Here is a 51,341-nt window from a genome sequence, read left to right as displayed (position 1 = left end):
GTCGAAGGCACCAATGCCGACCCATAGTTTATTATGATTAGGATGCTAGTTATATGCATGACTCTTGCATGTATGATATATGATATGTATACCGGGTGGGGCCCGATGTCGGGCGGGGGCCTGATGATTATATTGTATGCTATTTATCTCTGTGATTCTTGCATATTTTTATGTGTTTGTATGTATACTAACCGGGGTATGATTGTAACGCCCGTGTTTCGAGGCTAAGCATTAATATGATGATGTAATAGTTAGGGTCAACAAATGTAACTTATTTTGAAGTAATAGAGAGGAATTACTTGAATATTATATGGATTATGTGATTTTATGTGCATTATACTTATTTATAATATATAATAAATTAACAATGAAAATAAGCGTCAAAAATAAAAATATAGATAAACCCGATATCTATGAATAAAGTTGTAGTGGTCGTGACAAGGATTCTGGAGATATAAATAACGCCGAAATCCAAGTTATAACGAAGAAGTTATGACCTGTCGAAGTTTCGCGACAAAATCGGCACAACATTGTGTAACGTAAAAGTGAGTTTACAATAAGTGCTTTTTAGCCTTAACAATCTAAATGAATGTCATATTATACATTAAATCGAGAGCGAGCATAAAAATAGCGTCCAAATCAGACTTTGTATGAGGAAGTTATGAATTTTCTAAGATTTGGCATAAGGGTGTGTAGCCCGAAGTTTGAATTCTAGATCGAGCAATTTTTAGCCAACACAACCAAAACGAGAATCGAAGATCTTGTCAATAGGAGCTCAACGATAAAAATACAGACGAAAACGGACGTTTGATGAATAATATCGTGTTGGGTTAGTTTCAAACCCAATGGGTTGGGTCAGTTTGAGGTACTAAAACCGAACCCAAAACCCATTTTTTGAGTTTTAAAAATTTAAACCCAAACCCGATAGTTTGGGTTCGGTTTCGATTTTGTTGGTTTTTGTCAGTTTTTGGTTTTTTGGGTTAGGTTTTGCTTACCCCTAGCTGGTGTCACCACGACTATTTTGTCGTGAAGCTGCCACAGCGTGGCTTATGGGTGGCTACGACGTGGAGGTTAACTGGGCTGACTTTAACCGTTGACTTTTTGGCCAAGTTGAATTGTTGTCAACTTGAAGGTTTTAGGGTGTAGACTGAGAGGGTACTTCTATATTTATGATTAGGTGACTTATAGTACTAGTCTTCCCCGTCGAAGTGTCGTTGTGTTGTGTGCTATTTGCGAGGTGAGTCTTCTCACTATATTACCAATGTCGTAGTGGTGTGCATGCTAGACTAGCCGAGTCTTATTTGTTGATTACTGTTATGTATGTTATTGAGTTTCTAATAACTCCATGACTACTGATATTCCGCAGGGTTGCTAATAGGCCATAGGGCTGTTGTAAGCCTATAGGACTGCTGATCGTCCCAGGGTTGCTGATAACCCATAACTATTTATTATATTGTGTTGTATGTGATATTTTAGGGAACTCACTAAGATTTGTGCTTACAGTTATGGATTTAAATGTGTTTTAGGTACTTCAAATGATCGCAGGAAGGTGAAGACTTGACTGTACACACCCATCGGCAACTTTGTGATTTTTCATTATTATGATACTTGGATGATTGTACTTGACATTATCAGTTTTCTAGGTTTTATTAAAAAGGGTGTTTTACTTAAATTAAAAATGAAAAGTTTAATAGTAAAGATGGGATGTTACATTCATGGTTTCTCTTACAATCTTCCACCCTATGCCAACATCTGAATGGGAAGGAAGCTATGGGTCGTCTTGTTGTTCAAGTTTTCTCTCAACAAATGGGCTTGGACTTCGATGACACGTTTAGCCCACTTGTCAAACCCGACAATGCTTACACCTTTCTAAGAATTTCCTTTTCTCGTTAATGGCTTATTCATCAATTTTATGTTAAAAAATGCATTTCTACATGATGACTAACTGAGGAGGTGTATATAAAACCACCTCCTGGGTATGTTCATATGTAATTACCTTAGCATGCATGTAGGCTTTGTAAATATTTGTATGGTTGCAATAAGGCTCATTGAGCATGGTATAAATTGTTTGCAATTTACATCACCTTGCTCAGATTCAGAAGCAATTGTTCTGATAGCTCCCTCTTCACGTATCATCAAGGATATGAGACAATTTATTTACTACTCTATGCAAAAGATATAATTCTCAAAACTTCCTTCCCCTCTTTGATCACCAAAATCACCTCCCATCTGTCAAATGAGTTTTTTATGATCAACTTAGGTTATCTTTGTTCCCCTTAGCATTGATACTTCACCTACCGAGTAAGGTCTCTCTTTGTCTCAGATAGCCTTTTCTAAAGAAATCATTTCTCATGTTGAAATGTCCATGTATAATCCATTCACCTTACTGATGGACACTTAGTCTAAACACACATCTTGTAGAAAGCCTAAGCTGACATTATATCATAGCCTAGTTGTGGGCCTTGCAATATCTGACATTCATTCGTCTTAATATCTCATACGTGGTTCAGAAAATTTATCTTTATATTCATGATCCTTGTGAGCCTCATTTTTGTTGTCCTAAAGAGTATCATTAGATACCTATAGGGTACTCTTACACATGAACTTCATCCCAGTCCATATTTTTTTATGTTGATGTTGATTATGCTGGTTTTCCTTATACTCGACGCTCTACCTTTGGGTTTTGTATATTGATTGGCAACAATCACATGTCTTGGTGCTCTATGATACAATAGGTTGTCCCTTGTCCAATGCCAAAGTTGAGTACATGGGTAGCCAATGTCGTTATCGAAGTCAGAATTAATGTCATTGCTGAAGCTTCCTGACTTCATAATCTTCTTCTCGAGTTGTCGTGTCCTCTATGTCGTACTACAATTATTTTTTGTGACAAGGCCAATGCAATGTATTTAGCTTTTAACCCAGTTCTACCCTAAAGAAACAACCATATAGATATATACTTGAATTTTGTTAGGGAACATGTTCCTATTGGACATGTTGGTTCTACATGTTCCTTCGGCTCACAATTTTACAAATATCTTTACAAAGGGACTACCTTCATAACCATTTTTTTTGACTTTAGAGACAATTTTAGTATATGAGAACTTCCCACTCAAACCGAGGGGGTTGTTAAAGTATATTTTATTTGTTGTTAGTTTGTATTAGTGTATATCATAAACAATGCAATAAAAACCCTACGGAGATTGTCATATTCCAATAGATTATGTTTAGAAAAAATGTGGAAATTCCTTTATAAAATATTAGCCATTTATTTTTTTCATTTTGTGAACCGAAACCTGCATGGAATCCATTGAATCTATAACATTACGCCTTCATGTGTGAATCTTTTTACATCATTTACAAATTAAGCATTTTCGTATAATAGTTTTGCTTACTTTGATTTGTAACATTTATTGCGACAACCACATTTAGTAAACATAGCTTGTAATAATTTAGCTTTGCCATTTTTCATAAATTATCGAAAAAAAACTATTGCAATGCTTGGCAACAGTTCCATCATCAATATTTGACCTCTCATTGCTTATAAGATTAGTCATTCAATCCTTCAAGAAGTTGAATCAAACGTTGATCTTCCATTTATTTCGCTCCGCATAAAAAATGCGGAATTTCTTGAGCGAGTCTTAATTCATCCCAAACCCCTTTTCGTTTGGACGAGTCAATATCATCCGTCGCTAATATTCCTAAAATCGGTCAACTTTTAGTCATTTGAAACAAATAAATAACATGATATCACGTTGCTAAAAAAACTTCCTTGCTAGTCTTCAACTTTTTATTAGCAAGGAGGTTTTTACAGACGGAATATTGATGTCGCTGATATAAGGATGGAGCTGTTAGGTTTAGAAGAAAATGAAAATGGAAACATATATGAGAAATATGAAAGATCATAATTGAAATCAAAGCACACCGAACACATGGATTTGAGTGGTTCACACTATCTTGCGATAAGCTATGTCCACTATCAAACCATAGAGAGATTTTATTCCACACACAGTTTTCTGCTATGATGTTACAGATACGGTCGTTCATAAGTATATAAATGAGAAAATCTGAGCTAAACCTAAAAGGCTAATCTCAACTGAAAAAAACACAAAAAGAAAGAGCAAAAACATTTCAGTCTTTTCAAATTCCAGATCTGATGATAAGTCTCCAGATCTAACAATCTGCCACTTGGAGGATTGATCACCATTCAACTACCAACTAAGTTTGTATCCTCTATAATACTTCTCTCTCTCTCTCTCTCTCTAGTCTCTGCCTCATCTTCAAATTCTTGGAAGCCCAGTTGAATCCATGAACATCTTTAACTTATAAGTTGGCACCACCTTAGTAAACATATCAATTGGATTCTGCGTACCAAGAATTTTCTTAAGATTTAGTGTACCATCAATTATCAGTTCTCGTATGAAATAATATCATATCTTTATGTGTTTCATTCGACTGTGAAACACCGGATTTTTTGTGAGATGCACTGCACTTTGATTGTCACGGTGGAGAACACAATCTCTTGTTTTATTCCCAATTCTGATAGAAAATTCTTCAACCATATCAACTCTTTTCTTGCTTCTGTAATAGCCATATATTCTGCCTCTGTAGTTAAAAGGGCAACAATTTTTTGAAGTTTGGATATCCAACTCACTGTTGTGCCTCCGATAGTGAAAACATACCTAATAGTGCTTTTTCCCGAATTTGCACATCCCCCAAAATTAGCATCAACGAATCCTTCCAAAACCACTTTATTTCTGCTGAAACGTAGAGCAAATTCAGAAGTACCTTTCAAGTAATGTAGCAGCCACTTGACCCCTTGCTAATTCTCTTTACCTGGATTTGACATAAATCTACTCACAACTCCTAGTGCATGTGTAATGTCCGGTCTGGTGCACACCATAACATACATCAAGCTGCCAACTGCTGATACATATAGGATTTTGGCCATTTCTTCTCTGTCTTCATCCATCTTTGGGGACTATTTGTTGGAAAGTTTTATCTGACTTCCCAAATGTGTACTTCTTGGTTTTGCATTAGTTATGTTGAACTTCTCTAGAATCTTTCTGATATACTTTTGCTGTTAAAGCTTCACAGTTCCAACAACTGTATCTCTGACTATGCTTATCCCAAGAATTTGTTTGGCAGCTCCCAATTCCTTCATCTCGAACTCTCTGGAGAGCTGCTGCTTCAATCTATTGATTTCCTATATGTATGATCCAACAACTAACATATCATCAACATATAATAAACGAATAATGTAAGAGGACATGAAATTCTTTAGTTAACAACAATGGTCCATCTCACATCTCTTGTACCCATTTTTCTGCATGAAGCTATCAAATTTTAAATAATACCGACTTGGGGCTTGTTTCAGTCCATATAAAGTCTTTTTCAGTTACACAACAGATTCTCCTTACCATTTACCAGGAAACCTTCTGGTTGGGACATGCAAATATATCTCTCAAGGTCACCATTTAAGAATGCAGTCTTAACATCCAGTTGTTCCATATGTAAATTTTTAGTAGCCACAATACTCAAGACCAACCGAATAGTAGTCATCTTCACAACTGGCGAGAAGATTTCCTTGTAGTAAACCCCTCTTTCTGTTGGAAACCCTTTATAACTAGTTTGGCTTTATACCTCTTGCTACCATTAGCTTCATCCTTGATTATGAACACCCATTTGTTTTACAAAGATCTCTTTCCTGCTGGTAATTTGACCAAGGACCAGGTATGGTTCTTGTCAAGTGAATCTAACTCCTCCTTCATGGTTTTCTTTCATTTTATGGAGACTTTCAATTTCAGCACCTCTAGATAAGACTTCGGCTCTCCATTCTCCGTCAGTAATAAGTAATTAACTGATGTACGTAGGAGATGTGTTAGTAGGTCTCTGATCTTTGGTCGATCTTCTGAGATTAGGAGTTTCAACACCTGTCTGATTTTGGGCTTCATTTTATGACTGTTCTAGGATTTCGGTTTCCTAGTCTTTATTTTCAAAACTCCCACTGACTTCAATATTTACTATCTCTTCAACGCACCCACTATTCTTTAGGCCTTCACCTGTTTCAGGTTGAAAAAAATCAGCATCTGTCAATTCTTTGAACATCGCCTTCTAACTTTGTTTGCTTTTGCTCAGAGCTGTAGTTAGATTATCTTTATAGAGGGCATCTTCACTAAAAGTGACATCTCTACTCCTGATGACTTTCTTGGTTTGGTTATCCCACCATCTATAACCCATATCATCCAGCCCATACCCGATAAAGATACAATTCTTAGCTTTGGCTTCAAGTTTGTCTTTTTCTACATCTTTAACCTTGACATACGCATTATACCCCAAAATGTTCTACACAGCAAAATAGAGCATCATCGTAGTCTTTAGCAACATTCATCTCCTTCTTGCCATTATCTATAGGAGGTTTAGGACATTTATTTCCTAATTATCCTATTTCATTACAGTTCCAACAGACGATTTCTTTTCTGCTTCTTGAATGCCCTATCTTCCTTGACTTTGGTCTTTTTCTTCCGTATCAACCTCTGTTTTGTTTCCTGCCCCTCTCTTCCATATTGAGTAAACCGGTGGAACCTTCCACTGCATTCCTTTTCCGAATATCATCGCCAAGAATCAAATCTCTGATGCTTTCAAATGTAAGTTTTGTAGTTCCTGAAGAACTACTGACTGTAGTGACTGTTCCAGCCCAACTTTCAGGCAACGAAGATAATAACATAAAGCATGGACTTTGTCTTCAAATTTAATTTCAACGAATCCTAACTTGGATATTATCGGGTTGAACTCGTTGACGTGGTCAAACGCTCCTTCCTTCGTCTTTATGTTTACCAATTCTTTGATCAAGAAAACCTTGTTTGTTGCGGATGACTTTTCATACATGTTGGACAATGCCTTTATCAATCCAAACGTGGTCTTCTCATTAACGATGTTGTACGCGACATTCTTCTCAGTGATAATCTGACAATGCCAAGGGCTGTCGGTCCAACAAGTTCCATTTTGCCAGATCCATCTTCTCATGTTTCTGTTCAGATAACGATAAGTGTAGTTTCTTCTGATATATGTAATCCTCAATCTGCATCTTTCAGAATCCCAAATAATGGCCTTCAAATTATCGATCTTCGCATTCCCGTCTTCAGCCATAGCTCTAATACCAATTGTTAGGTTTAGAAGAAAACGATAAATGAAAACAAATCTGAGAAATATGAGATATCATAAACAAAATCAAAGCACATAGAACATAGGAATTTGAGTGGTTCATACTATCTTGCGATAGACTACGTCTACTGCCGAACTAGAGAGAGAGAGATTTTATTCCACACATACTTTTCTGCTACAATGTTACAGATACGACTGTTCTTAAATATATAAACGAGAAAATTTGACCTAAACCTAAAAGGTCAAGCCTAACCGAAAAAAACACAAAAAAAGCCCAAAAGAATTTTAGTATTTTAAAATTCCAGATCTAATAGGAGCTTGGATAATCATAGTATCTAAGGAAAAACACACTAGAAACTTCAGTTACATCGGTTCTAGTGAATTAATGTTTGCAACATTCGACATGATGAACTTGAAATTGAAAGAGGCGAAATGATTGATTATTTGAGGAGCAGAACTAGTAGCGAGTCTAGAATAAAAATTTATGTAGTTGCCAGTCATGTTCAACCAGACTAATAAAAGTATAATTTTGAAAAACAGATTGCACCGGTCGGTTCGATCGATTGAAACACGAACCATTATTGTTACCGGTTTTTTATCTAAAAAATCGCTTGTTAGCAATTAGTGGCAACCAACAGGTTTACCAAAAAACCAGGTTCAACCGGACCGTTTGGACCTTAAAAAAAAGATATTTATAAATATATGTATTATATTTTTTAAAAACAACTAACTTATTAACCTAGTCACCACTAGCCATTAAGCACAAAGTTATTTTAAATTTTCTCACATCGTTTTATTTGTAAGACATCGTCTCTCACCTATTTCATATAGTTAGTCGATGTGACACTAACTATAAGTGGTACACATGTCGTCTAAAATCAAAGAAATATTTAAACATTCAACTTCTTATTTTTCCTCTTTTTTGTTCAACATAAGATAGGTCTTTTATTTTTTTAAGGTAAATTCTAATTTTTTTTTGGATATATAACTTATAGTAAATACTAGAAAAATAAGTGTTTAAAGGAACCACCTTGTCATATAGTAGCCTCGCTACTAAGTAGAACCACTCTGATACCATAGAGAAACAAAGTATTCAAGGAGAAAGTTGATGAGAAATGAATTTGGAAATAGATTTGTATTGAATATGTTGATTTATACTCATACACAGACTATATACAGTCACAAATAACCAACCTAACTAACAAAAACTAATATCTTCCCTTACAATTGGACAAATGGGAATGAACATATCTAACTAAGAATACATATCTAAACTGATACATAGAGTTTGTGTCGTTTTCTTTTGAATTTTAAGTGTTTATTATATGGATACACGTTGAAATATGCATATGATAAAGTATCAATCTTAACTTTGATAGTACAAAAGAATTATTATCTTGCTCTTTTGTGGTACTAATTCAGGGTTCTATTTTGGATTATGAAGATTGTTGAGGGACTAAGTTCTAAAAGTAGCATAAATGAAACAAAAGAAATAAAGACGGAGGGTCCTCATGTTGATCACAAGGGAGCATATTATAATGTTGCTGGAAATAAATAAAAGATAAAAAGAAATAACAGTAATTGATTCAATTCTTGTCAATGTTTCAAGATTGAGAAAAAAGACGAACATAAGAACACTTGAAGATCTTATATATTACCAAATTGCGATAATTCTAAAATATTGTTTTGCTATGTCTTTAATAATTAGATTCATATTTGTTTGTATATTATATTGATAGTCATTTTTTTTGAATGACAAATCTATTCTACAAATTTCAGTCATTGAATATAAAAAGTTAAATATCAAAGATGAAATAAATTTTTTCATAAATATTTGAGATGTTCTTGATATATCTAGTCAACTTTTAATTATTGAATTATTATATGGTATCATAGCCAAAACGAAGATCGGATATAAGAAATCTAGGTACCAACAATTCAATATAAGAAATCTAGGTATCAACAAAATATTTATCGAGTCAGCTTTATAATTAGAATTTGTCTAATTTATTGACAAATCAGGAGTTTATAATACATTAGTTTCTTTGTAACAAGTCAAACCAGGAGTTTTGCAAGTTACCATCCACTTGAAATCTTGAATAATCCTTCTACTCAAACATTTTGTTGATAATGGATATATGTATGGAAAACAATCCATCATATTAAGGTATCTTTCATCACATAATTTTTTTCCTAATCACAAATTAACATTCTATATATCCTCAAATTACAAAAGTAGATTTTTAGGAACATTTTGTCTTGTTCAAGATTGTTTCATTTTACAGTCACTCTGTTTAACAAAGATTCCATAGCCATATGTTGAAGATATCAGATCCACAAGCAACGGTAGTTGTAGTGTCACGAACGAAGCAATAGGCAAACATGTTAAGGTAGCTATAGGAATCATGATCCATGCTTTTTCCTGCCCAAACATAAGATACAAGGTTGCGCTAAAGGCTACCATCATTGAGGTTACTGACAAGAATAACATTGTAAGGCCTAATATTAGTCTCTTTGGTAACCTGTAGAGAAAATCCTCCTCTCGATAACGTGTTGTCAGAATAGATAGGAACAACAACAAGGAAGTGGTTGAGGAGAACAAAGATATTGCATCCGAGATTGCAAATACAATGAAGCTAGGTTTTGTTTCATAAATTGCTTTCCCAGTGACATCATCGTTTCCACCAGGTACGGTAATCGCTGCTGCAAAAACTATGGTAATGATGAGTGCAGCTACAATTGTATACGAATCTGCTGTCTTCTTCATCCATTCTTCTCCTTCATTCCTCAACTGCTTGTGTTCTCTTCTGAAAACCATAATTGGTGTTTCTTGCGATATGTTTTTTTGATACTTGTACTTCGGTTTCACAAAATTCCCCACTTCCTATAATTTTATCAATATAAAAGAAAGTAACTTAAAGCTAAAAACTTTTGATATAAAGAAAAACATAATCACCTCAAACCACTGTAACTCCCTTTGCATTTGTAGCGCTGCACCGGAAACTCGATTAAGTTTGTGTGTTGGTGCCAATTGTCCAGCCAGGTGTAATGTACTATTTTTAACTTTGTCACAACCTTGTTGATAACGATATTGGTCATAAGACATATGACATAACAAAAAATTATATAACTTCTCACAACGCTCTTTTATTGCAACTTGAAAAAGAGTACAACCATTGATGATGACCAAAGTTGACCCTGGAAAGTATTGGATGATTTGTTCTATTACTTCAGGAGTATCATTATGTGCTGCAATACTTAGTGAATCTTGATAATGTTCACAAATATCACTCAACGTGTCTATTTTAGCAACTTCTTTGCAAATAGACTTCAGTACCAAAAGAGCTTCTTGATGTTTTACTTTTTCCTCTTGGAGATGCTTAATGTGTGGCACTACAGTTAATTTGAGAGAGGAAACCATTCAATCTTCAATGTAAAAGAATCAAGTTAGAATAATGTGTAAAATTTCTCTTTTTATTTGAATCCTATTTTTCATTCAAAGGATAACATTCAAGCATATATATAAAGTTGAAACAAGTTACTATTATACATTTTAAGAAAGACCATTCAATGACCCGTGATCGATTAATAATAACGAAGTATGTATGTGAAGTGTAATAGAAAGTATGATCCATAACATAACATATTTTGTTTCAACATTTGCAGTTATGATGAATGTAACATTTGGCCTTGAAAGTTAGGATATCTAAAATATACAAGAGCCTACAATATCTGATTGGAACCAAAGCCATTAAAGGTATCCCCAAACTTTCTCTTTGTGAAACTTAAAAGTGTGGACAACATGAACAAATAACCATAGTCTCAGATCCTAAATTTCAAAGTATTTGTACAATTCAAAACTTATAAATCCTACATATATGGATGTTATGGGGTCAATAAAAATTGAAAGCAAAGGACCAAAATATATTTTCATGGTGATATCTCAAGATACCTACGTACATTTGAGCCAATATATATTGTTCAAGTTTCTTGATCTTAATTCAATTCATTTTTTTTCTTGCTTCCATTGTTACAAATAATTGATATCATAGCTCCAAGAGGAAGGATCGACTGAACATTCTTAAAGAATCTTAGGTTGCGTTTTCTTGTGGATCGATTGAGGAGGGTGAAGGGTTTATTAGGTGATAATGCAATATTGTTTTTTCATAAGGTTTCTCAATCTAGAGAGATCAAGAACATCAAGTATTGGATGTGCAATTGTTCTGGGCATTTTCGACTTACAATAAGGTATAAGAGACAACCACAAATTCAGTTTGTTTTTTGATTTGTGTCCTCTTATTTTTGGGTGTTGGAACGAAAATGGGATCTCTCCACTATCAAAATTTCATGTCAAGGTGAAGTCTAAAATCCTTCACACCAAGTATCGATCAAAATGTTGAAATAAGTGTTCTTAAAGTTCTTGGGTTGACGAAGAGTAGGATGACTACGTTCTAAACATATATAGAGTTTTACCCGCAACTGTGGGTTTCCTATGACAAAAACACCCAAGCATCTATGCCGCGTCAAACATGCCTGTGGATATTTCTCTCGAGCCATGGGTTCGACAATGGTAACCAGAAAATGTTAAAATTAAAGAGTTATAAATAACACGTACAAGTCATGACATTTGACATGGATACATTATACAAATTCCTTCTTCACTTCAGAATGTGACATGGATATAGATACAGATGCCTTATGATTGGTTTCTAATGATTTTATTTTGATTGGAGGTAATGGAATATGGCGATCGACATTTGGGGTCATGTCTAGTTCTTCTAGATTGGTCATATTAGGATGAGTTCCATTAATTGTGCTACATGTTCTTCCATTGTTATTTAGCCTAAGTTCCATTGAGAACGATAAAATAAAGTTAAACAGATTTCATACTCCAAAGAACTTCTTTCTTAGCAGCTTAAAAGTTAAGTAATTGGCAGGTAGATCTAATCATATTCTAGGGTTCATTGAGAGTCTGGGTGCCTACAGTTAGAGGAGCTTCTAGTTGATTTGGTGTAGTCAGGCAGCAGTTGAGGGGCGATAGGCAACCTAAGGTGGCAGGGAGAGCAAATTGTAGTCCTACCATGATATATAGTGGGAAAGGCTGCCATGGGACATCATCTTGTTGTCGGTCCAAAGGTTTGGAATTGGTTTTTTTCATCGATTCCCCATACGATTGTTGTTAGAGCGGGAGTTTGATAGACAGTTGTTTCCATTTGGAAGACGGGTTTGGTTGGAGTTGGAGGAGGGGGGCGTGTCTAGAACTGTGGGGGGAAAACTGATCTGAGTAGTCGGGCATTGTTCTTCTAGGGGAAACATGGAGCGAGCTTGTAAAAAGATTGGTAACAGAAGACATTGGCAGATAATTGTGGCGATGATCTCAAAGTTGGACGACAATCCTTTGATCAAGTAGCTTACGAGGATCTTTTCATCAATAGGTACGAGTGCATCAATATTAACTAAGAGGTCGGATATAAGTTTCATCTTAATCGCACTGGCGTCCTTATTGTCACAAAAACAGATAGGGTGGTGGTGCCTTTATTGAGGGACAACCCCAAGATCTCAGTTTCATAAAATAAAAATAAGTAAAGACAATAAAATAACTCCTTAATTAGATCTGTGAAAGTTAATGAAAAACTCATTGTTGTAGATACACGAGAGTTACAATGATATATATATATATATATATATATATATATATATATATATATATATATATATATGTAAATATATATGTAAATAAATTACGTGAACACCTCTCTAACTAATAAATAACTTATATGAACACCCCTCTAACTAATGGACAAAAACAGAATGGTACAAGAACTATATTTGTCTAATATCCCCCTTCAAGTGAATCGGTGGCGGTCCAAGGCGAAGCATGTGACGAAACTGTTCAAACTGTTGTCGTGGAAGACTCTTAGTAAAAATGTCTGCTACCTGAAGCTTGGTAGGAACAAACATGGTAACGAGTTTCCCAGATACAACGAGCTCACGAACAAAATGGTAGTTAAGATCGATATGTTTGGCGTGCTTATGAGACACCGAGTTTTGTGTGAGAAATAGGGCACTCTGATTATCACACAAGATGGTCGGACGACCAGTGGGAAGAAAGTGAAGCTCACACAACAAGTGAGTAATCCATATGAGTTCAGCAGCAGTGTTAGCCATGGCTTGATATTCAGATTCACAGCTGGAGCGAGAGACCATAGGCTGCTTTTTGGTGCTCCAGGATACAAGATTACCCCCCAGGAAGATCGAGTACCCGTAGGTGGACCGACGCGTATCCAAACAACGAGCCCAATCCGCATCAGAATAACCAACAAGGTTCGTAGATGTAGGTCTCAAAAAAGTAAGACCATAGGAGAGGGTGCCATTAACATATCGGATAAGCCGCTTGACCGCCTGATAGTGATTAATAGTAGGAGCTTGAAGAAACTGGCTAACTTGATTCACGACATAAGAAATATCAGGACGGGTGATGGTCAAATATTGCAAAGCCCCAACAAGAGAACGATAATGGGTTGGATCTTGATAAGGTGTACCAGATGCAACAAAAGAGACACTCGGGGATAGTGGGGTCGCCACGGGCTTCGACTCAAGTAGGCCAGCACGGGAAACAATAGCATGAGCATACTTGGACTGACTAAGAAACAACCCGGACGAAAGAGGCTTGGCTTCCAAACCGAGAAAGTAGTTGAGGTGACCAAGGTCCTTGATCTTGAATTCGGTGTGAAGCTTGAAGATAAAAGAGCGAATAACAGCCGCGTCGGAGTCTGTTAGGATAAGGTCATCCACATAAACGGGTAAGTATAAGAGACAAGCACCACGTTGAAACACAAACAAAGAGGGATCTACACGACTGCAAATGAACCCATTTTCCACAAGAAAGGAGCTCAAGTGATGAAACCAGGCCCTAGGAGCTTGTTTGAGGCCATAAATAGCCTTGTTAAGCTTGCAAACATGATTAGGGAAACGAGGATCCTCGAACCCGGGTGGTTGCCGCATATACACCGTATCGGACAAGTGGCCATGAAGAAAGGCATTGTTGACATCAAGTTGGTGGAGCTGCCAGTTATTAATAATAGCAATAGTCAAGACAACCCTGACTGTTGCCACCTTCACCACCGGGCTAAAAGTATGAGAAAAGTCGAGACCGAGAATTTGACTAAAACCTTGAGCAACAAGGCGTGCTTTATGTCGATCAATAGAGCCATCGGCTAAGTACTTGGTCCGAAAGAGCCAACGACACCCCACTACATTCGTGTTTGCAGGACGGGGAACCAAAGACCAAGTGTGATTTTGTGAAAGTGCATCCATTTCGGAGTGCATGACGTCAACCCATTTGGAATCCCTGAGAGCCTCAATATGCATTGTCGGGTCAGCAGAGGCAAACAGAGCAGCATAAAGCCCACCATCAGATGTATTAGAAAGGTCCGCCTAATGCCTTGGTTTAAAAATCCCAGATTTTGCTCGAGTGGTCATGGGGTGACCGATAGGAGCAACAGGAGCCGGTGCCGATGGAGCAGAGGACGAGGGTGCAACAACGTCGACATCGGGTATCGACGGATCCGAATCCGAACCTGATGCAGGTTCAGTGTCGGAGTCGTGATCAGAGTCTGAGGCAGCAGAAGAGGAGTCTGATGCAGGCACTGTAGAAGCAGGATCGGGTTGGGGGGGCTCGATTGGTGATGACGACATGGGAGGATCATCGCATACAGTATAGGGAGTTGGAGGCGAGGCCATTGGAGTAGGATTTGAGACAGCAGCGGGCACAGACACACCCGAAAAATCATCCAAAAAGGAGTGAAGTGGTAAATTAACGATTGCGGTGTGCGTGGCAGTGGTGTCAAAAGGAAAACACAACTCATCAAACCGAGCATGGCGTGTGATGTAGATGCGCGAGGATCTAGGATCAAGACATAAGTAACCTTTGTATTGGGAGTGATATCCAAGAAAAACGCAGGGAATGCTCCGTGGAGACAATTTATGAGGCGAATAATCCCGCAAATAAGGGTAGACCCGGCACCCGAATGGACGAAAATTATCATAAGATGGCACCCGGACAAACAACATCTCAAAAGGCGAACGATAGCCAAGAACTTTCGAAGGCAAGCGATTAACAATATACACCGCGGTGCTAAAGGCATGAACCCAATAAGAGGCGGGTATGTGACCATGAAACATCATGGCAAGGCCCGTTTCAATTATATGGCGATGCTTGCGTTCGGCTCGTCCATTTTGTTGCGGGGTGTACGGACACGAAATCTGATGAAAAATGTCACGCGAGTTTAATAAGCCCTTCACACGATAGTTTAAAATTTCCGTACCCCTGTCACTTTGAAAAACTTTAAGCTTGGTGGAAAATTGATTTTCCACAAAAGTGAGAAATGAGACGAAAACATCATAAAATTATGATTTGGCCTTGAGTGGATACAACCATGTAAAACGCGAATAATCGTGCACAAAAGAGACATAGTAACGATATGAATTAACCGACGAAACGGGTGACGCCCCCCATAAATCACAATGCACCAAATCCAATATATGTAAAACACGTTTATTATTATTAGAAAATGGCAAGCGACGAGACTTAGCAAGTTCACAAGGAGAGAAAATATTTGGTTTTGACAACACACTTGAAACAGATAAAAGTCCAAGTTTATTTAACATAGAAATAGTGTCAAAAGACACATGTCCTAATATGGAGTGCCAAAGTTCAAAAGAGGCACACGACTTGGATCCGGCAAAAAACGCATAAGCTTTGGGAGAAGTGGCTAGAACATAAAGCCAACGATCACATTTTCCTTGTGCTAGGACCTGCTTCGTTGTTCAATCCTGAATAAAAAACGATGAAGCAAAGAAAAGAACATCCACAGGATTATCACGTGTTAGTTTACTAATGGATAATAAATTTTTGGTGAGGCGGGGAACCAACAAAACATCCCGCAAGTGAATACCATTAGCAATTTTGGAAGAACCAATAGAAGAGATTCTGAGTGTATTACTATTTCCAAATTGCATCGAAGAGTCACCACCATACGGCTCGAAATTAGACACCGATCCGGTGGAAGACACCATGTGATCGGAGGCGCCGGAATCAACTAACCAATCTGGGCCGGAAGGAGTAACTTGGCACTTGGCTAAAAAAGCTTTGGCGAGATCAACATCACGCATGGGTGAAGGGGACGCAAAAGAGTGAAGTTGAGGGCACTGGTTCGCGTAGTGGCCATTTTGGTGACAAAGTTGACAATGAGGCGGCCGGCGTCCACGACCGCGACCACCACGAAACGAGCGACCACCCCGACCCCGACCACCATTCGAACCCGAGGAGGGAGTGGCGCCGACAGAAAAAGCAACCGAGGGAGTGGTGTCGTAGTTAATAGATTTGAGAAAAATTTCATGACCCTCGACCCTAGCCAACAAGTCGCGAAACCCAAAAACAGTCCCGGAAGCACGGATGGCGGTGGAAAAATTCTCAAACGAGGCACCGAGACCGCAAAGAAACCAATGGGTTTTGTCAGTTTCCTCCACCCCTTGACCAATGGCGGCAAGTTGATCACAAACGGACTTGAATTTTCGGCCAAATTCAGAAACTATGGAGGAACCCTTGGTAAGATGACGTAGTTGATCATGGAGATTTTGGGCGCGCTCTAAGGAGGAGTTGCCCTAGGCGGCTTCAAGGGCTACCAAAATGTCACGAGCTGTTGAGAGGCCCACAATCTTAGAAAAAGCTTCTTCTGTGAGAGAAGCTTGAAGAAGAATAACAACCCTTTGATCGGTGGAGACCCACTCTGCCAATGCCGGATTCAAGGTCGACTTGTTATCAACCAAAATGGAGGGCGGTGGGGACGAAACGGAGTCGTGAACATGACCAAGAAGTTGCTGGTATTGTAAAAGAGGGATCATTTGATTCTTCCATAGAAGGTAATTGGATGAAGAAAGGCGAATGGTGATGAGATGCAAGATGGTGTTCATAGAGAGAGAGGAAGCATCGGAGTTAGACATGATGAGGAAGCTAAAGGGTGAGGAAAGTTGATGGGTGGGAGAGGAAGAAGAAGAGAGGGGCGGTTTTAGAGGGAGGGAAAAAGAAGGTTGGAAGTTACAAGGCTTGATACCATGTGAAAGTTAATGAAAAACTCTCTGTTGTAGATACACAAGAGTTACAATGATATATATAGGTAAATAAATTACATGAACACCCCTCTAACTAATAAATAACTTACATGAACACCCCTCTAACTAATAAATAACTTACATGAACACCCCTCTAACTAATGGACAAAAACATAATGATACAAGAACTATATTTGTCTAATAAGATCAAACCATATTTGTGAACGACACTCTATCTATCCAACGAAAATTTAAGTGGCAATAAAAGGAAATTTTGCTTACCTTTTAGTAGGGCAGCTTTCCATATTTTCACATAAATCCTCTCGATGACTACATAAGAAATCAGATTTCATTGTATGAATATGAGGGAATATAAATATATAAAACTTAATTCAAATTAAAAAAAAAAATCATGCTATAGAATTTAATGGTGGAATCCAATATTAAATCTTAATCTTATCCAATCTGAATATGATCAATAGTTCAAGTTTTGATGCTAATTCTAAGAATGTAATCAAAAGGTTGTGAGGCTAGCCTCAAAAAGCCAAATTAGCATATCAAGTGGTGTTTGGGATCGCCTTTTGAATCTAAAATTGTTTTTGGGCAAGTGCTTATTGAATTGTAAAAGACGATTTAAAAAAGATGTTTGGATTAGTTTTATGGTGGTAAAAATGAATAAGTTCAATTTTTTTTTTGAAGTTATTTTGGTTCAAAAATTAAAAAGTGTTTTTATAAAATCAAGTTTTACATGCTTTTCAAATTATAAAAAAAAAAAAAACCTTTTAATGGAAATAAAAAGTCATTATAAAAAGCGTTTTTGAGATTATCAAACATTGTTGTTTCCACCGAAAACCCCTCTTGCTAAACTTGAATCACATTCATTAATTTATATTGATCAATATATAAAGCTGATTAATCACGTTCACATATAAATGTGTTATGTGTCAAACTCATCTCATGGGGCCCTATAAAACGTGGAATAAGACATACTGTTCTTGAAAAGAGACCATATCAAAAAAAAAAAAAAAGATGTTATTTACTAAAGCATGCATCGTATGATTGAATAAATTAGACTTTGAAATTACAAACCATAGAAGCAGGTCTCCATGCTCTTGCTCAGAAACTTGGCCTTATAAGTCTCTTGGTTCTCAACATCCTGGATCTTATTTGTATCATGCATTAGGTTTTTCTCGATCGGCACATCTACAAAAAAAAAATGATGATTACCAATTCGTTTAAAAATAACCATTTCAATGATGAGTTCATGACCTATATGGATGATAATTAAGTTATCGCTATCCACAAAATTGGTTTGTTAATTATATTTTGTATATATTTTAGATCATGATCCATTTCAAAGGATAATACGCATTAACATATCACCAATTAATCCTTCCTAAATTATAATCGATGTGGCACATCTACAACAAAAAAATGAATATATATATCAAGCAAGAAACATACAAGCGTAAACCAATCTTTGGTAGAAGTTATATCGAGTTCCACTGTGATACAAGTCCCACATGCTCGAAATAGACCAGAGTGGTACCCAATGTGCGTTGTCCTTGATGCACTTTGATCTAGCCATGTCAGGGTAATCCTTGATCAACTCATTTGAAGCCTCTATAATTACAAAAGATGCATATGTCAATATACTTAATTTCTACAAAAGATGCATATATATATATGTCGATGGTTTAATACGTAATAATTAAGGGTTAATTAGATAAGTCACCCAAAAACCCTGATTCAATTGCAGTACTGAGAAGCCGAGCACCGTTTATGCCCTCAAAGGGACTGTGATATCCATCTTGTTGGGAGAGACGAATATGGTTTTTGCACGCATCAAGCAAGTATAAGAAAGTTCTTCTATGAGAATTTAAACTTGCTGTATGGATAGGTAAGGAGGAATTCCCGTCCAAACTAAATAACAAATATGGATTTTTCTTCACCAACATCTTTGCAGCCATGGTGTTGTCGATAGCTGCAGCATGGTGAAGTGGGTTTCCGCTATAAATAGTCACCAGAGTTGGAAGTGACTCAGGGTTTATCTCCTTCAACAGATTCTCAAGAAACTGCATGCTTTCCGCCTTCTCTATTGCAATGTGTAGTGCTCTACTCCCCAAATTATCGAGTTTAGCAGTCAATGCATCCTTGTCCTGGTTGAAAATTTCATGCGCTTTTTCCCAGTCGTTCCTTGTAATCGCTCTATATAATGGGAGATACTCCGCCTCATCTATATTTGCATAACAAAATTACAACACTTCATGGAAAAATTAGCAACAATATATACATATATCATATATATATATATACCTTTTTTGATGGTGTTGCTGCAGCTCGCAGTGGTGGTGGTCGGAGCAGGCGGAGTACTGTAAGTAGTCTTTAGCTTCTCCCATACGTCGTTGGCTGTGTAGAGGCCAACAACAGTATGCATGACATTTTCACTAAGTGAACCAAAAATCCATCCTTTCACAAGCGTGTCCGATCTTTTCCATTCGCGACATTTGGCCTCCATAGTATTATCGCATTGCTTGTTAGAAGTGGCATGCTCCTTGGGGTTTTTTAGTGTGCCATTGATGAAACTAAGCATATCATGACTCTCTACAAGGCACATCATCTGTTCTTGCCACAGGCTATAATTGGTTTTGCTTAGCAGCTTGATAGAAACAAAGCTCGCTGCGTTCACGTGAGAAGGGTATGGGTATTGGTAATTTGTCTCGGATGCATTACCTGAAAGTCAGTAGATGAACGGAATTCAGAAAACCTAACTGAAAAAATTAAAGATTTATATAGGTATATATGTACATACCTCCCCTTGCCCTAATAAATTCTGCCACTTGAGTCTCAAAGCTTGTTGGAGATGTGTTTGAGGAAGCCATTAGAGTTGAAACTAGTAGTTGTTAATTATGAGTCTCCTCTGAAGATACATACTTCAGCCAGCACATCATCTTTAAATATTAGTGCACAAGTAGAAAGTAGAATCAAAATGATGAGTGCTCAGTGAAGTGTAAAGTGTTTAATTGGGTCTCCCTGTTCCAAACTTTCAAATAACATGTTAATAACATGTGAAATAAATAAATACTAAAAAATACATGAAAAGTATATACTAAAAATTAGAAAATAACTATCCGTATCTAAATCCAAAAAATGGGATTTGCCAAGGGACTTGCCTACTCCATGTTTTCCACTTTTTTGTTTATCTATTTTGTACTATTATTTTTCTATTTTTTTTTTTGAAAGAAACAACCCAACCATATGAGTTCTATTAATTTTCAAAGTTTTTTTTTTAACCCTGGGCTCATACAACTCTAATCTACTTCAGTATTTTATTTTTTTTAACCGTTGAAAGAGTAACTATATAAAAACCAAGAAAACACTCTAGCAAGAAGTTAGTGAAAGAATCCAAACAATTACAATGAGATGCTTATAATTGGGTTTTTCACCCAAGAGATCCATTATATCCGTTTTGTATTACTAAGCCAATCATATAAAAAACTGACAATTTTATCAATAATTATGCTTTTCAAAAAAGAGTGGGTATCAAAGATTGTGCTGTTTCCATACCACCAAAGCACTCAAATCTGAAAAATTGAAAAAAAGGGAACTTGTAAATGTTTGTAAATGTCTCATCCAACAATTTGACATTGACATTATACTAGTTTCTTAAAGTTTTGATATCATAATTAAAAACAGGTGTTGTTGTATGTATAATTCAAATTTCATAAAATTCTTCCACATACCTTATTTTTGTCATTTTATTTTATTTTCTTTAAATTAATTTTGATTTGAAATATCTTGTCTTTTTATTGTTTTTGTTGTCTTTTATTAAAACTAGAGTTACTATTATTAAATTATTATTATTATTATTAAAATAATTAATTTAATTTTATGTCTTTTTAACTTTATCTTTTTTTTTTTCTTTTAGGCTATCATTTTTTTTTTCTTTTGTCTAACCTGTCTTTGTGTTAAAAGAAAAATTATGAACAATTATATGTATGTTTGTATGTAGGTTTTATTTAACAGCTACGGAAATCGCAAAAAAATAATAACAATCAATAATTCGAACTTAAAAGATAACGCATGGATAGTCTAAATTAAAAAAAAAATGACACAAGTATAGTCCAAACGATAATAATAATATGTATTTGTTAAAAATATTAAAAACAACAAAAATAAACAAAAAAACAAATATATATATATATATATATATATATATATATATATATATATATATATATATATATATATATATATATATATATATATATATATATATATATATGGGAGGGTTCATGCGAAAATGCAAATAATTTGCGAAAACAAAAAAACAAGAAAAACCTATGATATTGCGTCACCTCAACATTATATTTTGGAAAATAATTTATCAAAACTTTGAAATACATGATGATAATCGATAATATATGAGAAATTGTTTCATATTAGCAAAGTATGATTTTTAGCATTTTTATTATGAAAACATGAATTTAAAAATGATTAAGCACGTGAAAAAAAAATTATTAAAATCGTCTTTAAATCCATATTACCGTAAAATCATCCAATTTAACTTACTATCTTTAATTTATTGCTAATAAATTTATTTTTTATAGTACATGTGTTTGATTTTTATAAAATAAAATATGTTTTTGCGTTTTCGCAAGATATTAACCTCTCTCTCTCTCTCTCTCTCTCTCTCTCTCTATATATATATATATATATATATATATATATATATATATATATATATATATATATATATATATGTGTGTGTGTGTGTGTGTGTGTGTGTGTGTGTGGGTGGGAGGTAAAAATAGGAATCCGATGCAGTATAAAAAACCGCTTAAAAACTAAAGTTTTTCTTGTGTACACCTCAGTACCTTTTCTATCCCTTCTTGTATTTTTATTTATTTATTTATTTTTTTGGTGTTTATTGTTTTTTTTTTGTGTTTTTTTTACCTTATTTGTTTTTGTTTTTTGCTTGTTTTTGTTATTATTAAACAAATTAAACTAATTAAAATTTATTAAACAATTTTTTTTATTAAATAAACGATCTTAATGCTATTTTTTTTTGTCAATTTAGGAGTTTCATCATATGGAAGATGTCAACCGCGGATTAAATTTATTTTGTAATTAATATAGAATTAGAGATGATTATAAATATTAAAACAAAATTACGAATTTAAACTTTTACCCTTAAAAAAATTAAACAATTTCGAAAGATTGTCACTACAACGTTATTATTAAACATACAATGTTCGTCATTAAACAAATTAAACATTAAACATTAAACAAATTAAAATTTTGCATTCAATCGAGCGTGATACAACGTAAGCATACAATGTTATTAGCAAGCAAATTAAAACTTTACATTTTATTAATTATCTGATACGTTAACTCTTGTACGACGATTATTGCATGATCTATATGGTGGAACGTAAGCATTCAATCGGCCATGATACAATGTTTTCCATCCAGTAGAGTGCTAATTTGTGCATATTTCACAACCAAGAAACATTAGACATTAGATGACCATATTGTTAATCAACATCAACATAATGACAACTGTTAAGGAGAACGATATTTATAATTCGATGATTTGGAAAATCTTGTGGACCACTCCAAAGCGGGAAGACATAGAAGATTCGTCTTTACTTAATAAATGAACAACAACACGATATTTATTAGCAATTAGCATACCAGTATTAGACATAATCATCCAATATTTTCGAATCGTAGGTGTTTCATAGAAATTTAATGCTTCACTAATAACAATTATGTCATTTTCAAAAACCATTCTGTAATCATCAATGTGCACCAATAACTCTCTGTATAAGTTCGTCCGAATTTGATGTCAATAATCTTCACTAAAACCAAGAGTAACAGCTACTACCCAGAATCCACAATTTCCATCGCCTTCTACATTTTGTACATGTGACAAGTATGGTTGAAATTCACTTGAAATTTCATTCATAAGTGCATGGTCAAAGTAGGATCTTTGATACGTTGGTTCCTAGTTGAACATTAAAGATTCTCCAAACGAATATGTGATGCGCCTCTTCGGTTCCGATTGTTTGTTTAAATCAAACATATTAGACCCTGTGTTTCATGGGTTGAAAAAAGAAAGATGTGGGTATGTATAAGACGGTGATATTGACTTGTGGTAGGTATGGATGGAAGTATGAGGCTATTGGCTTGTGGTAGGTATGAATGGAAGTATGAGGCTATTGGCTTGTGGTAGGAGATGTTGGAGGCTAATATTTTCCCTAACTTGGTAACCTTTTTTGGGCTTTTAATCACGTTAAATCATAGGGCTAATGAGCCAAGTAGTCGGATAACATGGTAAAAAAAGATTATATGGAACATCTAGCCTTAAATTAGAGATTTTTTGGATTTTATAAGTTTTACAGTGGAGTAAATTTTGGAATATAAAGCAAATTTTTTGGTTTTACTTAAATATTAAGTGTAACTTGTTCGTTTATTCGACAAAAAACAATATACCATAACAACCAAAATTTTAAATTCTTTATATTTTTATGATTAACTGTATTTTAATTATAAGGAATATTTATTCAAAATAAGGGAATATGACTTATTAAGGTAATTAACTTTTTGGTTTGTTCATATCTGGATAACTATCTTTTTTCTGTACACATCTAGATAACAAACTTGTTGGAAGTGTTACATATGACCATTATGACCTGTTGTAGCAGGTTACATCCGGCTACAACAGGTTATAATAGTCATATGTGAATATTTTCAATAAATTCGTTACCTAGATGTGTACAAAAAACATAGTTACCCAATATGAACAAAACGAAAGTAAGAGTAAATTACACGAATGGTCCCTGTGGTTTGGGGAAATTTATGATTTTGGTCCCTAATTTATTTTTTAACTCAGATGACCTCTACTTTTTATTTTTGTTGCGCGTTTGGTACCTATCGTGCCCTTATTAATTTATGTATTTTTTTATACATTTAAAAAAATTAATAGACCCACATATCTGTATCTCCTCACCATAAACCTGAAACCACATTTGAGAAATTTAATCTGGGTCTCACCGATCACCATCTCATCTCTCATCCTCCTCAACTTTTATTTCATTTTCATCTTTAGTGACATCGACGTCTTCACCATCCTTCTTTTTTTGGTCCTTCAACTATGGCGAACCAACACATAACCCATTATCTCTTCATCTTTAATGGGTTGTGGCGTTGATTCGACAAAGTTGAAGGACCGAAAAAATAAGGAATGGTGAACACGTTGATATCACTAAAGATGGAAAAGAAATAGAAGTTGAGGAGGACGAGAGATGATATGGTGAGGAAATACAAATATGTGGGGTCTATTAATTTTTTTTAAATATATAAAGAATAAATAAATAAATAAGAATATTAATTAAAAAATAAATTAATAAGGGCACAATCGTCTTTTTAGTAAGACAGGGACCAAACGTGCAATAAAAATAAACAGTAGGGATCATCCGAGCTAAAAAAAATTAGGGACCAAACACACATATTCCCCCAAACCACAGGGACCATTCGTGTAATTTACTCTTATTTTCGTTTTGTTCATATTTGGGTAACTATTTTTTTTATACACATCTAGATAACAAACTTGTTAAAAATGTTCACATATGACCATTATGACCTGTTCTAGCCAGATATAACCTGCTACGACATGTCATAATGGTCATATGTGAACACTTCCAACAAATTTGTTACCTAGATGTGTACAAAAAAATAGTTACCCAGATGTGAACAAACCAAAAAGTTAATTACCTTAATAATTAAGTCATATTCCCTTCAAAATAATATACACAAGATTATACAAAAAAGTTATTGTTTTGTTAATTATAAGTAGGATTATGAGCTTACATATTTATCTCTCATAGTATTAGATGTAATTCTGATTGAGGAGTTTGTGGAATTGCTTATCTTTACAAATCTATATAGAACATGTTCGACAAAACTAGTTTATTGCTAGCTCAAAGTCTGTAGCTGACAACTGGAAGTTATAGCTATTATTTGTATATGAGTGTTCGACCAAAATAATTAGAAGACTGCAAGCTTTTAAACAAGTAAAATTATATAAATTTACTTATCTAAAACAAACCATTGATTTTTTTAAAAAGCAATTAAGTCAATTTGCATATTATAAAATAGTTTTTTGTTAAACGGTACTTGACGTATGTTTTGAGTTTAAAGTTTTTTGTTTTAGTTAAAAGTTAAAAGCTTTTATTGCCAAACAAAACTTTATTTTTTTCGAGCTTTTTCTTAAAAGTTGAAAGCTATATGCTCCCAAAACTTCTTGTTGAACACACACATAATTTTATGATTTGTCGAATTCAATAACATTAGAAAATAACTTCTAATGAAATGAGGAACTATGATAGTGAGATTAATGAGATTTAGGTATTCTTTGTTTTTTAAGATGTAAAACGTTTACAGTCTATGGACTACAACTACAAAATAAGGACAGACTAAACGTTTATAGTCCGGAAGAAAAATATTAGTTGTTTCTAAAGTCTACACACTACATACAAATTAAAGTTATAAAAATTTTGAATTTTTAATGTATCGTAAAATCTTATCACAATATTGGTTACGTCTATGAAACTTTATTTTGTTTATTCATAATAGTAGATATTTAACCAATATTGAATGCTCTTAATAAATATAGTTTCTTGAAAAATAATGTATATATTTTGAAATAAATAATATTTATATTTATCAGCAAAATCTGAAGAAAAAATAAAACATTTGTTTATGTACAAGTAATTTGAATTCAGATCTATCTTAGTATAAAAATGAAAAAGCCATGATAATGATATATAAATTAATAGTTGTGATAATCATTTTTCAGTTGTTATCAAGTCTGACGGTGTTTCACGAAGCTATAATGCTATGCTTCTTGTGGGTTATTTGGAGATTCAGAAACCGTAAGGCTCATGCTGATTTTTCGAGATCCAAATCGGGGTTGTCATCTGAGGTACAAGCCCTCTCTCACTTGTGGCTCAATGCTCGGAAGCGGTCAGGGCAAAATTTAAGGTGGACAAACTGGTGCAGTGACCCAATCCTCGAATGTTATAGTAGGCTTTAATCTTTTTTGTTCTCCTGTATTGTCGTTTTTTTTTATCTCTTTTGTACTCTTTCTTCTAGCCCCTGGCTAGTTCCTTTTTCAATGAACGCCTGCTGTTCCAAAAAAAAAAGTTGTTATCAAGTTTTTATTTTGCTCAATATTATCAATACATTTGAATAAATGGATAATGGCGCGTCTTTTTGTTTTATCATTGCACACCTTATAGGACAATTAAAATGATTTTCCAAGTCTTATAGGATAAAAAGGTATGCAAACGTTTTGAAAACGTCTATGGTCATATAAAAACTAAACAGTTTCCAAGAAAACAGTTACTGCATCTAAAAGAGGCCAAAAACTGTTTTTACAAAAAGGGCGCATAAAAAAATTATCGCAATCGATAATGGCGAAAAAGTATTCAAATATGTTGTTGTCATTTATCTTTATATTTATCTTTATATGTGTAATGTATCTATAATCTTATCTTTTTTTTTTTGTAACCCTTAACCGCTATTTAAAGAAAACTTATTCAAACATACCATTTGTAGATTTGCTTACTTTAATTTGAAAATCCCTCATTAACACATTTCATTCCTAAATGAAACTTAAACTCTTTTTGGGCTACAAAAGTTTTACAATTTTAATTTGAGAATTTGGGAAATGGTAAGGGATCATGCAACCTTCGTTGAGTACTTTTTGTTTCTTTTGCATCTGAAAAATAATAAAGGTAGTTTTCCTTACGGGTTGTCGGGAAACAATTTCCTCGCCCTTCTCCTCCTCAGATCCAGTCTTATCATCCTTATATTCAGAGAAACCATGAACTTTTTCCACCAGGGTTCTGTGTGGAAATATATTACCATCCTCAACAAACATCATTAATTTTGCATGATCGATTATTGATTCATCACCCTTAAATGTTAGATAATCATCAACAAGGGCCTCACCTTTATACCTGATATCACCCATGTGTAGAGGATCATTGTAAGAAAGAACCTAATTCAATGACATAGGTAATAAATAATAAATTTGGTTACTTCCAGCACCGAAATACCCATTTCCACCAGATTGATTTTACCCTGCCAATCAATTAACGCCGCTTTCTAGAATTTGATTAACAGCAAACAATTGTATTGTGTTAAAATATATCCTACCGAGAAAACTAAGTAAATATTTGATATCGCTATTGTCAACAATATGTATAACTATGTTTGATCTAGAACATTGAAAAGACAGACAACCTTTATTGTTATGCAACAGGAAATTCGAAGCATCCAACTTAAGCAACCCACAAAAATTTAAATCATTGGTTAAATTTACACCATAGTATGTGTAGTTTGGAACAATATATTGCATTGTTTGTCGGTTCCCTCCCATTTTCCTCTAATACAAACATGTTCTCTAAAATACTGATTATATGAACTAATTTTCAAGAATCAAATGCTAAATGTGTTGTAGATTTTGAGATTTTCTTAAATGGGAGCAACAATGCAATAGAAATACCTAACAAGTTACAACAAAATCGTACTCAGGAAGTTCGTACGTTCTGGAATGTCCAATGTTAGATTTAAGATATCATATCTCGCCAACCCTCGACTAATTTGTAATCTTTACTACTCAGGAATGGGCCTTCAGACAATATGGTTCTTTTACAAATTTCAGAAACTATTGTGTAACACCCCGACTCCCAGGTATAAAATTTAAAAGCTTAAAGTCATATTCTTGGACCCACTCGACAAGTTGGTTGCCTGTCGTGTAGATGTGGATCAGGCCGTGTAATCTATGAGGTCTACTCGACGAATTGGAGGACCCCGACTCGAGGAGTAGGAGCTGGAAACTGAAACCCTAATTTTTAGGGTTTGCACCCTATTTATAGGACCTTAAGTCCTTTCCTCCGGCCCCTTACCACCTCTTGACGGCCAGAAGAAACCCTAATAAGTCTAGACCTTGTTCTTGAGTGTTTGTGAGATTTAAGGAGTGATTTTGGTTCATTTTGTGAAGAATATTTGTGTAACATCTGGTTCCTGGTACGTATTTAAATTATTAAAATGTTCATTTTATAAGAGCTACTCGGCGAGTTGGTAGCCCTAACTCATCGAGTAGGTGCCAGCTTGGTCGCGTGATTTAAATGGTCTACTCGATGAGTCCAAGCCTGGACTCGGCAAGTAGGTCCATCAGGAGGAAACCCTAATCTGTGGGGTTTACACCCTATTTAAGAAACATAACAGACCTCCACCCAAGCCTCCATCACTTCCATATCCCACTCTCGAAACCCTAAGCAGCCATTGAATGTTATTAAGCTTTTCTTGCTTTTTTGTGTGATTTGAGGATAGAATGAGGAAGGAAAGGCTAGAAGATCCAAGGAGAAGGCAGAAGATCTGGTGTTTGTGTTGCATTTCAGAACTCTTGAAGGTATAAAGCTTGTACCTTGGTTTCTTTCCACTTAGATCTTCATTTAAGTTGTTTATTTTCTTTTTGGGGCCATTTCTAAGGCCATTTCCGAGTTGAGAGATTTTGGGGACGTAAGGACTTTAGATCTAGGCACTCTTGAGCTCCAGAAGCTCAAAGTTGCCACCTTTATTCATCCATGTCCCCATTTCATGCATTAAGTCTTCATTTTTAGCTTGGTTTTGGTGTTCTAGCTCCATAACGTCATGCATGCACGTAAAGTTAGCAACTTTATGTGAAAGGCTAGCCTAAGGTGTCCAGATGTATGAGTTGGAAGCATTGGAATGGATCAAAAACGACTGAATGGAAATGTCACAAGGAGGACTCGACGAGTTATTCTTGGACTCGACGAGTCAGGTCATGAACTGTAACTCCTTTCATGGTTATGAGTGAAACCACTGAGACTTGGAGATGAATCAGTGAGTCAGACAAGATTAGGATTTTGGAAGTTGAAGAACTCAACGAGTCGAAGGAGGGACTCGACGAGTAGGAGTCGATATGTCCCGATATTATGACAGAAAGAACTCGACGAGTCTGTGAAGGGACTCGACGAGTTGACTTAGTTGACCACGAGTCTGAATTGTTCATGAACTCGCCGAGTTGGGTTGACTCGGATTTGACTTTGACTTTGACCTTGACCAGGAGTAAAAAGGTCATTTTACCCTAAGAAAGGATTAGTAGATTCTGATTAAGTGTTATATTGGAATTGATAGCCAGGGAGTCGCCGGAGCAGCAGATAGGGATCTCTCACTAGGGTTTTCGACAGTCAGTCTTGCAAGGTGAGTTTTATCCAGTAGGAACGGGTCTAAGGCACCAAGGTCGGCCCGTTTAGATAGTAGTAGTTCCGAACCACGATTCGATGTCGGGCTGGGCCTGAAGTAGGGATATATTTTTTCTTGATCTCAATCCGATGTTGGGGCGGTCCCGAGGAACATTCGTATGCTTGTATGCTTGATGTCTTTGTGATTCTTGCATGTTTTTGTTATGTGTTATGTGTTTCGGGCTTAGGTCCGATGTCGGCTTGATTCCCGAAGAATGTTAGTATGTTCCGGATCTCGGTCTGATGTCGAGTGGGGCCCAAGGAATGTTTTCCTGCTATAGTTATATGTTTATGTTATATGATGTCGATATTTATATGTATGTCGAGATCTGCTCGATGTCGGTGATGGGTTTTGTTCCTAAGAACATCCTATGTGCTCATACAAACCCTAATGTTTGGATCTAGGTTTCTCTATTGTACATGCAAGTTATCCAAGACTATAAACCCTAATTCTAACATGAAAGTAATCATATTAACATAAGAATGGGTTTAAGATATTACCTTGATTGTTATGTAGTAATAACAATCACAATTCTCCTTGTATTGACTTTAGAAAGCTTAGAGTCACAAATGTCACTCCTCTAATGACTCACAAACACCAAGAGCAAGAGGATGAAGAGGAGAAGTGAAGGAGGCTACCCTAAAACTTGTGAAACCCTTGAATAAGTCTTAGCCACGTTTTTAGGTCATAAGGGATCTATATATAGGAGGCTATTAGGGTTATCTTAACAAGGAAACCCTAATTTGGATGCTTAAGCCCTAAGCAACCCATGGACCCTTTTCCTTAAGGCCTTGGACGATTTCTTCTTGGGTTTCCCCATAGAATTCGTCCACTCCTTAATATAAGGCAATCCATGGCCCAAATTGCAATTATCTTATAATTACAATTCCAGTCCCTTAAGTTTAATTAATCTCTTTTAGTCACAAAACTAATTACCAATTAATTCTTAACTAATATTAATTAAACAATATGATTTCTCCTTTAATATATTATTCCCATAATATATTAATAAATCATATTTAATCCTTTCTCTCCATAATTCATCCTATCAAGTTGCTTTGGTGAAGGCAACCCAAAAGGACCATGCACCATCGGGTCAAGTACATACCAAAATAGTTATGGACTTAGACACTAATCCAACAGTCTCCCACTTGGATAAGTCTAATAACTATTATGCGTATGACTTCAGATCATGATCTGCAATCGTAGCTTTCCAAAGCCGCTGTCAACTCTGATCTTATCAGATACGCGTGTCCTTAGATAAAGGATCATATATTCCTCCATTCTAGATATCGTATGAGACATGATTTCTAATCATTCTATCTGTGTACTATTTCTCGACTTCCAATTTATGACGACTGACTAATTGAACAAATCAAATTCGCCCTAGCCCGGCCGAGCATTTACGTTTGTCATCACCAAATCATCGAAGGGCCCATAGATATCGTTTTTATCCTACTTTGGATAAAAGGAACGGATAAACTTTGATACAATGCTCGCTTGCACTCACGCACCGAATCACACACAACAATATGTTTTATAACACCAAGTTACTAGCGCGTTTACATATTATCAATGTGCAACCGATTCGCAAGATACAACTCACACATCTCGGTTTCAAGAATATAAGATGTTATCGTCTCACCAATCACTCGTGATACAATCCATGGAGTGATCTAAGTGAGCGTGGGTTTGATCCAATGCTTAAATTCATATTCATAAGCACTCATGAACGTTGCAGCAAACATTTGCTTATGTCTAATACTCTTTAGACAATCCACACACCAATTCACGACAGTCTTTATTCATACTTACTTCCAACATATGAACGACTGTGGCCCGTTCGAATAATTTGACTGTTCTTAACCAATTAAATTATTCAAGAAGTCAAAACATGCAAAGTGAAACACAAGAATAATACTAATCCCATATGGCCTCAACCCTTTGAGCATAAATAAAACACCTTTTATTTATCACCATATCGATTACTCATTATTTGTCGTTTCGGGTAATCAACATCTTACTTGAATTATAACACTTGTCCCATGCTCCTAGCATGCACACAATGTTTACCTATGGTTCTTAATTTGTGAAATAGATCAAATTGAACACATTTTCAATCATTCTCATTTCACAACTCCCAATCCTTTTTCATAAGTGTAAGAATATCAAATTCTTGCCACTTATAGAATATGCTAGATTCTAACATTCACTACAAGAAAATGGTGATTTAACTACGGAAAAATTCCGTAGCTAAAGTTTATAATTCCGTAGGTAAATGTGAATAGCTACGGAATTTGCTATGACACCATTCCATAGTAAAATTCTTTGTAGCTAAAGGCTTGTTACGGAATCTGTAGCAAATTTGCTACGGAATTTGCAACAACCTTCTTTCATAGCAAAATAGCTACATACAATTTCCGTAGTAAATCCGTTGCGAAGTACCTACAATATTTTCCATAACACTTCCGTAGCTAATTAATTACGGATCATTCCATAGCAAATCCGTAGCAAAGTAACTACAAACTAATTTTGTAGCAAATATTCCATAGCAAAATCACTATGAACTAATTTCATTGCAACTATTTCGTAGCAAACTCACTACAGACTAATTCCGTAAAAAAAAATTTGTAGCAATTTCCAAGACGGAAAATTTTCGTAGAAAATTAACTACAGTCTACTTCCATAGCAAAAAAAACATGACGAAATAACTTTCGTAGAAAATCCATAGCAATTTAACTATAAAATAAATTCATATATAGATGCATATGAAAATAACTGCGTAGTAGTTTCATAACGAAAAATGGTGACAAGATCAATTCCATAGCAAAATACACACAAATGATAAACGAACAAATAAAGAAAATTTCATAAGTTCTTAATAAAAACATGGTATCATCCAATGTTTTCATACTTTGTCCATAACATGAGATAAATTATTTAAAAACTAAAATGTAGTTACAAATGATAACTGAACAAATAAAGAAAATTTCACTAGTTAGTCGCGTTTCTCATATCATTGATTGTGTTTCTCACTTCATCCAACTCGATTCTTTGTTGCACTATAGTTTCCTCTAGCTTTTGGATCTTGGTTTCGAGATGATGTTTTTCATAATTTGTATCCTGTGAAGAACATGTTTTAGAAGAATCTATAGGAAAAATGGATCTGCCATATGATCCAAGCCCATAAATTCTTCTTTTACAGTCATGTCCTCCAACAGCCGTATAAAACAACTCATTTTCATCAACTTCCTCTCCTAATAGTTCCAAATCCGCGCGTCTAGACTCAATAAAATCCTACAATGTTATCATGGTATTAATATACAATTTATACAACATCTTTAATTTAATATTATATAATTACTTAAATAAACTTACATGAACTTTTTTCGCTTTGTCATCTAGGAATGTCTTTCCGTCATGATCCTTAGTATGAGTAAACATGAATACATCATAGACTGATGGAGCTTTTCCCGTATATTCCTCCTAACATTAATATCACAAATATATAAAATCTCACCAGAAGATGTATCAAATGAAATATATTAGCATAAATAAAAAATAAGTGTGATGCCATAACACTCAAGACACACCTCCATTGGATCAATTGAAAATATGATGTTATCATAATGATATGAACCAGTAAAAAAACACTTACCATATCAAGAGCAATTTGCTTATGAGAAGCAGATCCTCCATTGTGAGTAGGTGGGGCTTTACCACCCACTACACCTTTACGCCTATTTTTTTATTTTCCTCTGATTTTTTCTTGAACTCCTCTGAATTCCATATTGCATTCCAAGCATTCCACACTTGTTGTTCTATGTGAGACGGTTTTTCATGGGTTGGATTTCGGTTGCTCATGTCATAGATATACTGTCGATACCTTTCTTTGGCCTTATGTTCCCAAGCAGCCTTGATTGAGTTATCAACTGCAACATCCCAATAGCATTTTTCTACAATACATAATAACATTTGAGTTATCATAAATGATCGATGTTCCTAATAACTGAATAAAGCATTAATAATAAACCATTTACCTGAAACTCTTCCCAATAAAATTGTTTTGTCTCTTCGCTTAAAGTTGCCCACTTATCTCCGTTTGGGTCCACTTTATCGTGGAATGTTTTTGTTATTATGTTTGAACATTTCCCTAAAGGTGATAACCTACATGACAAAACAAACAATATAATATGGTTGTAATGTTTAACTTTGATAAAAATTATGAAATTAAGCAAACATCTTTAATATATGAAACTCAGTTACAAATTTAACTTACTCCTTTGCCTGAACTGTAATACGTAAGCGTCCTTCTCGTGTTTCGTTTTGTTCATCAAGCGGTGTTTGTGGGTCTGCTCCAAATGAAGGGGTGGATGATGGAAGTGGTATTGATGAAGGGGTTGATGATGGAGCTGGTGTGGATAAAGGGCTAGATGATCTAGCTTGTGTTGATGAAGGGGCTGGTGTGGATGAAGTGGTTGATAGAGTACCAAACATTAGCGGGGTAGATGTTGCTGATGTGAATGTCGGTGTGGATACAGAGGTATAGGATGGGGCTGTTGTAGATGAAGGGGTGGATTGTGGGGCTGATATAGTACCAAATAACAGGGGAGTAGAAGTTGTCCGTGTGAATGTTGGTGTAGATGTAGAGGTAGTCAATGGGGCTGTTGTGGATGCAGGGGTGGATCTTGGAGCTGATACAATACCAAATGAAGGGGTGGATCTTGGAGCTGATTCAGTACCACATTGAGGGACCGAAGTCGATGACAATGCAGGTGAAGAAGCTTCCTTAGTAGACCTTTGTAACAGGCGATGCATATGTTTGTGTGGCCTTGTTGGAACTCCTTTCAATGGGAACTGAGACATCTTTCCTGCTAGCTGCACCATATACATATAGTAAGACAACGAAACATAAGATGGAACCATTACATTATGTTGACTTTACAACTAGGCATGATGTGGTTGGAATAAATGTTCATAGAAGATGACATAGTAGACAAGGTTGACACATATACAACTAGGGTACATCAAAACTAACAAAGAATTTGATAAAATCAGGAAGTATGATTCCTAAAGACAACAAGTGTTAATGAATCATTAAATCAATAAAAATTGTGCCATGCTACATAACGAACATTTAAAATAGGGTAAATGACAAATGATGTGAATGTAAAAATTATGTTGCGAAATCATCAAAATTGGCATCTGAACTCATATATGCTTTATAACAGATAAAACAATGAATTTCAAAATTCAACCAGAAGACAATTGTTACTTATTTGTAACAATTTAGTATGAAAAAACTTACGTTAACATTAATATGTTCTGTTAATCTAACAAAGCTTGGTATAATAATGTTACAAAACAACAACTTCAGAATATAATTGTACAAAATAGAGAAGTCGATCATATAATTGGTTTTCATATCCGAAATGTCACCGATATACAGAAGATGAAGAAGATAATTTCAATTGGAGTATACTCAATAGAAGCAAGGATAACACAAATAAAACTCCACTATTAATTTTCCTATTACTGATAGTTACAATACATAAAAATTAGGAAGACAGGGGAAGAAGTAAAATAAAGCGTACCTGGGGAGGGAAGCACTCTGATTGAAAGCGGCGAACAAACCTAGAAGACAAGAGGAATGCTTGAAGTGTACTCAAAATTCTCCTCGACGTGGGCAATAAATAGGGAAACGGTTTTGAAGGGAGTGGATTCAGGGAAATTTGTTTTGCCGGGAGTGGGAAGAAGATATTAAAAATTTTGAATTTCTAATTTGCTTATAACTTATTAAACGTGAAGATGTATATATGAACCAGGAAAAGGTAATACACAAGGTTATATTTGGTATAGATTTAAGATAAATGAGGAATAAGTCAAAAGTCATATCTTCTTGAATTTTTGTCAAATATAGAAGACTATTGTATTATTTTTTAGAAATGAAAAGACATAACAATGTTGATTTTACTGCAGAAAATTTAAGTAGGTTATTTTTATTTTTATAAATAAATATAAAGTATTCTTTATTTCTTTCAATAAATATAAGCTTGTTAAATTCATTTAAACAATGTATATACATGGACCATTTACTAAACTTTTTCTGACATATGGACCATTACAGTAATTTATTTAAACAGGAACTACCATTTACGTATCATTTTCTGACATAGGGAAATGATGTTTCCAGTTTAGTTGATTTGCTATAATTATGACCAAATTGCCCCTATATGTTGGTTTTTCTGCAATTGTTATTAAACTACCCCATTTTGCTGCAATGCAATTATCTGATTAGCACCTGTAACACATTTTGAAAATAAAGAATACTTGCCCCTGCATATTGTTTTTTGATTAAAAATAACTATTTCAACAATATTGACCAAACTGCCCCTTTGTTGTGATTTGTTTAACCGTGACAAAATTGCCCCTCATGATCAAAATATTGTAGACAAACACTTCCACCTCATGATCAAAATATTGTAGACAAACAAATGGCACATCAGGTGCCAAAAGGAGTCGGGGGCATTACCGTCCACATGGTCAAAAAGTCCATCAAGCAAGGTACCATATAATAATTCGATGAATTTGGATAGAAATGATATAATTGTTTATACACAAATGGTCAGACCTATTGGTCTTTTTTGTATACTAATACACAAGTAACAAGTATCTAATTTTGTGTCATCCTGTCAGACTGCAAATATATATCATTTCTAAATTGTTCTTACCTAAACAAATGTGCATGGTCATAAGGAATCGTTATCAACTTAAAAACAACAATAGAAGTTCTTTCATGTAGGAAGTAACCAGGGACCAAATTATTTGTTCCCCAAACCAAAGTTTCCACCAAAAGGATTGTAGGGCTGAAAGATAAATTGGAAAGATTTAAATACCCCTGGTGAGAAGTAGCAACACAGAGCAGTTGAAGAATCACTATGATGATATAACAAACAAATCAATACCACTATCCAAATGCCAATTAGAAAAAAAAATTATGATAGATCTACAATCGTTCCAATTTCTGAAACAACTTAAACCAAAAAACAAATCTCAAAAGCTTCTACAAAATCGATACTAAGGACTTAATCATTATCATCATCATTCAGATCATACTGGACTGTTTCATCATGTGAACTTGTGGTTGGTTCTTCCATAGGGCTAACGATTTCATTTACTTCAACGTCATCCTCTTGAAAAGCATCATTGTTTGTCTTATTATCAACATTTTTTACATCAATCCATCCACGTGGTTTAACTTTAAATACCGCTAACCAATCAGCCATGTTTTGCTTCATGCTAGGGTATGGAATGTAGCAAACTTGAGTAGCTTGCATTGCTAAAACAAATGGCTCGAACTTCTTGAACTTTCTTCGTTTGTTTATGTCAACCAATTTATATTGGTTATGGACCTTGACTCCGACATCAGGAGTTGGATCATACCATTCACAGTTGAACAAGATCGTGCTTTTAATTGGCAAACCAGGATATTCAACTTCTAATATTTCCAACAACCTGCCATAGTAATCGCAAGAGTCGCTACTTATACAAACTCCACTATTCATGGTCGATTTGTTAGCACCATGTGATTCTGTATGAAACTTATAACCATTGACATAGTACACGTTATATAATTTCACCGTCCTTATTGGCCTTCTTGAAAGATCATGTATATACTTGTTCTTTATTTGATTTTGACGTGCCTATAGTACAGGAAGAGAATTACAGAAATCAATCGACAATAATAATAATAATAATAATAATAATAATAATAATAATAATAATAATAATAATAATAATAATAATACAATCTTGAGCACTTACATAATTCTCAAACCAGGAAGCAAAGTTTGTATCAACTTCTGCCATGAGATCATGTTCGTTTATATCAGGATATAGTTCTTTTAACAAGTTTTCATATTCTCTGTAAAGATAATTAAATTAATTTGAAATCATGTAAAGTTGAATAATAAATGACTCAGAATTGTTGATTTAACTCTTACTTGACATAAGGTTGCACCTTTTCTTCATTAAATAGTATGTAAGAATGTAATACATTAAACTCCTTATCACTCAACCTTCTACTCTTGAGTTTCCCATATGGGCGACCAACATGTGAAAATATACTCAACTTTTCTTCATCAACATCTTCAGCTCCTCCTTCATCATTACGAGGCAGCTTTCAGCTACGTGTATAAACATGGGGCTCAAAATAGTGAGAGCAAAAGTTTGAGGCTTCACGAACCAAGTATGCATTGCAAATTGACCCTTCAACTCTAGCTTTATTTTTAACATCCTTTTTCAACTGATGCAGCAATCTACAATACAAAAAGGTAATATATAAAAGTTAACCAAGATTCAACAGTTAAATGTTTAAAACATAATGTGAAGCACTAAATTGATTAACCTTTCAAATGGATACATCCAGCGATATTGAACGGGACCTGCTATCTTTGCTTCATATGGCAAATGTATCGGTAAATGTTCCATCGAGTCAAAAAAGCCAGGGACAAATATTTCCTCCAATTTACAAAGAATTACAGGAATTTCAGCTTCAATCTTTTTCATGTCTTCAACAGTAATTACTGTTGCGGTTAAGCTTCTAAAGAAAAGACTTAACTCAGTAATTGCTTCCCATACCTTGGTTGGCAGCATCTCGCGAAATGCAATCGGCAACAATCTTTGCATAAAAACATGACAGTCATGACTCTTCATTCCAAACAGTCTATGTGTGCTCAAGTCTACACACCTCCCTAGATTCGACACATAACCATCTGGGAAACTCAAATTCTCCACCCATTTACATATGACTCTTTTTTGCTCCTTGCATAATGCATAAGGTGCTTTTGTATACTGACATGTAACTTGATTTTTCCCAAAACCTTTTCTGTTACAGAAGACTTTTAAATCAGCTCTTGCATTTGCATTATCCTTTGTCTTGTCCTTAACATCCATTACTGTGTAAAACAAATTCTCAAAAAAATTCTTCTCAATGTGCATAACATCAAAATTATGTCTTATTAAATTTGTTTTCCAATATGGCAAATCCCAGAATATGCTTCTTTTTTTCCAACCACATTCAAAATTTTTACTACATGATTTATTTACTTGCTCGACATTAAGTTCTGTCACTTTTAACAAGCCAAAGTCTTCAATTTCTCTTAAAATATTTGCGCCATTCAAAATTGGAGGAGGATCCCTTAGTTCTATATGGTTCTTGGTGAACTTTGTCTTATTAAATCTGAATGGGTGATAAGATTTAAGAAACCTTCTATGGCAATCAAACCAAGATATCTTTTGACCATTTGGCAGCCTAAATGCTTGTGAATATTTTCCACAATGTGGACATGCTAGCTTACCTGCAGTTGCCCAACCAGATAGCATGCCATATGCAGGGAAATCGCTAATTGTCCACATTAAAGCGGCTATCATTTGAAAATTTTGTCTAAGTGATACATCATAAGTTACGGTGCCTTCTTCCCATAAGTCTTTTAGTTCTGTTATAACAGGTTGAAGGAAAACATCTAACTTTTGCTTAGGGTTTTTAGGTCCGGGCACAATTGTAGTCAAAAACATGTAAGGCTCTTTCATACACATAGACGGTGGCAAATTATAGGGTGTAATTATAATGGGCCACGTTGAATGTTGTGAGCCTGAGGTTCCATGGGGCTGAAACCCATCTGTGCATAGTCCCAACCAAACATTACGCTTTTCGGCTGCAAATAATGGATGGATAACATCAAATTGCTTCCAAGCTTCAGAATCAGACGGGTGACACATAACTCCAGTATCATGTCCATGATCTTGAGCATGCCATCACATAAAAGCAGTTGTTGCTTGAGAAGCATACAATCTCTTTAGCCTTGGAGTCAAAGGTAAATAATGCATTCGAGCGAAAGGTACACGTGAACACTTAGAAGAATTTCTTGACTTTTTAAACCTTGGCACTTCACAAAATTTGCATTGATCAAGATCTTTATCGCCTCTCCAATATAACATGCATCCATACATACAATAGTCAATCAATTCCACAGGCAAACCAAGTCCTTGTATTAATTTTTTTGTCTCATATAAACTATCAACCATGGTATTGCCTTTTGGTAAACTATCCTTCATCAATTGACAAATTGAATCAAAACATTGCTCAGGAATGCGATATTCTGATTTGATATTCAATAACCGAGCCACAACTGACAATTGTGTTACTTTTTCACAACCATACCACAACTCTCTATCGGCAGCCTTAAGCATATCAAAAAATTTCTTATCTTCTGGATTTGGCTCCTCATCGATATGCCTTGTCATGAAATCAGGGCCTGCAACATCCAAAACCATTTCCCTATAAGACGGTTCATGTTGTTCATTCAAACTCATGGTTGTGTCATCCTTCTGTGATGAAGTGCAAGCCATTGTTTTTTCTCCATGTCTATCCCACAAATAGTAGTTTGGAATAAAATCAAACTTACACAAGTGCAACATTACATCTTCAACTTCTCGATATGGTCTGTTAAGGCATTTTTTGCACGGACATTTAATTTTTTCTCCATCCATAAAACTTGGATTGCTATAAGCAAATTCGATGAAATTCTTCAATCCTTTTCTGAAAATAGGAGATATGAATCCATCTGCGTCTAGCCTTTCATACATCCAATTCCGATCAGTATTGCTCATTTCTAGTATTTGTGTATGTAGACCAAAACTGTAAAAAAACAAAATAACAAAAAAAAAAGTTAGATGCGAAAATAGACAGTAAATTATTCTACTAACAATGACACTTAACAAACCAGCCACATCTGGGCATAAGTCCAATGGAAACCATAGCATCAACATCATTAATGAAATTTTGCCCACACATGAAGGGCATTTTAGTCAAAACCCGGACCAAAAGATTAGAAACAACATGGTTATATCATAGGAATATAAGTCAAAACCCCACCAAAACTTAAGAAATAGTAGTAAAATAGCAAACAGATGCAAGCATCACCACATCAACAACATTAATGAAAATTTTCCCAAATATAATGCGCATTTTAGTCAGTCCAGAAACGAAAATAGGAAAACAAACAACTAAGATTACATGTACATATGAAGAAAAGGAGTATTCCAGGCAATTTCACTAATATAAAAAAAAAACTCATACTATGAGAAAACACAAATGTAAATCACTAGCACCTGATCTAAAAGTGCAATTGCTAACACTTAATTACAAAATGTCAAAGAAAGAAAAGTGTACACAGAGGAAGAAAGAAAATAAGGAAATCATGAGACTATTTGGAAGGTTCACAGGAGATGCAAAACAACTAGAAGAAAGAAAATATTACACAGAGGAAGTGATTAAACAGCATTACATGTAATATGGATGCTAACCTGGAAATTGACTGAAGCCCTTGCTTTATAGAATTCGGATGTAACGAAAACAAGTTCGTATGAAATTTAATTGGTACCAGAACTAGATTAAATCCCTTCTTCTCAGGAATTTTTGAGGGGCGGCACAGAACTATTGAGGTGGTAAGAATTGTTGTTGGTTGAATTTATCGTCAATCTCATAGGATAAGAGAGACATCATCGAATATGCCAGAGATCAAAGGAATTATCGCAGGTACTTGCCTTCGTCAGAGATAAAATCGCAAAGGAGATTGGAAGCTTGGAAATCTTGAGCGGGAATGTGAATGTAAAAAAAAGGATTTGGTAATTACGTTAGGGTTTTATATTTTTTATTGTATCATTATTAATTCAAATTATAGACCATTGACAATTGTAGGCTCGAAAAAAAACTAAAAAAGACTTAAATACCCCTGGCAGGAAAAACTACTAAAATCTACAAATTAACGACATTAATGCTCAAATAAAAAAATTAGTTGTACAAATTTTATGATTATTAATTTAGATTTTAGACCATTGAGGATTGAAGGCTTCAAAAAACTAAAAAAAGACTTAAATACCCCTGGCAGGAAAAAGCAACTTACATTCACTTCTATTTATTTTTCCCTTACTACGCATTATACACAAACACACCTGCATATATAAACAATCTGGTTTGGTATACACAAATGCATAAACAATCTGATGGTTTGGTTTCCTTGAATCGGTTTCCTCGGTGTGAATACTAAAACCATAAATCGGTCTAAGGTCTAAAATGTATTTTACTTTATAAAAACCATAAATCGGTCTAAGGTCTAAAATGTATTTTACTTTATATTGGTTATTTATATTTTTATTTAATGTTTAAAATATAAAAATAATTTTTAATTAAGTAATTAGAAATTGCAATTCGAATTTCAGTTTTAAGGGATTAAACTTTACTTGAGAAACCTCCAAACACTTAAAATTGCATATTGGAAACTTCTATTGTATAATATTTAAGGTTTTTATATTATAGTATAGTAGCTACGACCTTCGATCTTGTAGCAAATTCTGTAGCGACATAGCTACAGATTTTGACTCCGTAACAATTTTTGTAGCAAACTAACTACAAAATTTAATATGTAGCAACAATTGTAGCAAAATACCTACGCCTCATAATTATGTAGCAAATCTTGTAGCATGAAAACTACGGATTACGACTTTGTAGCAAAATTTTGTAGTTATCCAAATGTTAGCTATAGAATGCAATTCCGTAGTTAATTCCGTAGCAAATACACCTACGTCTAACTTGTTCGTAGCATCTTCCATAGTAGAATAGCTACGATTTTAAATTCTGTAGCAAAATTCCGTAGTTATTCAAACGTTACCTACGGAATGTAATTCTGTAGCAAATTCCATAGCAAAATAGTAACGACAAGCCATTCTGTAGCATATTCCATAGCAGAATAACTATGGTTTCTACGTTCGTAGCGAATTTCCGTAGTTATTTCGACTTTTTCTTGTAGTGATTTTATGCAATGATCCTTTCGTAATATCATTGCACCAAAGTCACAAAGACTATTGCCAATGAATTACAAAGTCCTCTATCAGATATTGTTACAATACAATTCCTTAGATATGATGTCTCTCACTCAAAGTACTTTCCTTTGAACATCCTTTTGCATAAAAGTTTCTAATCTAGTCATAGGTTTTCAATATTTAATTCCCAATATTGACACGTTTCCATATTTTCCATATGACAACTCATTCTTAATAGAATCTTATCTATTCATAATAATGTCGATATGGTCCATCCAATATGGAAACATTTCCATATTTTTCCAATACTATACTTCCAACTATTCATAAGCGACCAATCCTCGGAGAACTTTGGATTGTCCTTTGATAGTTGTTTATTTTAGCCAAAACCGATTCTTGTCCCTTTTCCCTCTAAATGCGCTAGACATTTGGAAAATTTTAGAATGGTCAAATATTATAGCATTTGCAATTGATCCTATACCCGAAGCGTATGGGACACGATGCATAATGTCTTACATAAAGATTTGATACTTTATCAATCTTTTGCCATAATGTTTTATTTGCTATGTTCTTAAAATTCGAATTGTGAAGAGGAATGTCGTAATCATAATCGAAGTTTTGAGAACACACTATGTACCTTTGACTAAATTTATTAACATTTCTCAACCTAAGCCTTTAGATTTGAAATGAAGCATAATATTCTCTCCCTTAATTATAGCAAAACAACTTTACAACTCTTGCAACTTTGCAAAGTATAACTCTTGTTTTCTATAATTAATATTGCTAACTTGCAATACTTTCCATAATAATCATACAATCATAACATTTATGCTCCCACTATCATGATGATTATTATAAACATAACACTTATGCTCCCACTAGCTTCGACATGTATTCATAAACATCTTAACTTTCAGAAAAACAATACCTATTGAATTTCATAAGTCCATGTTTCTAATACTTAATGCTTTGATAACCTTTTATCAAGGCCTTTTGAACTTATACACCTTTGCCTTAGATAGTTCATATGTGTGTCTAAACAATTAAGACTAATTGCCAAACCTCACAATTCAAATCATGGAAAGTGATATTGTAACCATGATTGAATTCGAGAATGCAGTTTTACAATCACTATCTTCTTCAAATCTTTCTTAGTGAAAGCATTTCCTCACGATCATTTTCATGAAGGAGAAAATCTTATGACACTTAGATTTAAACGGTGTATGTGTTCTTATCCATGTGAATTTCCTAAAGCCAAGGTTTACGACTAATTTAAACTCATATGGATCGAACTTTCTTAATCTCGATTTCTTGCCTTATGGTAGCACAGCTGCCCACCATGTCTTCCAAGTAGTTAAGCAGCTCACCTTTTCTTATCAATGTACTTTCCATTGATCAAGGTCCTTGCCTTTTATGCATTCAAATGAGAACTTATAGGACTCACATGCATAATTAACTCGATTGGATTGGCACAGAAACAAAATAATGTCAACACGATAGGTTGTAAACCTCAACTCGTGTGCTAGTGATGATCGATAAGGTTTATTTGATTTGTTCTTGAAACCTTTCAAGACCATTTAGACTCCCACTGACTCCTTGACATATAAGATTCTCTTGTCAATAACCATTTTTTGACAAACAAATATTCAAGAGTTAGTGTAGCTTTTATCAAAACATTTCATAAATTGGTCCTAGTTGGTCTTTGTCTTATCCAAGACATCACAACTTTCCACATTTGATGAATGTTATAAACCTTCTTAATACTTATCCACTCAATGTCACAATCTTAACTCTAAGACTTGTTTTGGAACAAAGTATGATTTACTTCTTGATTTAACCATTTCTTCAATTCTTGATTCCTCTTCTTAGACATACAATTGTACTAAGACTCACCTAGAGGATCAATTGAGATATGGTTCTTAATCATTAAGACCTATCATAAAGCATAAAAGCTACTCTCCCTTCTTCTTAGAATGGAGAAACTTTTATCTTTCTGCCTACTTGATTCTTCTTATTCGTTTTGCTATTGATTTAAACCCTTTTAATCAATTCACAATTACACTTAATCTTATAAGTGTAATCATATTTACTAAACCCTTAGTAAATTATGACGAATATCTTTGTTACTCTTGTGGTGGACTTAATTAACACGCAACTTTGTGTGCTCGATCTCCTAGTCCTTCACTTGACACTTTGTCACTGAATTAGTCTAATTTCCAAATATGAAATTTCTCATTCATCGTGCAACCAAGTTGCATGATTCCAAGTTTCTGTCCAATTGAAACTTGGGCGATGAGAAACTCTCCCTATTTGGTAAATTCTCGACATTTCCACAAATAATATAATTAAGAATCAAATCCATTATTGCTAATATTAGAAATGCTCAAACATCAATTTTCATGCATGCCATTGCAAGGATAAATAAATAATATAAAATCAAAATTTATTTTATTGCGGAAAAATTTGTCCTTACAATGCAATTCATTGAAAAACTATGCTAATACATATTTCTAATTCTATTCAATTCTAAATCTAAGTAGTAGCTCAAGAATCTAATCTTCAAGTAATGCGATCGAAATCCATTTCTTCACGGTTAGATTTTGCTCACTTCTTCCCTTAAGCTTCCTTTCTTTTCTTCGATCCTACAAACATAAATTGTAATCTTATCACATTATGTATTAATAATCTAGAATAGAAGCTTAAAAGAGTTAGTCAATGGATTTTACCTAAAGCAGAGTCATACGTTTTGACTCTCCCATCTCTTAGATCTCTTAGGTAAATGGGGCAGCTTCGTCTCCAATGCCTTTTCTCTTGGCAATAAAAGCAAATTGACTCTTTTGGAACATGACATGGAATTACTTCAGACATTTCCTTTCTCTAATGATCAAACTTTTCGATCATAGCATGTCTTTCGTTGCCATTGTCTATATGCATAGAGGTCTTGAAGGTAGATTCACCAATCAACTTTGCTTTTCTATTGCGCTAAACCATTGTTGATTCAGCAGCAATAAGCATATAGGTGAGATCTATAAGGGTCACATCGCGGTTCATCATATAGTACTCTCTTACGAACTCACTATATGAGTTAGGAAGTGACTGAAGAACCCAATCAACAGCCATTTCCTCACAGACAACGGATCCCAACATTCTTAACCTATCAATGTGTGACTTCATCCCTAGGACGTGTGCACACACCGACTTTCCTTCTTTATGTTTACTTGCCAAAAGGGCTTGAGTGATCTTGAACTTTTTCAAGCCTTTGAACTTGTAGGTTAGGGAGAATAATTGGAGGAGGTGGAGGAAGTGAAGCATGATTTCTTATTCCTTGATCGAATCGTGGAATATCATGTTCATGTGGAAAGCTTGTTCCACGGGATTTGGGAAGACCATAGTTCTCGAACTTTGACATCTACAAAACGGGAGAAAACGAATTCAAGTTAGTTGATTGATTGAGTCCTTAGTAAATCACCCAAATGAGATACTAAGGCTAGGACCCAACACAATATTCTACAACTCGGGAGAGGGATGTCGTAACCCAAATTGCAGAACATTTGAAGGTAAGTGAATGACGATTCACTAATTTCCACCATGAAAAACGAAAAAATAAATTTAAGTTTTAAATCTATGAAAACTCCTAGATCCTATGAGATTCATTGAACATTTCAATGACATGTTTAAATCTCGATATGCCCCTCTTGTTTGTGACTGGGATGCCGAGGATCACAAAGCGGGTGTGAATAACCATGCAAACTACATGATGCCCTCACATGTTTCAGTCACCTATTCGATGTGCCGGTAAACCACACACGCTCCAACGAACTATGACAAACATTGAGTCACCCTTTGCTACCTTTGCTTAGGGGGTGTTTGGATTAACTTTTGTGGGGCAAAAGTCCTTTTTGTAAAAGGACTTTTTGCAAAAGAACTTTTTACAAAAGTTATTTTTTAAAAAGTGTTTGGATTAACTTTTGAAGGTAAAAAGTCAAAAGTTAAAGTGTTTGGTTTAACTTTTACATATAAAATGACTAAAAAGGACATGTTTACATATTTACGTTGATTTACTACTTTACGTATATTTGTAATTTTTTAGATTAGAGAATGACAATATAATTTTTTTTTTCTTAAATATTTGTAATTTTTTGGATTACAGAATGACAATATAAAATTACTAAGTTCATACAAACTGTAAATAATTCATAAGAGGATCTTTTGTATTAGACCATGACAATATTAAAATTACGTTCATACAAATATAAAATATAAATTACGTTCATACAAATTAAAATATTTTTAATTTTTTGGATTAGACCATGACAATATTAAAATTACATTCATACAAATTGTAAATAATTCATAAAAAAATATCATAGATAACATTACATTCATCTTCGCAATGTGATTATATCTTGTGCAATAATATCCCGTATCGCTGCCATATATAAATCACCATCGCTCGTGCGACGTGTACTTGGACCTTCTTCGTAAACATCACTATCAGTATCACCTCGTACGGGATTGTAGGATTCTTGTTGTGCCCTATTAAACGCTTCATCAGACCTACCAACCTTTCTAATGTAGTTATGGATCGCCATCGATGCTATCACAATTTTCACTTGGTTCTTGTACTTGTAATTAACATGCATGTCTCTTAATAACGCCCACCTAGCTTTCCACACTCCAAAAGTTCGTTCAATGATATTTCGCAATGATGAGTGGAGATAGTTAAATTTCTCTTTCGGTCCACGAGGTTCACGAATAGCAGCCATGTGTCCACGTCGAAAATCTGGTAAATGATAACGAATATTTGTGTCTTTGTATGGAGCAAGATACCCTCTCGTATTTGGATATCCGGCATCAACAACGTAATATTTATCTGTAAATAAAACAAACATTTATTATTCTTTTCAAACAAGTAGTAAAAACATAAAACTTGTGTTTCAAAAAAAATACTAACCGCCCGTTGGATTGGGAAAATTAAGATCCGGTCTCTGTAAGGCTTCATTGAAAATTCTTGTATCATGTGCAGTCCCCTCCCAACCGGCCCAAACAAATGTAAAGCACATGTTAAAATCACAAACATCCATTATATTTTGTGTTGCATATCCCTTTCGACTAATATACTTCACTTCATCTTTTTGTGGAACCGATGCCCTGACGTGTGTCCCATCTATAGCACCAATGCAATCCTTCAAATTCAAAAATATATCATAAATAAATTATTTGTTAAAGTTTGACTACCAAGATAATAAACACTGGATAATACCATTAACATTGGATAATACCGAGGCTTATTTAATATATATTCGGGAACATCATCATTATAGTTTGTGTCTGGCTTGATGATGTCGACACTCAGTTTTAGTACGGCTTCCAAAACTGTATGGAAATGCCTGTGAATCGTTTCCCCCGAATGATTAAAAAATTCTTGCACAAATCTATTGCTACACCCATGAGCCAAATTCATCAAGAATATTCTTACAGACTCCTCAATAGATACATTTCGTGTTTGTTGTAGCCCGTAATTTGTAGTAAGATCTATGCATAACTATCTAAAAACCGGTATGTTGAGTCTAAACATCTCATAACAACGTCTAGGATGGCCATTTAGTACTTCAGTAATAAACATGTGCCCTGTGCGGTCTGAAGTGTGACATGGCGTACGTAAGTTACGCGCGATCATTATCCCTTTCAAAGCTAATCCACATAACATTTCAAATTCTCTATCCTCTTCCACCCAACATTGTTCACTATCATCGGATGAATTAGAATCATCACTATCCATCCTACATAATACAAATAAAAAGATGTCAACCATTAACACATAATATAAAATGTCAAATACATAAAGACAAACAATACCACATAATATAAAATGTCAAATACATAATGTCAAAGGACAACACATAATGTCAAAACATAAAACATAAATGTCAAAGCATAACACATATTGCTAAATCATTATTTCATAAGTAAATTAAGAAACTCCATCTTGGCTTCGTCGGTCGTTGGAAACATAAAAGCTTCATGATTTTGTTTTTTGGTGAAGACAAGCAATGCTTGTGAAAATTCGTTGGACCCTTCACGTAACTCGGGAAACTTGATGACAATGGCCATGCAATCTGCTATTGTTGGGGAAGGATTATTTTGTGGATAAGTTTGTGTGCTTTTTGATGATATGGCATCCAATAAAGCATCAACTTTTTCTTCATAAATTGAATTTTTACTCTTGCTTGGACGGTTGTTGGAAACAGACTTAGACCTCTTCCTTTTACTTGAACTACTTTCATGGAGACTAGGAAAAAGAGGCTCATCATCATCTAAATTGATTTCATCACTATCTCCTTTGCCCTCCATAATTTCTTCGTTTGGATTGCTATTGTTTTGAAATTGTAACGGAGTCATAGTCTGATCTCCAATGGCAACAGAATCCCGAAACAAAGTAGCATATTTCTCATCAAATATGCTCAAATCTGTGTTCCTAAATTTGGCATAATCTTTATTCTCCTACAAGACACAAAGATATTATAAATCAAATATGTTCAATCTATATGTAATCATAACTTAAAATAATTAAAAAGAATAGTAATCATACCTTTATTTTCTCCTCCCACCACTCAGGCGACGCATCTACTAGGCTTCTCGTCCCACCGAGTCCGGTTTCAAGCCTCATTAAGCGGTCATAAAGCTTCCACTCTTTTTTCATGTTCTCCCATTTGTTTGTTAATTGTTTTTTTTTCAAGGATGTAACCTGTTTTCTCCTTAATGCGTTTTTGTATATTTTCCCACCCAACTTTATCAAAGGAGCCGGTGGCTTTACGCCCCTTTTTTTTCAATCAAGCATGAATCAACAAACACCATGAAGGTACGATTATCCCACCCAAATTTTGGTTTTTTCATTTTCAAAGATGTTTCACAATCAACAATTGTAGTGTTGTTTTCATCCATTATCTGTGAATTACATATAGTACAACATTTAAACAACAAACCAATTTCATTAACCTTACTAAATGATTTCATTCATTTTCCAAAATTCTAAACAAAACAGAAAAACATAATATCACAGAAATTGGTTACCTGTTAACACAATCCCAAAACAAAAAATTTCTATCAGCTTCATATTTCATCAATTTCTCTAATTATTAATCCATATTTTATCAAGTTCACTAATTATTAATCAATATTTCATCCATATTTCATCAATTTCACAAAGGTATGTTAATCACAGAATATCAATTTCAGAAATAGGAGGAACAAATCACAGCAGATGCGAGACAGCGAGAGAGAAGAACACTTCAAGGAAAATCGAAAAACCACATGTCTTTGCTACTGAAAATTGGAAATAGACAGCAAGATATAGTAAAATCGATTGTAAAATCGACAGAAAGATGTTGTATAACATTGGAAGTCGACTGGAAAAGAAACGAAAACTTACCTGTCGGCGATGGAGACAGAATAGGCCGGTGTAGCAGGAAGATCGTCGGCGTTGCAGCAAGATTGCCGGTGTTGAAGGCAGATCGATCGAGCAAGATGCGAGAGAGAAGAAAGTGTGAGCGGAGAGAACGAGAGATTCGTGAGGGATACTGTGAATTGATTAGGGTAGGTGGGGTATAAAGGTAATTAATGGTTTTACCTGTAGAAAAGTTAGAAAAAGTCACGATTTTGTAACTTTTCAAAAAGACTCATTTTACTCTGTTGCAAAAGTTGATTATAAAAGTTATTTTCAGTTTACCAAACATCTTTTGGGACTTTTCCTAAAAGATAAAGTCAAAAACTATTTTAAAAGTCAGGCCAAACACCCCCTTAACGTCTTCGCAAGGGCACAAAGTGTAATTTCACGGAATTGTATCAATTCACTTTTGCCTAAGTAACTAAGATTGGGAATTTGTAAAACATTTAGTTACTTTTGTAATTCATTATACTTATAATGGAAGGTTTCGTCCTATCCTACTGTAACATCCCCCTCTGGCACGTATCACAATATTGTCCGCTTTGGGCCACTCGGCACGAGGACTTCCCAGGGGGTCACCCATCCTGGTACTACTCCCGCCCGAGCACGCTTAACTGCAGAGTTCTTATGGGATCTGCTGCCCTCACGACTTTAAAACGCGTTGTGATAGGGAAGGTATCCACACCCCTTATAAGGAATGCTTAGTTCTCCTTCCCAGCCGATGTAGGATCAGATCTAACCCACTTTCACCCCCCATTATAGGGTTCGACGTCCCCGTCGAACACATCGACCCGTGCCCTAGCTCTGATACCATTTGTAACATCCCCCTCTGGCACGTATCACAATATTGTCCGCTTTGGGCCACTCGGCACGAGGACTTCCCAGGGGGTCACCCATCCTGGTACTACTCCCGCCCGAGCACGCTTAACTGCAGAGTTCTTATGGGATCTGCTGCCCTCACGGCTTTAAAACGTGTTGTGATAGGGAAGGTATCCACACCCCTTATAAGGAATGCTTAGTTCTCCTTCCCAGCCGATGTGGGATCAGATCTAACCCACTTTCACCCCCCATTATAGGGTTCGACGTCCCCGTCGAACACATCGACCCGTGCCCTAGCTCTGATACCATTTGTAACATCCCCCTCTGGCACGTATCACAATATTGTCCGCTTTGGGCCACTCGGCACGAGGACTTCCCAGGGGGTCACCCATCCTGGTACTACTCCCGCCCGAGCACGCTTAACTGCAGAGTTCTTATGGGATCTGCTGCCCTCACGACTTTAAAACGCGTTGTGATAGGGAAGGTATCCACACCCCTTATAAGGAATGCTTAGTTCTCCTTCCCAGCCGATGTAGGATCAGATCTAACCCACTTTCACCAAAGTGGGTTAGATCTG

General features: G+C 35.0%; 3 protein-coding genes across 4 annotated transcripts; all 3 read right to left on the bottom strand.

Annotated features, from left to right (window-relative positions):
* Positions 1-9,243: 9,243 nt before the first annotated feature.
* On the bottom strand, positions 9,244-20,238 carry LOC111890858 (protein ACCELERATED CELL DEATH 6). 2 transcript variants are annotated; one of them, XM_042895910.2, is made up of 9 exons: positions 20,087-20,238; positions 19,591-20,007; positions 19,010-19,510; positions 18,739-18,897; positions 18,364-18,477; positions 17,557-17,604; positions 10,118-10,554; positions 9,684-10,045; positions 9,383-9,583 (listed from the first exon to the last, which is right to left on the bottom strand). In XM_042895910.2, the coding sequence occupies exons 1-9, from the start codon at positions 20,154-20,156 to the stop codon at positions 9,565-9,567; spliced, it is 2,127 nt and encodes a 708-aa protein (XP_042751844.1). In that variant the 5' UTR covers positions 20,157-20,238; the 3' UTR covers positions 9,383-9,564. The 2 variants fall into 2 exon arrangements, with proteins under 2 accessions (XP_023742706.1, XP_042751844.1); XM_023886938.3 differs by having other exon boundaries at positions 9,244-10,045.
* Positions 20,239-36,701: 16,463 nt separating this feature from the next.
* On the bottom strand, positions 36,702-39,396 carry LOC111890839 (uncharacterized). Its single transcript, XM_023886918.2, has 5 exons — positions 38,024-39,396; positions 37,862-37,934; positions 37,620-37,795; positions 37,441-37,540; positions 36,702-37,319 (listed from the first exon to the last, which is right to left on the bottom strand). Exons 1-5 carry the CDS (start codon positions 39,394-39,396, stop codon positions 36,702-36,704), a joined length of 2,340 nt encoding a protein of 779 aa, XP_023742686.2.
* Positions 39,397-46,880: 7,484 nt separating this feature from the next.
* On the bottom strand, positions 46,881-49,201 carry LOC111890834 (uncharacterized). The gene is made up of 5 exons (XM_052765058.1): positions 49,091-49,201; positions 48,512-49,002; positions 48,110-48,281; positions 47,453-47,684; positions 46,881-47,371 (listed from the first exon to the last, which is right to left on the bottom strand). The coding sequence occupies exons 1-5, from the start codon at positions 49,199-49,201 to the stop codon at positions 46,881-46,883; spliced, it is 1,497 nt and encodes a 498-aa protein (XP_052621018.1).
* Between the last annotated feature and the right edge of the window lie 2,140 nt (positions 49,202-51,341).

The sequence above is a fragment of the Lactuca sativa genome, chromosome 6, assembly GCF_002870075.4.
Source record: "Lactuca sativa cultivar Salinas chromosome 6, Lsat_Salinas_v11, whole genome shotgun sequence".
Taxonomy (NCBI): domain Eukaryota; kingdom Viridiplantae; phylum Streptophyta; class Magnoliopsida; order Asterales; family Asteraceae; genus Lactuca; species Lactuca sativa.
Note: the sequence above shows the minus strand (reverse complement) of the source record. Positions and strands in the feature narration are given on the sequence as shown.

Coding starts and splice junctions, on each gene's coding strand:
- LOC111890834 (XM_052765058.1), bottom strand. CDS start 49,201: ATGAAAAAAGAGTGGAAGCTTTATGACCGCTTAATGAGGCTTGAAACC. Junction 49,003..49,090: donor GGTGGGAGGAGAAAATAAAG/GTATGATTACTA, acceptor TGTGTCTTGTAG/GAGAATAAAGATTATGCCAA. Junction 47,685..48,109: donor GGCACATGTTTATTACTGAA/GTACTAAATGGC, acceptor TTGAATTTGAAG/GATTGCATTGGTGCTATAGA.
- LOC111890858 (XM_023886938.3), bottom strand. CDS start 20,156: ATGGCTTCCTCAAACACATCTCCAACAAGCTTTGAGACTCAAGTGGCA. Junction 19,511..19,590: donor CAGCAACACCATCAAAAAAG/GTATATATATAT, acceptor ATGCAAATATAG/ATGAGGCGGAGTATCTCCCA. Junction 17,605..18,363: donor CATGGAGACCTGCTTCTATG/GTTTGTAATTTC, acceptor TTTCTTATGTAG/TCATCGAGAGGATTTATGTG.
- LOC111890839 (XM_023886918.2), bottom strand. CDS start 39,396: ATGTGTCACCCGTCTGATTCTGAAGCTTGGAAGCAATTTGATGTTATC. Junction 37,935..38,023: donor TGGATGTATCCATTTGAAAG/GTTAATCAATTT, acceptor TTTGTATTGTAG/ATTGCTGCATCAGTTGAAAA. Junction 37,541..37,619: donor AAGGTGCAACCTTATGTCAA/GTAAGAGTTAAA, acceptor TTATCTTTACAG/AGAATATGAAAACTTGTTAA.